The 52,034-nt window shown below is 35.2% G+C and overlaps 2 protein-coding genes across 4 annotated transcripts; one reads left to right on the forward strand and one right to left on the reverse strand.

Annotated features, from left to right (window-relative positions):
- Window positions 1–6: 6 nt before the first annotated feature.
- LOC130220229 (mannosyl-oligosaccharide 1,2-alpha-mannosidase IA-like) lies at window positions 7–44,977 on the reverse strand. Its single transcript, XM_056452604.1, has 6 exons — window positions 44,879–44,977; window positions 30,173–30,288; window positions 21,878–22,097; window positions 20,089–20,261; window positions 16,086–16,201; window positions 7–4,955 (listed from the first exon to the last, which is right to left on the reverse strand). The coding sequence occupies exons 1-6, from the start codon at window positions 44,967–44,969 to the stop codon at window positions 4,829–4,831; spliced, it is 843 nt and encodes a 280-aa protein (XP_056308579.1). The 5' UTR covers window positions 44,970–44,977; the 3' UTR covers window positions 7–4,828.
- Window positions 44,978–46,605: 1,628 nt separating this feature from the next.
- On the forward strand, window positions 46,606–51,147 carry LOC130220228 (uncharacterized). 3 transcript variants are annotated; one of them, XR_008836156.1, is made up of 3 exons: window positions 46,606–47,065; window positions 47,125–47,514; window positions 50,703–51,147. XR_008836156.1 is itself a non-coding variant. In XM_056452602.1 (2 exons), exon 1 carries the CDS (start codon window positions 46,615–46,617, stop codon window positions 47,509–47,511), a length of 897 nt encoding a protein of 298 aa, XP_056308577.1. In that variant the 5' UTR covers window positions 46,606–46,614; the 3' UTR covers window positions 47,512–47,514; window positions 50,703–51,147. The 3 variants fall into 3 exon arrangements, 2 of the variants coding, with proteins under 2 accessions (XP_056308577.1, XP_056308578.1); XM_056452602.1 differs by having other exon boundaries at window positions 46,606–47,514; XM_056452603.1 differs by having other exon boundaries at window positions 46,606–47,514; window positions 50,711–51,147.
- The last annotated feature ends 887 nt before the right edge of the window (window positions 51,148–52,034 follow it).

Here is a 52,034-nt window from a genome sequence, read left to right on the forward strand (position 1 = left end):
TATTGTACAGTTACATTTCTGAGGTTGTCTCATAAAAGAAGTAGCGAACAACAAGAATCACAAACGAAAAAGGCATTTTCTATGCAAGATCATCAACACAATATTTAAACAACTAATATTTAATCTGAAAAGCACGGCTTCTATTCTGCGTATCGCAACCAGATGCGAGGAAATGTCTGTTCCCGAATGTCACGAATGCTGGGTTCACGCCATCACTTGCTCTAGTTTACTCACTGAATGTTTTTCCCTCCTCACATGAATTTTCTGCTTGAGTTCAATTACTTGAACTTGTGCGAAAGACGTAATTGAGGCAAATTCTGCACTTTCGCACACAACGATAATTCACCTCTATTCAACGCATTGACTTTGTATGTGAATTGCTTGCGCATCTACTTAATTCCACGTTTGTTGTTGAACCCAGCACAAGATTTGCTACGAATTCTCAGTCACAGCTTGAGGAATCACTTTCACGAAAGAGACAGCACAAAGCGCTAGCCCACGCTAAGCCGCGGCAGTGCTAAACATGGTTTAGATTCGCAGTATCATGAATACAGTGAATGCGATGTCTTATCTACAGTGTCACAGTGTTTTATGACGGGACTCCCTCCAGATGACGGTACTTTGATTTATTTCACTTCCTAACTCCGACAGCACACCGTTCGCTAGCATACATACGTACAGCGCAGAAATACCATGTCAAGTTTTGCAGTCGCCGGCCTCAAAAGAGGAATCCCTGCGAGGTATTATTTTTTATTTTCCCATGTAGATCCACTAGTATAATACATTGGTTAAAGCACCACACCGTACTAGTTAAACATGATGATTTTGGGAAACAGGCTGAAAATAGACGCATTATCAAGCACGTCCTGCGTCAATTTCACAAAATCTATCATTAAAGTCTGTGTGATATCGAAACTTACAATGTTTATTTTGCTAGCGCACATTGTTAGGTGTTTCTGTGAATAATTTGTGGTGTTAGTGAGACCAGCAGGGGGCGTTTAACCTGCAGTCTGTGTGGGACCTAACACCCCAGTATAGTGAAGGAGACTCTACACTGCTCTGTGAGCGTCGTCTTCTGGAGGAGGACGTCCTGACTCTCTGTGGTCAGTAAAATCCCAGGATGTCCTTCAAAAAAAGAGTTGGGGTTTAACCCCAGCATCCAGGCCAAATCTACCCACTGGCCTCTGTCCATATTATTAATTAATCAGTGCAAGTTAATACACTGAAATTTGGTTGTTTTGTTTTGGTAATCTTCAATCAAAGTCTGACTATTTCGGCATTTGCAATGGTGGTCCTTCTCTGTTAATGTCAGTTTGATGGCTTCAGCCACTATATTAACCACACCCCTTTTACGTTTTGTTTGCTACTAGGGAATGATATGCAAACAGAAAGTCCCGCCCCCTACCCAATATTCCGCTTCAGTTGGAAGTACACCAATATAAAAGTCACAGCAACTTTCGACTCACACGGACTTTAAAGATGGAAACTGGTCCAGTTGTTTGTGCATGATTTGAAATGTGATGTAGTGTATGTGATGTGAATGCATTATTACTTCATTATGTGTTTGTGTGTGTTGTATCCAGTGCTACGGACTGCTTTGAAATCACTGGTTTGCATCTTGTTTTCTATTTAAATAACTCGCCGTCTTGTCATCCTACAGTAATTTTCCTATCCTTTTCTATACGGAGAACCCGAATATACTGATTCATAACTTTGTGCTTTCATGTTAAATCAAACGAACACACGAACAGACAAACAGATTAAATGATAAATCACAACAGCTAGGCCAAAGTATGTTCAATTCACATTTGGTGGTACATTCAAACTAATATTCTCTCCCCTTTTTACGAACGCTGCCCATGTTGTCCTAATAAAACACGAAAGATTCAAGCAGCTTTAAATCGATGTTTCCAATGGAAGTCCAAAAAACGTGGTGATGGTAAATAAGAATATTAAAAAAATTAAATGAGGGCTCCGTTCTTTGTACCTTGCTTAAACAATCTAAGATGATTTGGCAGACTCTGGATTTTTAATCTTGATAACTGATCTCTGGCGAATTTGGTTCTTCAAACAAGTTTGTGAATCAGATTAAAGTGTCTGGATAAACTGATCTGAGATCACTGCATGTGTTATGAAGGACAGATCTTCCTAAAGCAGGAATACAGCTATTCTCTCAAAAAAATCTACGTTAGCCATTTAGCAACGAAGCTAAAGTCACTGGGCAGACAGAAGCCCTCTCCATGTCTGTTCTGAAGTGGATTTGAATGAATCAGATTTGATGCACAAATGAAGTGAGTAAACTCAAAATTTACATCTATTTATGCGTGAATAACGCAATTTATCCACGTGTACCGTGTCTCGTGTAACACAGCATAAGAAGTTATCAGCATTCAGTACATACTTTCAGTATTACCTTTGCTTGGAAAGAACCAATCTAATCCTGTTTATATGAAATAAGCCTGCCCCCGAGCAGGTTTGAGCTATGGTTTGAGAAACAATCCTGGATCACGTCAAATGGTCAATAACCAAATCCAGCTAATTGAGTAATCTACGTACAAAGAACGGACCCCTAGGAAGGGAAAGTTATATTTAAATTATCTACAAACAAACTTCTGCACTGCTTCAAGAATCCATTGTGTTCTTGCTAATTTGCTTGCCAAATTTGAGATCTCGTGAGAAACGTTTTACACTCACAAAGCTTTCAATTTCCCTTAAAAACTTTTCATTCACTAAACTTTTATAATGGAGATGATATGATTTATAGAAGCAGGAGGACAAACTATATTAGTGCAAAACATTTCTTTGTGAGAAAACTCATTTTGAGAGGAAACCGTGACAAGTTGCTGGCGCTTTGGGTTTTAGAAAAGCGCATTATAAATAAAATGTATAATTATTATTACTATTATTAAGTTTATGTCAAGATATTTTGGTTAATTAATTAACACTGCGTTTCTCAAAGAAATATACCAATCATTCTGATTGTATGTGTGTCCTCCTAGAAAACTATTGCATCAATGGGGAGGGATTATGAGAGAATGCAACTGTTGTGCAACAGAATAATTCTTGAGGGAATGTAATACATTTGTGAGAGAGTGGAATACATTTCTGAAAGAACTTTTATAAAGCAATGCAAAGTTTCTCAAACAATTTTATACTTTGCATTACTTACCACTCCCATAAGAAAATATCCTTACAAATTATATAATAGCCGTACTTTTAATTAGAGAATGCTCAATTTGGTGGGGAAGCACAACAGATTCACAAGCAGGTGCAAAGTTCATCCAGGGAACACAATGTTATTGCAAATAAACACTAAATCACCGAAATATAATTTTCCCCATCATCTTATTTTTTTCATCACCACATCCCATTAGAAGCTCTGTAGATTCCTGCCCTCCACACTGACAAAAACAAAGACCCCCTTCACCCTCTTGATTAATAAATTAACACAAAGTACTCTATTATACATGTCAAGGATAAAAAGTCTCGTCCTCCTTTGATTTAGTAAACAATTAACACACCTTTTTTACACATTCTATGCGACAAAGGTAAGCTCACAAATGAACGACTCTACACTACCTGACGAAAATCTTGTTGTTGATCCCAGTTGTAAGAGCAACAAATAATAACTTGACTTCTAGTTGATCATTTGGAAAAGTAGCAGAAGGTAGATTTGAATCATCTGTTGAACTGCATCTTAATAATCATAAATACTGCAGAAGACCTATTGGAACTTGCATGGACCCAAGATTCTCATAGAAATCAGTCAAGTTTGGTCAAGGAAAAATCATGGTTTGGGGTTACATTCAGTATGAGGGCATGTGAGAGATCTGCAGAGGGGATGGCAACATCAACAGCCTGAGGTATCAAGACATCTGTGCCGCCCATTATATTACAAACCACAGGAGAGGGCAAATTCTTTAGCAGGATAGCTCTCCTTGTCATACTTCAGCCTTCACATCAAAGTTCCTGAAAGCTAAGGTCAAGGTGCTCCAGGATTGGCCAGCCCATTTTCCAGACATGAACATTATTGAGCATGTCTGGGGTAGGATGAAGGAGGAGGCACTGAAGATGAATCCAAAGAATCTTGATGAACTCTGGGAGTCCTGATACCAAAAGATCAACTAGAAGTCAAGTTATTATTTGTTAATTGTCCTAATACTTGGATGGGCGACAAGACTTTTGATAGATAGTGTATATCCATAATGAGGGTAGAACGATGCTTACGGTGAAATTAAATGGAGCGTTGCTATTAAAATGGACATTGATCAGTTAAGACTAAAAGGCACTAGTTGACTTGGTTTCACTACCTTGCTGTCGAATAAAGCCTCAAAATACTGAACCAAACCTCAACGCCGAAGAAAAAAAAAAAACAGACAGCAAGAGACGCCGGCGAAGTTTCAGTAGACAGATCTCACATCTTCGCTCATGTAAACACACATGATGCCAAAAAAAAAAAAACACATACAAAAAGGACGTGGACGCACTTTGAATCACCTATGGCTTCATAAAGTGTGTGAGAGGGCAAGTGTGATGGAAAACGGTCTGGTCTCCTCACAGAGGAAAATAAATGGTCCTTCTGGGCCACCGAGGCTCAGAAGCATGTCCATAGTGTTAAGAACAGAAAAAAAGATAGCAGGAGGAGGGCAGAGGGCAGCATGCAGATTCCCGAAAAGAGACGGTAGAGGAGGGGAGAAAAACACTTAAAGCTCCAGCAGGAGTCCTGGAGGACAGAAACTCTCCAGCCGCAGCGCTTTGATGTCCATTGCTCTTGTCCACTGCTGAAGGAAGTTGTGTTTCAGAGGCGTTTCTGGAGGTGGAATGAGGTTTACTTGAGATGGTTTGGTAACTCTGGGCTCTCTTTCTTGATGACGGGTAAGGGATGAGCCTCTGTGTTGAACACCCAGTGGTCGAAGGGCAAATGGTCGTCGTCTGAGAACAGCAGATAGAGATATCTGAAAAAGAGAAGAAAAACAAGTAAAGACAATTAATTTAGAGGGGAATTGCTTCCAAGACATTTCTGGTATGGACCCGTTTCATATTTGCATGTTTCTCAGTAGTGGAAGTCCTCATAGTTGGGTAAACCTACAGCACAGTGAATGGGAGAGTACATCAAATATTTTTTTTAACAATCCTATTTACTGAAACAATAAAAGAATGTCAGAGGTAAATATAGAATATATATATATATATATATATTTACTATGACCTTTTATGTGAAGCTGCTTTGACACAATCTACATTGTAAAAGCGCTATACAAATAAAGGTTAATTGAATTGAGAATATAGCATATGCAACAACTTTTTAACAAGATGGAAATGATGACCACTTGGAAATTCTGAGTTTTTAAAGTTATTAGGTATGAGTTTGAGTAAGATATTAATATTTGTTTTATTGTGAAGGTCTGATAACATTTCCTATAACAAAGTAATTTTTCTTATAACAAAATTATTTTCATTGCCATTTGTGGTTGTAGTAGTAGCAGTAGTAGTTGTTGTTGTTGTTTTGTTATTATTTTTCCAATAAAAACATTCTTATTGTTGTCTTAATATTACAAAGTTATGTTTCTTATAACAAAATAATTTTGATTGCCATTTGTAGTAGTAATAGTTTTGTTATTATTATTTTTTTATTTTTCCAATAAAAAAATTCTTATTGGTGTCTAAATATAACACAGTTAATTTTCTTATGACGAAATTATGTTTATTGTTATTCATAGTAGTAGTAGTAGTGGTAGCTGTTGTTATTATATATTTTTTTTATTATTTTTCCAATCAAATCAAATCGTATTGTCTTCTAAATATAACAAAGTTATTTTTCGAATAACGAAATTATTTTTATTGCCATTTATAGTAGTAGTAGTGGTAGTAGAAGTACTAGTAGTTGTTGTTATTATATATATATATATATATATTTTTTTTTTTTTTTTTTCAACTAAATAAATACTTAATGTATAATGTATTTGACTAAATATAATACAGTTATTTTTCTTATAACAAAATTATTTTCATTGTCATTTATAATAATAATAATAATAATAATAATAATAATAATAATAATAATACTAATAATAATAATAATAATAATAATATTAGTAGCTGTTGTTGTTATATTTTTTAGGTTTTTTTCAATTAAATACATTCTTATTGTCGTCTTAATATAACAAAGTTATTTTTCATATAAAAAATAGTTTCATTGCCATTAATAATAATAATAATAATAATAATAATAATAATAATAATAATAATAATAATAATAATAATATTAATAATAATAATAATAGTAGTAGTAGTAGTTGTTGTTCTATTTTTTGTTATTATCCAATTAAATAAATCCTTATTGTCATCTAAATATAGCTTAATATAAGTTTTTTTTATTATAACTAAATTATTTTCATTGCAGTTTACTGTTATTTTTATTATTTTATAATTATTTATCTGATGGAAAAATAAAAACAAAAAATATATAATCTTGTTGTCTAAATATAAACATATTCTGACAACAAAATGTTGGGTAAAACAAGATATTGCTTACAGATATATGACAATAGTAATATAATCACATCACATAAATTAGTTATACATATTAGAAATACATATTTCAAAAGACGATGGTTGAATTAGTTCATCATTCAATTGTACAGCAAAAATGTTGAGCTAATAGTCACATGCCATAGTTTATTAAAACCATAAACATCACTAATTATGTCCTTTAATGCTAAACGGCCCAAATAAATCTACCTCTTAAAATCTGACTGCTTAATTCGCAAACAAAACATGGACATCCCCCAAGTGCTGATGAAGTAAAATATTCTCAGCCAAATGAAACACTGCCAAGACGACAACAACAACAACAATGTAAATAAGAAATGAAGATCGCTAACTGCAACAATTCCAAACACTTTCCTCCTCCTGGCTAAAAGAAACAACTTGCGGGCCGACAGCCAAAGCTAAAGGACATTGTTTCACAAGTGAAGGCCATAATTCAAAAACCAGCAGCCAATAACAAGAAAAAAAAACATCAGGCTAGAAGCCACATCTTTATTTGGAAGGCAGGGTGACATTTGTTAAAAATTACAGTCTATAAAGTTTAGCTGAAGACGCCAATGCTGACGCTTGTTTCCTGATGAAGCTGCGACCTTCATAATACACTTTCTAACCCTCCTTTCCTCTCAGAACAGACATGCATTGGCTGGAGATTTGCTGATGAAAGGCTCTGCTCTCCGCTGGCCCTGTGTAAATAGAAGCTGTTGACCTCAGGCCTCCAGAGTTAAAGCTAAATCATGCGCGTCCACTGGATGAAGCGCTCCTGGAGGCTAAAACCACACCTGGCTTGCTACGGTGATCTCCAGACCTTCAGTTTTAAAGCTCTGTCAGTAGGAGGTGAAGGCCACTTATAAATGAGGCTAATGAGCTGATATGCTCCTCCACAATTTAAGCACTTAAAGAAATGTACTCTGAATGTCATGTATACGTGCTTTAGATCAGTGTGCGGATTGTACATTGACGATAGAGTTTGTGTAGTACATGCTTCAGTGAATCAAATTCAAGTATCCCACAAAACCCTGAAAACTTGAAAACTAAGAAATTAAATGTAACGTAAAGTAAAGTTTTAGAGTTTTGTGGGATATTGAGTGTATTCTGATCTACAGTATTCTCTGATTGGCTATTTCAAATTCTCTGATTAGCTATTATAATCTATACAAACTATACTATCTAGTTTGACTTTACTTTTAGGCTATGGAGAAACAAACACCTACTTTATGAGAAAAGATTCTTGTGAACACTTACGATGTCTATCGGTGCCGTAGATCTGCCAGTTTCTTGCATAGATTGACACGCTTATTCACAATGGTATGAACCGTTATAGGGGTGGTTAATTGTATATTTATATTAACTACAAGGGCTGGAGGATATGGCAAAAATGCAATCTCGATAATTATTTTCCATATTAAACGATAAGTTGTTAATGCTTCCAGGTTTAAAAGGGTACCCCAACAATAACTGAAGCTGCAAATATAACAAGTCCATTAAGTTGCTTAACATTTTCGGTCGATACATTTTCAGCGGCCGAAAATTTGGTACATCTCTAATATCAGCTGACTTTAAGATTCCCATTATCTGCTTTGTGATTGGCTCTTAGATCACTCTAGAGATCCAGAGCTTATCATTGTTTTTAACACAAATTTTATCGTGATACGATATAATATCGTTTATCAGCTCAGCCCTAATAACTACTACTTTAATTATAAACATTATTATTTATAATACAGATCAGAGCAAAATATTTCTTAGTATTAAAGAGCTGACCCCCTCAAACATCTTATTGTGATGTTCTTCAGAGGGGATAAATCGTTTATTAGGGGGATTATACCTTTTATACCATATACCTTTTATCACATGTAGTTAGGTAAAGTAAGGTAAGGTAAGGTAACATGTATTTTCCCATTTAGGGAAATTTGTTGTGGGCAAAAGCTCAAGACAGTTTTCCCTAACTGGGACAATAAGTTTACCTTATCTTACCTAACTACACATAATAAAAGATTTATTTTCTATGTTAAAGGGAGTTTTTGGTCGTAACCATCTCCAAAATCGATGCGTGAAATTTCCACTTTATAAACTTCCAAATATTCTGCCAAACATACCAACAAGTCTCCAAAATGTTAGCATAACTGCGGATGCAACAAAGCAAGCCATTATCATATATTGGGAATGTATGTATATTCAAGAATATTGGAAAGAAATACAGGAGGCTCTTGAACATATATTTGAAAGAGATATACCTCTAGAAATTAGGTTGTTATATTTTGGCTGTGTAGATCCAGATACAGTAACGGCAGACAATAAATACCTGATGCGCGCTCTCATGGCTGCCAGTAAAAAAAGTAATATCAGGCAAATGGCTACAGCAAGAGCTACCAAGCCTAAATAATTGGATAGATGCAACTATTGAGATCTATACAATGGAAAAAAATCACTTCTGTGGTCAACTTAAAGAAGGATATATTCCTGGGAAAATGGAGGAAATGGGATGAATATATTTTAGTTTAGAAGACCTGATTTTGTTGTTGTAAACTAATAGAAAATGCTCAACTGATAGATAAATATATGCTAATGTGTATATATGTATATGGTTATATATATATTCATATTGTGTGTTATGCCCACGTGTATAATGAAGATGGTCATTTGAGATTAATCTGGAAGGAATTATATTAGGACATGTGTTCTCACCATACAGTAAACACAGCTTTAAGTTTAAATTTTTTTTTCTTTATGCTATTTTTGATTCTATAATTTAACAAAATTTGAGTATAGTTAGTACACCTGACAATAATGTACATGAATTGAATATCACTTAAGGTCACATATTGAAATTCAAATGCACCTTGAAATGTATGATTGTATTCAAGTGAGTGTTCACAATAAAACAACAACAAAAAAAAACTGTTTCTATTTCTGCAACGTCACAGCAGAACTTCATATACAGGCACTACTATTGCAATTAGCACCTCGGGTACAGATTATGTGCTTTATTCAGTGTCAAATACTACAAATTTCTCCAGCCTCCGGTGCCTAGACTGCAGCTCTGCACAGGAAGTTTGAAAAATGGTCGTGCCCAATTGAGCCTGTTTTTTTTCCTTCACTTTCGTCAATTGGTGAAGTTTTTTCCTCGCTACTGTCGTCACTGGTTTGCTTGGTTTGGGACTTATGGAGCTTAGCATCGATGGATTTGTTTGGACTTTCAGCAGTGAAAATTAAACCACACTGAACTAAACTGAACTGTGAAACTCTGAAAACTGGACTGACACGGATTCAAGTTGAGTTTTCAATTTCAAGCTTTGACACAATCTACAAAATCTGTAAAAGTGCTAGAAAAATCAAGATGAATTGAATTAAATTTATGTGAGTTTATGTGACTTTAAATACTATTTTATGTGACATTTATTGTTGTACTAATAAATACAGCAGCAGATATTTCACCCCAGATCTTCAAAATAAAATCCGTAGTGGTGTTAGTGAGACCAGCAGGGGGCGCTCAATTTGCGGTCTGTGTGGGTCCTAACGCTCCAGTACATTAATAGAGACTCTATACTGCTCAGTAAGCGCTGACTTTCGGATGACACGTTAAACCAAGGTCCTGACTCTCTGTGGTTGTTAAAAATCCCAGGTAGTCCTTCGAAAAAGAGTAGGGGTTTAACCCCGGCATCCTGGCCAAATCTGCCCACTGGCCTCTGTCCATCATGACGTCCTAACCAACCATCCCCATATCATAATTGGCTTCATCACACTGTCTCCTCTTCACCAATCAGCTGGTGTGTGATGTCTGGCACAATATGGCTGCCATCGCATCATCCAGGTGGATGCTTAATATTCATCATGAATGCTTATTATTATTCCTAGTAGACGGTTTGAAAACGAAAATCTGAACTGTGACTCAGGGCAAATCAAAAACAACTGACACTCCTATTAATAATGTTAAGGTGGTTTAATATGTATTAATTGGATTAAAAGCCTTTTTTTTCATTGGAAGTGCAGTGGTATTTAAATATTTCTGGCATTTGGTCTTAACAGCCAAATAGCTTGGCGCTGGAATCTTGTCGCGTCATGTGTTAGGACACAGTGTGAGTTAACAAAACATAATGACACATCCAAAACCTCAAGGTTGTTGGTTTGATTCCAACCAATAACTAATAAATGCTTTGCAAGTTGCTTTGGATAAAAGTGTCTGTCAAATGAATAAATGCAGAAAGCAGGCCTTAGGTCACAGCGGTTAGGGAATGACATGAGGATGAGTAAATGACCAAATTCTCATGTATTGTGTGAACTCTGGCTTCAGTGGTGGAGCATGTGAAGCACAGCAGATGTAGTGGGCTGAAGAAGTGAGTCATGCCCACAAACACACTTGAGAGCATTTCTCTGAACCAGAAACTGCGATCCCTCAGCCCGCCAGACAGTCTGCCTCAGAAGAACAATCATTACTTAATACGCACTTACAGTGCAAAAGTGGCAAACGCTAGCCAGGAGCAACAGCAGTATAAGAAACGGCCAGAATAAGAGAGAAGAGAAAGCTGAAAACAGGCTTTTCTGGATGCGCTCTCTCATAGAATCGGCAAGTCTTTTTTTGTGTGTGCGCTCAATTGTGTGCGCAGCTGCTCCTTCTGGCCAAAGGGCAAGCACTCCTCCAGAGTATTAAAGACAGGAGAAAATGGAGAGCCAATGTCAGCTGATGCAGGATGAGACTCAGAAAGTGATATCCTTTTTAAACCGCAAATCAAACTGAAGAGCTGGAAAAGATACGCTAAAATAAAAAACAGGATACAGAAGTGCACTGTGACCTCGCTGACATCTCAAATCTCTTTCTTTGGTGACACTTTAGTTTAGGTCACAATTCATGCTATTAACTACTGACTTCTATTACTAAAATATTAACTGTTCATTAGTAGTTATAGAGTATGATCTTATTCTGCATCCCTAATCCAAAACCTAAACCTAACTTCTTCCTTACAAACTATTAATAAACAGCTAAATAGCAGTTTATTAGGCTAGTAGTGTTAGTTAATGGTTTATTAAAACATGAATTGGGACCTAAACAAAAGAGTTAGCCTTTCTTTGTTTATTGGTAACACTTTACAATAAGGTTGTATTAGTTAATGTCAATTAATGCATTTACCAACATGAACAAACAATAAACAATACATTCATTACAGCAGTGATCCCCAACCTTTTTATCACCTCGGACTGGTCAATTATTATACACAAATTGTACTAAGCTATTGTACCCGTTTATATCTAAAAAGTTCATATCAATAAATTTTCTCTTTGAACCACCAGGCGGCAGTCTTTGTACTTTTATTTCGGAGTGCAGATTGCATAAGTTTTATTAAAATATATTTTTGACATATACATATACATACATATATATATACATACATATATATATACATACATATATATATATATATATATATATATATATATATATATATATATATATATATATATATATATATATATATATATATATATATATATATATATATATATATAGTTAAAAATATATATTTACTATTTTCCCAAGTGTATATAACTACTACTGTAAAAAAAAAAATATCAGCATTCGGTGCACACTTTCAGTATTATCTTTGCTTGACTTGACCCGATCTAATCCTGTTTATATGAAATGAGCCTGCTCCCTAGCAGGTTTGAGCTACCAGAACTGTTGCTATGACAACAACTATCGGATGAGTTTTGAAGAACGAAACAATCCCGGCTCATTTCAAGTCGTCAATAACCAAATCCAGCTGACTGAATAATCCATGTACGAAGAACAGACCCCAGGTGGATGCTGCACACTGGTGGTGGATGACGAGATTCCCCCCCAAAAATGTAATTTAGTTGTATCTCATCCAAATATAGTTCTATTCTAACTTACATACATCAATGGAAAGCTTATTTATATAACTTTGAGGCTTATATATATATATATATATATATATATATATATATATATATATATATATATATATATATATATATATATATATATATTAAAAAAAGACCAGGTACAGGGTAAAAAGTAATTAAAAACACACACATACATTCACTTACTCTTCACGTTATACGAATATAAATATATGTTGTGCTGTGTGTCAATGGAACATTATTTTGACATTTATTTGAGATTATAAAGTAGACCTTTGCATTTAATATGATATGCATTCTATACATATATAATTGCTATGTTTTTTTATTATGTTATATTCATGATAATTAAGCTTATTTCTTGCAAAATTAATAGTACTCTAATACAAAATACTTCATAGAATAACTTTGTATTATTAAAATCAGAATGTGTGCTGTACTTTAAGAGTCCTGAATCACACAAAGTCGATTACTGTAATTTGATACTGTAATAATGCAAAAATAGAATGCATTATATTAATGACAATCTAACGAGAATCATCAATCAGAATAACGAGGAGGAAACGTAAAACTAATGAGAATTGGAAGCAGTGATTACAATGCTCCTCATAAAATAAAGTTAAATCTTAACGACCTTCATCTTCTTTATGCAAAAGAGAGGTGAAATATGATCAACTTGTAAAAGCATCCTTGGATCCCAGAGCACTGAGATTGAGTCCTCGAAATTAGATCAGCCAGTCAATTAGATCACAGTTTTTCAGAAACCTCTTCCCACTTTGGTATGCAGTACATATCAAATGTTTATGAATGATCTATGGACTGAAACTCACTTGTGTTTCTGCAATGACTGACTAAAAGAGAGCTTGTTCACTTGCAATGTAATGAATGAAGCCATTTCTCTGTTGAGCGAAAAAATAGTCACTGTCAAGGTTGACTGAGACACAAGACGGTGATGGCTGAAATTCATTCACAATTATTCTTATCATGCAACATCCGTCATCAATGACACAGATGAATAAAAAAAATAGGTCACACTTTACAATAATGTTTCATTAGTTAATAATAAGAATAATTCCTTACATGGAAGGGCATCTGCGGTGTAAAACATATGCTGGATAAGTTGGTGGTTCATTCCGCTGTGGTGACCCCTGATTAATAAAGGGACTAAGCCGAAAAAAAAAAAAAAGAATTATTCCTTACATTTATATAGTGTTTTTCTGGACACTCAAGCCACTTTACAAATTTTTTGGGGGAATCTCCTCATCCACCACCAGTGTGCAGCATCCACCTGGATGATGCGATGGCAGACATATTGCGCCAGGCTGCACATTTTTAACGACCACAGAGAGTCAGGACCTCAGTTTAACACAATGACTGTATAAAATATGGATGACGCGACAGCGCCTTTTCCCATTGAACATTTTGAAGGCAAAACACCTTGTGACGGGAAACAAAGTGTCGCAAAACACTGCTGAAATTGGAGCCTGGGCATGCGCAGAAGGACTGCCTGAGGGAGCCAGAGGAGGAGCTGCGGAACCAATCTCCAACCAAATGCTTGTACGTCAAATTAACCACGCCCCCCGAACTTCTCACTTGACCGCCGGTATCTACACTATAACAAAGGCTCTCTAATATAAATATAAGCACTTACATTTAAAACAAGCCTTTTTGCACTACATACTGTACTTTATCTGCACAACACTGATTTGCTAAATGCCCTTAATATCATTGTATGTTTACAAATTTTTATTCCTTATGTATATTTTTAGACTACATTTTATGTACAATTGTATATATTGTAAATGTAAATTTTCTTTTCCTTAAACTCTACTTTTTATATTAATATTATATGTTGGGCATCTAGGGTCTGAGAGTAACGTAATTTCGATTCTCTATATGTTCTGTACATCTGGCTGAATTGACAATAAAGCTGACTTTGACTTTTGACTTTGACTTAAAAACACGTGATAATATACGATTTAAAAAGTGTGTGGTGTAAGCTGTTATAATTTAATAAGAACAATACATGTTGGACTGCAGAAATAAATTATCTTTCATACACTCTGTCCTGAAATAAATGGGTTCTTCGTATTTGTTATCTTTCACAGGGGTAGAAATAACACTTGTAAAATACGAACAATAACATATATACAACACATACATGTTTAGAAAGGTTTTTATTTTTAATTAGCAATCAACAGGACCCAAAATATAGCCTACACACCAAAGATAACGATTTACCATGCGGGAAAAATCATGCGTTTAAAAGATAAACAAAGCAAGATGTCTAAATATCAACGGGATATTTACACATCTCAACCCTGCACTATTTAAAATGATCCTCATCAATTTGTACAATAATACATCAACTCATGTCTATCAGCTGCTGAACATCGCTTCTATATTGTTTTTTATTTTTTGCCTCCGTTTTCATTTGGTTTATTCCATGCCTTCAGTATATCTGGCAAAGAGGAATTTACATTCATTTTAATGTTTATTAGGAGTTTTCAAATAAAAAGCCAACAGTAAATGGTGTATATAAATGATATATAACATTTACAGCTCTATTTGTTATTTAAGATTCTGTTTCTAGAACATTAATATTGTAGCAAATTCAGTAGATGAACTCAATAACATACCGAAACTCAAAATCCAGACGCCCTTTAAATCAAGTTCGAATAACCTTACAGGAGATCAATGTAGGTGTCGCATAACATTAGTTTTGTCTTCCTAATTATTATTTCAAACCCATAAAGAGAATTAGTGCTAGATAGCGATCACCTGTATTTTACCTGTCATGGCTAGGTTAGGCGTGCAGCAAACTAATAAAGCTCTGACCTCACCGAATAAAGGAAGTATTGTTTACTGCTGAACTCCTTTTATCATGGTAAAATAACACCGAAAACAAATAATAATACTTCAATCTCCATCCGAAAGCTCCGACGGTCAGCTTTGAGAAACTGTCAATCAGAACTGTCAAGCACAATGACACGCCCAGCATGCTCTTTACAAAAATGAAGATCTGCACCTATATCAGCACGATAACCAGTGCCTTAATTGACCAGAACCATCTTTCGGGACATTTTATTGCAAGTGTAATCATTTTTTTTATTTGGGACTTAAGTCTCATTCATTAATAAAGAGGAGGCGGGCTTTCTGATTTGTACTGCAGCCAGCCCCCAGGGGGCTGAGACCTTCACTCAAAAGCAGGCGTGTGGCACACTTGGTTTAACATCTCATCCGAACGACGGCACTCACTGAGCAGTATAGAGTCCTAATCAATATACACTGGGGTGTTAGGAGTCAGAGCGCAGGTTGAGCGCCCCCTGCTGGTCTCACTAACACCACCTCCAGCAGCAACGCAGCTTTCCCATGTCGTCTCTCATCCAGGTACTGACCAGGCGTAACCCTGCTTAGCTTCAGTATTAACTTCTGGCCTATCTAAAGGGATAATCCTGCCAACTGATGATCAACCGTAAAAATTTAAACTTTTACCTCTTCCCAACGGGGAAAAACACCAACAATCCAACTAGCTTTGCAATCAAAAAATGTCATTATAATGAGAGTCAATGGCACAAAAACAGCCACCAACATAAAGAAAGGGTCAATTTGAACAGTACACAAGGGTTCATATCTACTGTAAGCACTAGTGTACTCACTTGAGCGTTTCAGCCAGGTAGAAGCTCTGCTGCACGTCATCATGGTTTGGAGTGTTGCTGTAAACGTCTCGTACTCCACTGTAACCTCCCTCCACCCTGCAGTGCTTCTCCAGAGCCTGAAACACACGGAAATGCACTCGTCAGCATCAACACAGGAAAACAATGCTGCTCACTGGCAGTCACAACAAACACAACACATAGTCTATATGAGCAATTCTGGCCCTCGAGGTCCAGTTTCTTGCAGAGTTTATCTTCCTGTAGTCTTAAGTAATTCTGAAGAGCTTGATGGTGTTATGTTGGGTTCACACCAAACGTGAAATTAAGCATACGCTTGACTAAGTTACATACAAAGTCAATGTAAACGCTCAACTAGAGGCAAATTCCTATCGGGTAGTGCAAATGATGCAGAATGTTTACATTTGTTTACATCTCACAAACATTCAAAGAGAGTTGGACTTGTGATAGAAAAGGTCGTAGGTTTAAGTGAATAATCAGAGCTCTCACCACCCTCGGCTGAGAATTCGTCCCTTAAGCAAGGCACCAATCCCCCAACTGCTTTTCGTGCACCGCACCAATGGCTGCCCACTGCTCCAGGTGTGTGTGTGTGTGTTCACTGCTGTGTGTGTGCTTGGATGAGTTAAACGCAGAGCACAAATTCTGCTTAGCCACATGTCACAACTTTCCTTTCCATTCCCTTGTGAAATTTAAAGGGATAGGTCAACCAAAAAATGACATTACTGTCATCATTTACCCACCCTTCACTTCTTTAAAACCTATTTGAGTTTCATTGTTTTGTTGACCACAAAAGAAGATATTTTGAAAAATGTTGGCACTAGCTAGTCACTATGGAATTCAATGGGTGCCCGCAGCCAGCATTCTTCAAAATATCTTCTTTTGTGTTTAAAAAAAAATAAAGAAACATAAAGAAACTTTGGGCAAACTGTCCCTTTAACATGATGTACAGCAGACATCAAAATCTTCTTAGATTAGCCTCTTCTTTAAACTGTATACACTATAAAATACTTGATGCGTTTCAAATTAGCCACTTTTCATGCTAAAACCCCCATCTAACACTTTATGTAATGGTGATGAAACCGGAGCCTCTAATGGGGCAGCAATTTGTGCTCTATTTGTGAAAAGCGCCACAATAATCAAACCGATCGGCGTTTGTGGTGGTGCTAAAAATGCAGCAAATGAGTTTTAAGATAATGAAGATCTGACAAAGAGCAAAGAATCGAGAGTGTTGAGCCAGCAGATTTTACGAGAGGAGAGAGGAATAGCGAGAGGAAGAGATGTGATGTATGGCCTGAAGGGATAGACACATCACAATGGCAATCTCAAGTCATTATGATACAATTACAAGGCTGTGAGATCCTGGCGGTCTCCATTGTCTCTAATCCTGCTGTGCTGAAGTGCGGAGAGCATCTGAGGCCAGGGATAAAGTCTCGCCGTGACTCACAGTCTGGCCTACATCCACACACTAATGCGCTGACGTGTTTACCAGTCACATACTGGTTTACGTTATGCAATAGGCAGGAGTGGGAGATAAAAATCAATATGCTGATTTCTCACGGTATTTCTGGCTGTGAGATTTTAGAGAAAGAAAGAAACAGAAAGAAATAGCATGAGTATTGATACATACATACATATACATATGCATATATATATATATATATATATATATATATATATATATATATATAAAGTTGAAGTCAGAATTTTTAAACCCCCTGAATTATTAGCCCCCCTGTTTATTTTTCCCCCAATTTCTGTTTAACAGTGAGAAGATTTTTTCAACACGTTTCAAACATAATTTGAAACTCATTTCTAATAACTGATTTCTTTTATCTTTGCCATGATGACAGTAAATAATATTTGACTATATATTTTTCAAGACACTTCTATACAGATTAAAGTGACATTTAAAGGCTTGACTAGGTTAATTAGTAAACGACATAGCTTAAAGCAGCTAATAATTTTAACCCTAAAATGGTTTTTAAAAAATTAAAAACTGTTTTTATTCTAGCCGAAATAAAACTAAGACTTTTTCTAAAAGAAAAAATATTATCAGACATACTGTGAAAAATTTCATGCTCTGTTAAAAAACATTTGGGAAATATAAAAAAAAAGAAAAAAATTCAAAGGGGGGCTAATAATTCTGACTTCAACTGTATATATAATATGTTATTTTGTTTAATATTTTTGCTAACTTAATGCCTGTATCTCTTAAAACATTATAGTAAAACATTTATAGTAAAAGTTACTATAATGTCAGTTTATGTCGATCACTTCAAAATGTTTTCTTTTCTTATCTCTTTCACCCCTATTTTTTCTGTTCCAATCTGTTACTCTTTGAATGCTATCTTTTAAGCCTTTATTTTCTTTATTCTTATTAGCACTTCATTTATATTCATTTACTTTTGTTGCCGTTGCTGTTATTATTGGTAAGCACTAGTGTATTTATTGTAATTATTTATTATTAATAATTACTATTAAGATGTCATTATTATTATTATTATTATTATTATTACTACTACTATCATTATTATTGCTATTATTATTATTATTATTATTATTATTATTATTATTATTATTATTAGTAGTAGTAGTAGTAGTAGTATTATAATAACAATAATATTATATTTTAATATAACAATAATAGTTATCATTATTATTATTGATATTATTAAATTATTATTATTAATATTATTAGCATTATAATATTAGCGATAATAATATATTATATTATTATATTATATTATACCAATAATAATTCTTCTTATTATTATTAAATTATTATTATCATCATTATCATCATCATCATCATCATTATTATTATTATCATCCTTATTATTTATATAATTTCTATTATTATTATTATTATCATCATTATTTTATATTATTATCATCATCATCATTATTATTTCTACTATTATTATTATTATTATTATTAGTAGTAGTAGTAGTAGTAGTGGTAGTATTTTTAATATTATTATTATTATCATCCTCATTATTTATATAATTATTTTCATTCATATTTTTATTATTATTATTATTATCATCATCATTTGTATTTTTATTATTATTATTATTAGAATTAGTAGGTCGTTGGTTCGAGCCTCGGGTGGGTCAGTTGGCGTTTCTGTGTGGAATTTGCATGTTCTCCCTGCATTTGTGTGGGTTTCCTTCGGGTGCTCCGGTTTCCCCCACAGTCCAAAGTCATGTGGTACAGGTGAATTGGGTAGGCTAAATTGTTCATAGTGTATAAGTGTGAATGAGTGTGTATGGATGTTTCGCAGAGATGGGTTGCAGCTGGAAGGGCATCCGCTGCGTAAAACATGTGCTGGATAAATTGGCGGTTCATTCTGCTGTGGCGACCCTGGATTAATAAAGGGACTAAGCCGAAAAGAAAATTGAATGAATGAATTATTAGTATTTTTAAATTATTATTATAATTAATATTATTATTATTATTACTATTATTATTATTATTATCATCATTTTGTATTTTTAATATTATTATTATTATTAGTATTATTATTATTATTATTATTATTATTATTATTATTATTATGATTATTCACATCATCATCATTAATAATATTATTATTTTTATTTTTATTATTATTATCATCATCATCATCATCATCATCATCATCAGTATTTTAATATTCTTATTATCATCCTTATTATTTATATAATTTCTATTATTATTATTAGTAGTAGTAGTAGTACTGCTGCTGCTACTTAACAAACAAATAAATAAACAAACCAACAAACAAATAAATAAATATTTCAAACAAACTTCTTTCACATTGTCATTATTAGGTATTGTGATTATTGTAGAATTTTTAAGGGAAAATCATGAATTTAATCTATTTTAGAATAAAGCTGTAATACAGAGCTGTGATCACTTTCTGCATACACTGCAAAATATAGTCAGTATATAGTGAGTTAACTTGTGATTCTACTGCTAGTAATAGGTGTTATGTGAAATCCGCACCTGCACCGCCTCCCAGCCCCACTGTCTGTATTTGGGGTCATGGGTAAACCTCCACATGTACATGTACGTCTCGATGACCTCTGGCCTCAGGATGAAGTATTTCTCGTTTTGCCGTGTGGCGATGGCCTCCACGCCGCCGTCAAAACGAAACGCCTCAGGACCCAGTTTCAGATCTAAAACACACAAGCAGACAAATTTAAAATGGAAATGTTCATGCTGACAAGGGATTATGGGATTACATTGTTCCTGAGATGAAGAGAAACACTAGCTGGATGTGGATTAGGGGTTGTGGCATAATCTGAACCTTTGATAATCTGCACACGATTAAAATACCTACGCATTATGAACAAGCCAGTGATGAGGGTATATGTGTGTTTTAACAAGTGCCAGAGGGATTTGTGTGTGAGTGTGTGTTCAGGTTTGACTGAATCAGCAAAAGCTACTTCACTAGTACAGTCAAAAATCTCCTGCCAAAGCACAGATGCGGTAAAATGCTTCACATACTCTGGGTGAAGATTACTGAGGGAAAAAATACAAAAATTTTCTTATCTATATTTCTCTCAAACATGTTTAGCAAACATCACTATTTAACAAAATAATAATAATAATGGTTAAAAAATTTTATGAATAGATGGAAACAAATATACTGTGTTTAAAACAAATATGTAAATAAATCATTTAATATTTGTAATTAAAACAGAGCACATTTAATTATTTTACAATTCATATCGAATGTTTTTATGGGAGTTCCCACAACACTTTATTACTGTAATGTATTAATACATAAATATTGTGTATATAGTTCATATATACAAGTATTGTTTATATATTTGATTTAAAACCAAATGTTGTGCTTTCATGTAACAATTTTCTACAAAATTCATCACTGTGTTGTTTCAATAAGTAATTGAGTGAAAAAACAAATGCATGAATTTAATGAAGAAATAATAATAATTAAAAAGAATCTCATTATATAATTTTTAATCTCATTATAGTTTTTCCTTTTCAGTTATTTTGATCCTAATTCAGTACTTATAATTAGTATATAATAATAGTTTATAATTGCATTAATATACTATGTAACAAATTTATTCTCATTACTGTTATAAAATATTTTTTTATCAGAAGAGGGGAAAAATGAAAGTTTAAATAGTATAAAAATATAAATAAATAAATAATGGTGATAATAATATTAATTATTATTATTTTTATATTAATATATTTTTACAACAATCTAAACTTGTAAACAGAATATACCAATATTTAATAAATGGAGAAAAACAGTAAAAATATATATGTTTATAATGGTTAAAATTAAATGAATATGTAAAAACAAATTTGCTATGTTAATCATCTTGTCTATCATTTCGATAATAGATCGCATCATATTAATTCAGCTTTAACTTATATATATATGTTCTCGAATCTGATTGGCTGAAAACTGTATGATATTAACATAAAAGTTCAAATATTGCAAAATATTAAATACTGATAAATTATGTATAATCATAATAATAATAGCTATAAAATATATTATTATTATTGTTTATATAATATATTTATTGCAAGTATAAAAATAATAATAATTTTGATAACAATATATTTCTTGTATTGAAATAACTAACAGAATAGGTGATGAAAACAGGCTTGGCACGCACGCGCACGCACACGCACGCACGCACGCACGCAGGCACGCACGCACGCACGCACGCACGCACGCACGCACGCACACACGAGAAACATTTAACACTAATTGTTTGAAGATTGTGAAAGCCGTTCTCCCACTCACTTGTTCGGACGTAAGACTCATGACATGTTCGGGCGATCTCAGCCGCGAGCTCCATCTGGTGACCCGTCTTCTCATCAGGGGCTCCGTCTGCTCCTAAAGCGATCATCCCACCGGCGAAGCAGGTCAGGTGACCCATCTTATGCTCCAAGAGTCCACCTTTCCATTCGGCGATATACGTCAATCCTCCGCTCGACTTCCGGATCAGATTCTTCTCAATCGCCTGCGCAAAGTGCACAAAAACTACAGATTAAAGTGGCTTTTTTGAAATCAGTTTCTTCACTCAGTGTTTATTCACAGTGTGTGTGTTAAGAACTTTGTCCTTGTTTGAATACGTCTTTTGTTTGCTAGCTTAATACAAAAGGAGACATTCAAGGCTTCAGGGGGATTCGATCCTCTCAAAAGCGTCATGAGAAACAGTTCAAGGCCCGAGGTACGGGAAAACCATAGCAGAGATCAGGGTCACAGCTGTGTGCCAGAGATGTGTATTTACAGAAGCATCGCACACACACGCACACACTCGGGAAATGAGATTCTTATCTGTCTGGAAAAAAAACGGCCTCTGTGCGTTTGGATGGAAAACTGGAGATGTTTATCATCACCATGGTACCAAATGCACGTAAGAAACAAGTAATGCCTCTGACTCTCGATGTTTCTTACATCAATCTCTTTGTACTCTTATTTCATCAGAAATGTGACAGCAGTGGTGTGGAAAAACCTCCCTTTCCATTTCTTGAATAAAATATTTTTCTCATGCAAGGAGGTCTTTTCTGTTTATACAGTATAGCAGATTTGATGCAGCACTAGCTGTTTCATTCATAAAAAGATGCTGATTTTAATTTAAATATTGCATAAATCAATGGCAAATAAAACAAGAGTCAAAATGATCACAAAAAAGTGCTCTGATTTTCTCCATAAGGAAATTTATCTGCAGTCCTTCAATCTTTATCCTTCAATCTGCAGTCAGTACTTTATTTTTCCTTTGTATATGGGGATTAGAAAAATCAGTCCTGCGAGTCCAATCAAATCACACATAGAAGGTAAATCGCCTCATAATGAACTACTGTACCTTAAGACATGTGCGATTTATAATTGCAGCGAACTGTTTGGAAGCATTAAACGTGTCTTACAGAAGATGTCCAAAATCGTCACACACATTGACCCCTGTTTAGATGTTTGTCACTGATAAGAAGATGACTAATGTTTACTGTATGATGACCGAAATAGCCTTAAACACCCAGCAGGCATAAGATGTCAACATGATGTCAGATTACCATTGTACCCCAACGTCGTGGGGATGTTGCATGTTGTTTGGAAATGAAAATCGGTTTGACATCTGAATCCAACGTTAGGCCGACGTCAATGTCCAACCTAAAATCAACGTCTATGATGTTAAAGCTTGACGTTTTGTGGATGTTACTACTATTACGTCTATCAGGCGTTGGATTTTGGTTGCCATACCTGACGAATAAATGTGAGTATTTGTCGTCAATACGACGTTGGTTTAAGATGTCGGCTCAATGTTGACTTTTGCTTGCTTTCTAACACAACCTAAAATCAACCAAATATCAATGTCAAACCTCAAAATAATGTTGTCCTTAGACGCTAGCTAGACATTGAATTTTGGTCACCTGACATCACAACCTAAATCTAAGCTAATAATAACGTCTTATGACATTGTGTGCCTGCTGGGTAATCATTAAATGTACTACAGAATGTTACGTTTACACACATCCACAAATTACATGTAAATGCATCAGCTTTTTCCAGTGTAATACTCTCTACTCTTGAGTACTTTTGAAAGGGCTACTTCTACTTTTTTTTGTTATATTTACAACAGATACTTTTACTCTACTCACAATACATTTTTAGGCAAGTAATGGTACTTTTACTCGAGTATCATTTGTCAGAACTCTTTCCACCACTGACAATTATGAATAAAACAAAAGACAGACTTGCTGTGGACTTTATTTTTTAATCAATTGTATACGATTTTTGATAAATTAATAAATTGTTTAATAGCAGAATTATATTGCACAAATATACAGCATAATATATATAATTAATTTTATTATTATATTAATACTATATTTTATTATTATTCGAATTATTGTAAAACTTTGAATATTTCCTTAGTGCAGTTTAACAGAATTTTTTTCAACACATTTTAAACAACAGTTTTAATAACTATTTTCTAATAACAATTTTTTTCTGTCATTGCCATAATGACAGTACATAATTTTTTTATTATTTTTCAAGTGCAATTTAAAGGCTTAACTAGGTTAATAACTGTGGTCTAATAATAATGACCTCGTTTTATTTTAAATATTTTGTTTAGTTTTATTTTATATCATATTTAATTTAATATTTAATTTAGCTTTATTTTATTTAATATTTGATTTAATATTTAGTTAAAATATTTAATTCAGTTTTATTTGATCTAATATTTAAGTTAGTTTTATTTAATATTTAATCTTTTATTTAATCTTTTACTTAGTTTTATTTTATTCAATATTTAATTTAGTTTTATTTTATTTTATATTTAATATTTTATTTAATATTCCATTTAGTTTTATTTGATCTAATATTTCATTAAATATTTTATTTAGCTTTCTGTTATTTAATATTTTATTTAGTTTGATTTTATCTAAAATTTAATTTAATATTTCATTTCGTTTTATTTTAGTTTTATTTTATGCATTATTTAATATTTTATTTAATATTTCATTTAGTTTTATTTTATTTAATATTTAATATTTTATGTCGTTTTATTTTATTAAATTTTTTATTTAGTTTTATTTTATTTAACATTTCATATTTTATATCATTTTATTTAATTTAATTTTTTTTTTTTTTTTTATATTTTATTCTATTTTTATTTGTTTTACTTTTGTTTACTTGACTTTTTTGTTCATTCGTTCGTTCCCTCATTCATTCAATTTAAAGAAAAAAAAAAGAATGGCAAGATTTGTTCTAACTATTTCCTATTTTTTCAAGCTATGTTAACCATCACTTAGTCTGCCATTTAAGAATGACTAAAACAACATTTGGAATGGCGTTCTACCAGACTAGTCTACTTAATCCAATCACATGATGTCTTGAGGCCAAGTCACATGAAATTTTATAAAGTATGGTGACGTACTAATCTTGAATGTGCTTGAATGTGCTCTCTGTCTGTTTAATACAGGATCTTATATCACTGGAATAACAACAGACAGTTCATTATCCCATGTATAACTACTGTCCCAAACAAACACATAAATGGATATGCAAATATTGATTTAATTTCAAGTTATGCTATTATCCAAAAAAGAAAGCAGTCTGGAAAGAAGCATAAAGCCACAACAGACCACAGTTACTTTAGCATTCATTACTTTAGCATTTCTCTAATAAAGCGATAAACTCAAACTGCTGCAACACATCAGCCGTCATTGCAGTGATGTCTTTACTTTTCCAAACAGCGCAAATAATCGAATGCTACAGCTGAGAGGAGCAGATGAAAGGAGATGATTGAATGGCCTATCCATGGTTAGTGAGATAAATTAGGTGAGATCAGGCTGTACAGAGAGAGTTAAAGGCCTGATCAAGAGCTTTCTGTAGCGGTAATGAAGGCTCTGGGTAAAACGGTGGACAGAATGGCTGTGCAATAAGCTTTCTATGAAGGTGACCGACATAATGCACTTCTTCTTTTCTTGGATGACTGGCCTGGAGTCCAAAGTGTGTGTTTGAATGACTCTAGGGAGGAAGCCAGACAGACAGCCAGAGGGACAGCATTATCTTAGGCAGGTTGAGATGGTTCTCTCTAATGAAAGTCAGGATTGAGTTCGTGGTCTGTAACAATCAGTCTGCAGCAGCTTTCCAAAGCTCTCACGGACGGCTCTAGCAAAACTCACACTCAGACACACACACACTTTACATTTCTGCAGACAGACTACTTGAATGCTAACTTGCAACCTGAAAAGCTGCAGAAGACAAATTTCTCGGCATCCACAATTAGGGGGAACAAACTAAAATTTACAATGCAAACACACTCAATATATGCAGCGGAAAAAGACAGTGGAAAAACTTGAGGGGGGAAATTTACAATAGAAAACAGAACCTCTTTTATAATGAGGATATTTTACTTTACTTACTTACTTTACTTACTGTTGAAGTCAGAAATATTAGCCCCCCCCGAAGTATTAGCCCCCTGTTTATTTTTTAACAGAGAGAAGATTTCTTCAACAAATTTCTAAACATAATAGTTTTAATAACTGATTTCTTTTATCCATGATGACAGTAAATAATAATTGACTAGATATTTTTCAAGACACTTCTATGCAGCTTAAAGTGACATTTAAAGGCTTAACTAGGTTAATTAGGTTAACTAGGCAGGTTAGGGTAATTAGGCAAGTTATTGTATAACGATGGTTTGTTCTGTAGACTATCGAAAAAAATAGCTTAAAGGGGCTAATAATTTTGTCCCTAGTTTTTAAAAAAAATTAAAAACTGCTTTTATTCAAGCCGAAATAAAACAAATAAGACTGTCTCCAGAAGAAAAAATATTATCAGACATACTGTGAAAATTTCTTGGTCTGTTAAACATCATTTAGGAATCACTTAAAAAAGAAAAAAAATAATCAAAAGGGGGGCTAATAATTCTGACTTCAACTGTACTTGCTTATTTCAACTTCAACTTTATTCATAAAGGACATTTAAATTCAACTTCAGCTGACCAAAGTTCTGTACAAATGAAAAAAAATCTAGGGAAAAATAATTTTAATACAGGTAAATAACAGCAAAAATCCTCATACAAGTATTTGCTATTAAATGCAAAGAGAAAATATGCACTTTTAATTTGATTTAAAGTCACATAGTAAGTGAAGATTTATTTAAAATAATGAATGATAAATAAATAAATTAATAAATTAATGAATGAATAAATGAATAAATGAATAAATAAAATTCTGAAATAGTTGGTGGTTCATTCTGCTGTGGCGATCCCTGATAAATAAGGGACTAAGCTGAAGGTAAATGAATGAATGCATTTTAGTAATGTGCATTGCTAAGCACTCCCTTTGGTCAATTTTAATAAAAAAATTAGTTTTGCTATATTTACAATATCAAATGTACAAAATATCTTCATGAACTTAAATTAAATATGATTTTGGGCATTAAAGAAAAATCAATCATTTTGACCCATTTTTGACCCAATTTCAACAAATCTACATGCAGAACTTAAAGGAATAGTTCCCCCTAAAAATGAAAATTACCCCATAATTTACTCACCCTTAAACCATCCTATACGTGTCTATGACTTTCTTCTTTCAGACAAATACAGTTAGTAGTTTTTAAATTTTATTGTGTCTCTTCCATGCTGTATAATGGTGTTGGATAGGGGTGTCAAAATTAATTGTTTCTTCTGTGCACCGTGATACAAAAGCGATACAGACGTGGACAATTCGGTATCGGTTCAGTAATAATCATAAATAAATATATAAATAATTTATCATTTGTCATTTATTTGAGATATGTCATTTATCTCATGTGTGCTATGTCACTGTAGCTTATTATGGCGAAGGAGACGGAGTATTTGCATCGCTCCAACTACACAGAAACTGTGCACAACTTCACTGCGTGTGTCTTTCACTGACACAGCAGAAGCCCCTACTTCACAGAGATTGAGAGAATGAAAGTAAGCTCCATTTCTCTCTCTTACTGTGGCCCATTTGACCGGCTGCGGTGAAGAAAACTCGCGCGCTTGTGTCTGTATCCAGAAGTATCTCTGTAACAGCTGAGAGGAGAGGAAAAGCTCCTCTCGGCTGTTAGGTAAGGTTATTTATATAGCACATTTCATACACAGTGGCAATTCAAAGTGCTTTACATAAACAGGAATAAAAGAGACAAGTATAAGAGAATTAAAAACAAATGTTACAGAGATACTTCTGGATACAGACATGAACGCGCAAGTTTTCTTCATCGCGTCTATCATGGATCAGCTATGATCGCCGCTGCAGTGTTGCCAGATGTAGCTGACTGATTCCAGAACAAAAATTATCCAAAACCCGGCAAAATGCTTATCTAAAACTGCCCAATCTAGCAACACTGCGCCGCTGCAGTTTATCAGTGTCACTCATTGGTGAACAGCGCCTGTAAAGTAAAATATAATATTGTGTATGGAAAGCATCGTCAATGCACCGTGATGCACTGAGATATCGAATTGAATGGAATCGATGGCATGATAATCGTAACCAAACCGAACCGTGAGACCAGTGAAGGTTCACACCTCTAGTGTTGGACAGTGACTTACTTTAAAGCTTTAAAAAGTGCATCAATCAGTTATTAAATAACCCATAACCAATTGTAATATATATTACTCTTAGGCTCTTTAGGCTGATTTATACTATTGCGCCAAGTGATAGGTGTGACCCACAGCACCTGCCTTACGCATAGCCGTGCATGTAGACTTCTGAATGCTGTTTGTGTTGCTCTGCAATAACACTTCCAAAACGTTAGCAGGCAGTGTGTTTTATGTTTCCTTTGTGTCGAGTTTCTTCATTGGCTACCTTAATGTACAAGTAGCTCAAACTCGCTCATTCAGAGGTGGGAACCGGTGGACGTGCAACAACTTTTATCATAAGGTAAACAAAAAAACGAAAGTTTCCATCTGGAGTTCATTCACAGGACCCGACACTTGTAAGCACTCGCTCCATCAGGCTCGTGGCTCTCAGCACCACCCACATTGGTCACCGCTACCAAGCTGACCAATTATAGAGCTTGCGCTACGCGTCACTTAGGGTTGGGCCGATAGACGATGCCACGATGGCTGATAGACAACATAATGCTGAGCCAGCATCGCCGATCCTCCGCCCCGTCGCAAACCCGCTCACGAAAAATACACACTTAGGCCCCGTTTACACTAATAGATCTTAGTTTTAAAATGGCATTTTAGAATGAAAATGATCCACATCCACACTGTTTTTTACCTAGCATTTCTGAACAGCCCTCCGTTCGCTGAAAACGCACATCACGTGACCACACACACACAGCCACACATGCTGTCATGCACTCGTCTCAGCTCTGAAGAGCAGTGCACATTGGACAGGTCATCAAGGATGTAGCGCTGGATCGCGTCTCACTATAGTTGTTAAATGAGATGTTTAAATAATTTTGTCTCTATCTAACGACTCTTCAGTCTTTTGAATCAGGTAACGTGTCACAGCGTCAGTACACTGCTTTAATCTTTCACTTTCACACTTGTACTTAGTAATTTTAGTGAAAACCTCAGATATTTTTGGTTGTGCACAATTTTTACTGACCAAGTTTGTCGACACCATTATAACGACACAGATTACTCTGCCTATTCATGCCAGAGTCCCGCGGAAAAAATTATTGACAGGTGATAATTTGTGTGTATGATTTGTTTATGGGTAAAACAAAGACCATGCGGGTCAGGTAGTTGAAAAGGTAGGCAACAAATAATTAATCCATTATGAATTAATAAATTATTCATAAATAATTCACCTCCGCCTACGACGACAATGCCATTGTCCATTGCGATGTTTCACATTAAACATCGTACGATGCCAAATTGGTCGACATCGCCCAACCCTAGCATCACTACGACGAGTAGTTACATTTTTTAAGAGGTGCACGTCAGCCATGGCAAGGCCTATGCGACCATGCAAAAACTGCGCTAGACTTGTGTGCTTGACGTAGAAGTAAAAATCAGCCTTTACTGTCATACATCGTATATATCAGTCGTGCATAACATGCATTGGGCCACCATATGAAGACAAAACAATGATCCACTTCATAAGATATGAGTTAACCCCCTGATGGTATATGGGTTAGTTTAATGATGGATTTATGCACTTTTGGAAGCTCGAAAATAAAAGCCACAATCCAACACCATTATACAGCATGGAAGAGCCGGGATACAATGTTAAACTATTCCGACTGTGTCCGTATGACAGAAAACTAAAGTCATATACACCAAGAATAGCTTGAGGTTAAATAAATTATGTGGTAATTCTCATTTTTCAGTCAACTATTCCTTTGGGGCTTGTTTTTTTGTTATCTAGGGTCACATATAAGAGCCCAATTCTCAAAATCAACTAGAACCACAAATAACTAAAGTACTGTGTATCTTGAGTATTTTGCTGACACAAGTCGTTTTTTGCTAGAAGCCATCCCCCAAAAACATGGATGTCAAGGATCCTTTTGTCTAGTTAGCAGCGACTGGCCATTTGATCAGGTGCCCTGTAGAGTGTAACATTTCTCTGGGCTTTTTCTCGCTGTGTAACAGTGGTCTTTTACCTGCAGGGCATCAAAATAGAGCTTTTTTCCTTCCTCGTCACTTTTGTCTGACATGAGCCAGGCCTTCAGCAGGTACTCGTAGAAACTGTCCCCTAAGCCTCCAACTGAGACGTGATCTGCAACACAGCAAAAACAGCAAGTGTTTGGAAAAACCCCTTACGCATTCATCTGCAGTCACAATGGTCTGCCTTGGGACTGCATTAAACAGAATAAACACAAATTATGGGACGTAAACAAACACACACACACACACACACACACACACACACACACACACACACACACACACACACACACACAAACTTTCACACAGCACAAGAAATATGGAGAGGATCTCTCATCTCACTGTTTTTACAATTCGTTTGTATGGTAAAATAAATTGTTTAGAAATGATGCAACAACAACCTGGAGTGATTCACTTTCATTATGCATGTCAAAACATAGTAGAGTATCCTGCTTAATCTAATACTCCACGAATAAAACACACTATAATAAAAAATGAATGTATGTATACAAATAACAAATACTGTGTAATAAATATTTCTTATATTACTGTACTAAACAATACTCCCAAGGTCTTTATTATGCCATAAAAGTGGTGAAGCATGCATGTTCCACCCAAAAACCCAACCAGAACATCCACGTAACCAATAAGAACACCCTAGCAACCTTTTAAAACTTTCTAGCTAGTCTTAGAAGACCGAATCGACCACCTAAAACACACTAGTAACAACTCTGAATACTCTAGCAAGTGCAAATTTTTAAATCATCAAACAACCTCCTACACCCTAGTAACAACTTAAACCTAAACAATATCTACAACACCCTATCAACCACTTAAAACATTTCAGCAATTACTTAGAACATTCAATATCATTTAGAACATCCTAGCAAGTAGCAACTACATAGCATCACCTAGAACACACTACTAAAACACTCTAGCAACTACAGTTCCTAAATCATCTTAGCAACAACCTAGAACACTCTAATAACCAATTAGAACAACCTGGCAACTACAAAAATTATCTTAACAATCACCTAGAACACCCTAGCAACTACGGTATCTAAATCATTTTAGCAACAACATAGAACACCCTAGTAACTAATTTAAATACTCTAGCAACACCCTAGTGACAACTTAAAACACTTCAGCAACTACCTAGAACATTCTAGTAACCACTTAGAACACCCTAACAACTACCAAAATGATCTTAGCAACAACCTAGAACACCCTAGCTACTGTAGAGTGCTCTCTTAACCACAAAGAAAAACCTAACAACTACAGTATCTAAGTTAACAACCTAGAACACGACAAACTACTTTAAACACTCAAGCAACACCCTGGCTTACATAAAACACTTCAGAAATAACACAGAATACTCAAATTACCACATAGAACACCCCGGCAACTACCAAAATTATCTAAGCAACAACCTTTCCTGCTGAAAAAAAACAGCTTAAACCAGCCTAGGCTGGTTGGCTGGTTTTAGCTGGTCAACCTGTCTGGTTTTAGAGGAGTTTTGGCCATTTCCAGGCTGGTTTCCAGCCTGGTCTTAGCTGGTTAGGCTGGAAAATTACCAAGAACACTTTAATAACCACTTAGAACAACCTGGTAACTACCAAAATTATCAACAACCTAGAACACCATAATTACTACTTAAACTTTTTAGCAATTACCAATAACACCCTTGCAACCACTTAAAACAATTGAATTATGTAATGTAGAGCACCCTAATAACCAATGAGAATTATCAGAGAAAGCTGGTTTTAGCTGGTCATCTCCCAGCCTGACCAGCTAAGACCGGGCTGAAAATGGAAACTAGCTTGGAAATGGCCAAAACTCCTCTAAAACCAGGTTGATTGACCAGCTAAAACCAGCCAACCAGCCTAGGCTGGTTTAAGCTTTTTTTTCAGCAGGGAAGAACACCATAGTTGACAGTTAAACACTCTAGAAATTACCTACAACACCATGCGTCCATGTTAACAGATTAGAGCTTTCATACTGCATGCAGGAGCAGGGTGTCAGCACGAGTTGTTAGCATCACTGAAGCAGCAGTGCCGCGATAGTTTCAGCGCTGGGTCTATTTTTGCCACGCTGCTCACGCTCAATACAAATGACAGCGCATTGATAATGACCAAAAACACATTGAATGACAGTAAAGAGTAGCAATTTTACCCAATTAATGCATCGATAATATCCACAGATTTTTACATATTCAATCAAATAAACTTAAACGATTAAAAACGGCAACAAATATTTAGTTGGGTGCGAACTACAAAATCACATTTAAAACAATTTCGTATTAGTTTTGTTTAAGTTACACACTAGTTTGATCATGTATATATACCATTATAACAATTATATTGTATAAATATTATTATAACTATAGACCTACATCATCCTGACAATCAAAAATAAAATTACATGACATCACAGGCGACTGTCTTCTGACCAAGTGAACCTGAAAAGACACGAATGACACTCATCCTCATAGAGCATGAGAAGCATACAGATCTTTAGGATCTATATAGTTTATAAAATAAAGAGTTGCAGGTTAAAGAAACAGCATAGGAGAAAGTTGCAGCGGGCCTCGGTGCAGATAAAGTTAAAAAAAAGTGTATTTATAGATAGATAGGTAACTAGATAGAATAGACAGCGATAGATTGATCTGTGTAGCAGCTACCGATGAGCTGCGCACTTCAGACGCAGTCGGTGTGAAAGGCAAACGCCTGCGCGTTGCTTCTGCTCTCCATAAGCGCTGCGCACACGCTGCTCACGCTCGCGCTTGCGGTGTGAAACAGGCAACTACCAAAATTATCAACAACCTAGAACACCATAGTTACCACTTTAACTTTCTAGCAATTACCAATAACACTCTAGCAACCACTTAAAACAATTGAACTATGTACTGTAGAGCACTCTGATAACCAATGAGAATCATCATAGCAACCACATAGAACACCCTAACAACTATTTTCAACACTCTAGCAACTATCCTGAACAACTTATGTGCCATTTAGAACACTAGCAACAACCTATAAGACCCCAACAACCACTTAAAACACCCTAGTAACCACTTAGAGAACTCTAGAAACTATTTACAACACCCTTAAACAACTACCTGAAACACTCACTTACACCCTAGCAACTACAGTACCTCAATCATCTTAGCAACTAATTTACCACTTGCCACTTAGAACACTAGCAACAACCCAGAAGACCCAACAACGATTTAACACCACAGTAACCACTTAGAACAATCTAGCAACTAACAACTATCTATAGAACACCCTAGTAACCACTTAAATGACATTCAGTTTCTCATCAAATCTTCTGACCAATCAAATGCCCTCTAGTTTCTGACATGCCCCGCCCCCTTCAAGACACTTCTCGTTTGCTTTTGATTTATGCGTTTGAGCTCAACACTCTCACTGGCAGAGCAGTAATAAAACGAAACCCTATTGGCTGTTTTTAAAAGGGGAGGAGCTATTATATGCCCCACCTTATCTTCATGTTTTAGTTTAGATTAATTCCTTAGATTCCATGTAAGCATATCTATAGACATTTAAACGTCAGCGTTTTGCTTTATGTAGTGAAATCCCGGATGACGCAGGTGTGTGAGTGTAAAGCGAATGTGAATGTGTTTGCAGGTGGCAGTGTGTTTAGTGCTGTCCAGTCCACTGTGTGTGAGAGATGAGAATCTGTGGGTCGACTGTCTAACTGATGACCAAGCTCATGAATATTTATACCTCATTAGGCCCTTGTTTGTTTTATAAATACATCACGAGGAATCATACACTGCTGAGCTACTATTCAGAGCGAATGCGTGAAAAAGGAAAAGCCAGCATTTTGTTTTCATTCAAAGTCCCATTTCAAATGTCAAAGGGGTCTTTATGGTGCCCACTTAGTCTGGCCGCGTTCTGCTGAAATGTCTGAAATAGGCAGGTTTTTGTTAATCTTCCTCGGGGATATTCAAATTATGCAGCTCATGGGCCAAAATGTGCACAAGGGAGGGATGAATAAAATGACCCGGTAATAGCCAATACTTGACTCTCATATGGTTTTAAAATGTGCAGTAAGCAGCAATTACAGCTGCATGTGCCACATTCTGTCACAAGTGCTGGTCTTTTTAATTTCTAGAACACGAAGGTGAATTTAAAATGCATGTTTCATAAACGCTGCCAGACTGTCAATAACTTAACGTCACATTTAATAAAGCTTCACATATACAGTTGAAGTCAGAATTATTAGCCCCTCTTTGAATTATTATTATTTTTTAAATTTTTTAATTCTTCCCAAATGATGTTTAACAGAGCAAGGAAATTTTCACAGTATGCCTGATAATATTTTTTCTTCTGGAGAAAGTCTTATTTGTTTCATTTCGGCTAGAATAAAAGCAGTTATTAATTTTTTTTAAAACCATTTTAAGGTCAAAATTATTAGCCCATTTAAGCTATACTTCTTTTCAATAGTCTACAGAACAAACCATCGTTATACAATAACTTGCCTAATTACCCTAACCTGCCTAGTTAACCTAATTAACCTAGTTAAGCCTTTAAATGTCCCTTTAAGCTGTATAGAAGTGTCTTGAAAAATATCTAGTCCAATATTATTTACTGTCATCATGGCAAAGATAAAATAAATCAGTTATTAGAAATGAGTTATTAAAACTATTATGTTTAGAAATGTGTTGAAAACAAAAATTTCGTTAAACAGAAATTGGGGGAAAAAATAAACAGGAGGGTTAATAATTCAGGGGGGCTAATAATTCTGACTTCAACTGTATATCAACATGCAATCGTCAAGAAGTATTGCGCTATTCATCTGTAAAATCAATAATTGTGCTATCTAATACTAAGTGAATGCATCAGTCCATGGTTGAAATTGTATGCTTTTATTTAAATTTTTGGCTACACACACACACACACACACATATTTGAATATGCTGTAAAAGGTATGTCACTTTGCTCCAATCAGCGATGACAACATTTGCATATTCTGAGGCACTGCTTCAAAATTGTGTGTGTGCTTGTGAGAGAGGATGTTCACAGGACGAACTAGTTTGAAATGTAAATCTAATTCTGTAGTGTGAAGTTATTAAATATAACATGCATAACGAGTCATGATTAATTATTCGTATTTCCCTATAAGCTAAAATGCTATGAATTTTCTTTATTTTGAGGCATCACAGTGGCACAGCGGGTAGCACTAAAAAATTCTGACTTCAACTTTAAATGTTGTCAGTTCTATGACTCCTTCATCCCGGTGGCCAGGAGGCCATCTAGCTTTATAACATATGTATATTGTATTTTAACAACAACAACAACAACAACAACAACAACAACAATAATAATAATAATAATAGTTATTAGTTGTTGTTGTTGTTATTATTATTATTATTATTATCATTATTTGTTTTTAAATTAAAAATATTAAAATCAAGTTCTTATTTGCTGTCAAAATGGCAAAACAAAACTGACTGACAGACATGTAAAGCAACCAGTGACAGTTCATTTTGTTCAGCATCATGTTTAGGGGCATCAAATGTCACAGACTACGTTACAATGACAGACTGACATTCAAAAACCTTCAGCTGAACATGATAAATACCAAATGTCACATTTATCCACATTAATTTTTTTATAATGGAAGATCTAATTCCAGTAGCTATGCTCCCATCCACCCATTTCTATGCACATTTTGGAATATCACATTAAAAATAATATAAATCTCAAGATGCACATAAATAAATTTTGAAATCGAGTAGGATAAACATTTTTTATCCAAAAAGAAAAAATGCACATAGACTACAATGGAATCACATTATCTAGCATCTGCATAAAAAAATCATGTGATTTTGTTTTATGTGATAATAAAATTGAGTGTGATGATGTTTAAAAAAAATTGCCATTTTGGCAAGAAATTTATAAATATTTGATACAAATCCCAATCGATTTTTCCTTCTCAACGGAATACTTAGGACTTAAATATCCTATTTTAGAAGAACGGCTGAAAATTTTGCTGATAGCATGTAAAAAAAAGCCATCACCAAAAAATTGTTACAGCTCAAATTAGTGACTGGTTTGGCACAACTTATGAAATCAATTTTCATGGAGAGGCTATCAATGAATTGTCGTTTACAGACTGAAGAGTTTGGAGACATGGAGAAAATGGGTAGAATATATCCTTCTATTAAGACCAGATTTAATATAGAATGTATAGTCAGAAAGATTTATCTTAAAAAAAGATAGTGAGAAGAACAATACCCATTTAAAAAAAAAAAAAACAAATCAATAAAAATTAACATTTACGATCCTAAAATTACCATACTCACAGGTTCATATGCATAAAGTTTAGGGGGGGGGAAAGGGTAGACTGGGTGCCATAATATGGGTTAAAAAAGTACACAATTAAACTGTAATTGAAAAGCAACAAATGCGTTTTTTTACAAAACTGCTACAATATACAAACATACAAAACAATAATGAGTGCATTGTTTTGATTGTTCTCATAATGTCTTTGAATCGTTAATGTATTTTCTGTATTATTTATTTGGATTTTTTAAAATTTGACAATTTCTTTTATTTCTTCAATTTCTGGGTTCAGATGTTTGGTTGTTTTGTGTACCCATTGTGGAAAACCTGATATACCATACATCTGTATGTAAATTTGGAAACTGCAATAAAAACTAAATGAGGAAAAAAAAAAAGAAATTGAGTGTGATGGGATGGAATTAATGAACAAACCAGCAGACCGAGCACATTGTGACATATCTGAAATGCTGCTTTAGTCATTCTAAAATGCCTCATACATTTAATATTATTACCTCACTTTAATCTGCATCTTTGGATTTAATTTAAACTCAAATTTTGGATTTAACTTATTTAAAATGAGCTGAAAGAACATAATTCTTAAGATTCATTTGGGGTAACTTAATTATTTTAAGTTAAATCCACTTAAATTTGTTACATTAACTTAATCGATTTGTGTTGGGACATGAATGGATAAATTGTTTGAAACCCTGCATTTTATTTATAGTGCGCAATCCAGAAACAGCAGCTGAACTTTCTCTCTTTCTCTCTCTCTCTCAAAAAAAGGTCTCTTTCAGCAGTCGCCTGCTGATAAACTTGTGGCAGACTAGATTTGTCCTGAGGCCAGATTTTGAGCACCTGATTTAACTTCTAAGTCGCATAAGATAGCATTTTCCCGTGATAACAGTTCACACCGAAACTCCAAACTGTCCCGCGCTGTTGGCGAGAGTGCTTCATTGTGAAAAGGAGCTGTGAGGTCTTCTGTTGCTAAAAGCTTGACAGCAGGAAATGGGAGTTTTAGCTGTCAGCTCTTACAGTGATTCCTGAGCAAAAACCTGAAGACCAGCTGAGCTTATTACCCAGCAGACACAGAGAACGTGTGAAGCCTCTCAGTACAGCAGTGAAGCCCTCAAACAGACACACACACACACATCAGATACTCTACTGATAACTACACTTTTCTTCCTTAGTAGCAACCCAACATGACCTCGCTTAAAGCAAAGTACAAAATTACAGCGCATTAGATTGATCTTCAATGTTTCAGGCGAGACACTGCAGGGAAAAAAAAAGAAAACAGTTTCTTCATGCATCTGTTGTTCCTGAGATTTTTTACCTTTGTACGAATGTTTTTTTTTTCTTGGCAATTATTATTTTAAGCCTAAAGTAAAAAAAAAAGATAGCACCTAATATACACGTGTAAATGTTTCTTTTGTTGCACTTTCTGTAGATTTCAAGTACAATGGATTTTTCAAAGGCAGTTTTTCTCAAAATTAGTTTTTTCTCCTGCACTGAGCCATGAACCTACACTTTAGCAGCACTAACATACACCGGACTTTAGTTTTATTCCAGGCCAATCTTAAAAGGAAATGTAACTATTTTATGTATTGTCCGAAAACTAATTTGACTAATTTGATAATTTCTACAAAAAAGTATGAATCTGAGACCTTTCACATGCAATTTCTAAATACTGCATGACTTTTTTTTACAATTTTTTTATTTGTTTGTTATTTAGAACACATCACTGATCATATTATTTGATCAATGATGGGTTTTTTGTGCCGCCATGTTAGTGGCAGGATCACAACTGCTGAATTTACAATGTCAATTCATCAACTTCTCCCAAATTACATGAGAGTATACTGTAAAACCCAAAAAGTCAAGGTAACTCAAACCATTTGAGGAAATCGATTGTAACAAACCACTTAAGTTCAAAAACGAATGCTAACGTTGCAATTTGAGCACAGTAAAACCCAGTAAATGAACAGAACTCAAACCAACTGAGTACTGTAAAACCCAATAACTTAAGGCAACTCAAACCGTTTGAGGAAATCAATTGCTACAAACCATTTGAGTTAAAAAAGGTATCTATATAAGGGCTGTGAACTTACTCCATTTAAGTTAAAGTAATGAGGTATTTAATTAACTCCTTACCTTCAACACTAAGTTCAAAACTTTTTTCAAATGAGTAGAAATAACTTTTAGTAAATGTTGAGTTAACTACACTCATTTCACTTGATAAAGCTGACTGTTGGATTTTTCAGTGTAGGTGGCTGTTTAACTGTGTAAAACGTTCTAGTATCCTAAAGAGTGTGTATTTAATATGAAATACGCACATCGTAAGATTATATTTTCATAGACATCAGTGTGTATTTTTACAAACCATTACTGTTATGTTTTACTAGTACGCACATATATTTAAATGTCTAAAACCTAAAATAAATGTTGTCTGCTGTCATCTTTAAGGTGCTCATGCTCGTGTTTCAGGAGGTGTGGCTTTAGAGGGCAGGGGAGGGACTTTGTTTTAAAGATATTATGATAACCCATTAGCATTTTGGCAGATCACCTACTGCACCTTTAAGTTAACTAAATCAATTTGTGTTGGGACAACATGAGTGAATTGTGTGGAACCCTGCATTTTTTTACAGTGCAACTCATACTAAACTGTACAAATGCAACCATTTCAACTTATACGAATTAGCCACTAAATCAAAAAGTTCCAAATTGCTGTAATATTGTGTTGTTGTTTTTTTTATATCTACATTTTGAATGCTTTTACAGAGGAATATGTTCATACATAATGTTTATCTATAAGGGTGCGCCCTGCCACCCTGTAAAGGAAACTCATTTCGGTCGCTTGCATCCTAGATCTTGTCCTTTCGGTCATGACCCAAAGCTCATGACCATTGGTGAGAGTAGGAACGTAGATTGACCGGTAATTCGAGAGCTTTGCCTTTCGCCTCAGCTACTTCTTCACCACAACGGATTGGTACATCGACCGCATTACTGCCCTTATAGATAAGGTGAGGAGCTCTGTCACCCGGGAGGAGCTCGGAGTAGAGCTGCTGCTCCTCCACATCAAGAGAAGTCCGCTGAGTTGGCTCGGGCATCTGTTTTGGATGCCTCCTGGACGCCTACCTAGGGAGGTATTCCAGGCATGTCCCACCGGGAGGAGATCTAAGGGAAGACCTAGGACACGCTGGAGGGACTATGTCTCTCGGCTGGCATGGGAACGCCTCGGGATCGCCCCGGAGGAGCTGGAGGAAGTTCTCTCCTAAGACTGCTGCCCCCACGACCCGGCCCCAGAAAAGCGGTTGAAAATGAATGAATAAATGAATAATGTCTATTTAAACACATTTTATTCTACAATTGTATTTTTCTGACCATTCACAGAATTTCTGAATTATTGTAAAATGATGTATAAAAGTAATATTTTTACAAATTTGAAAAGCATGTGAATAAATTATTTACAATAGAAAAATAAAATAAAAGATAAATAAAAGTTGCCGCAAGTCCTCTAAATGAGTCTCTTATGATTTTTATTAGCATTTCACCTTGAAATAGCTGACTAGGTTTTGAACGTTCTGTCAAGTCTCACATAAGAGGCTAAACTATAAAAAGACAGGCTGCTTTGAAACATTGAGAATTCATGACAAAACGACAATTTGATATACGAGAATGAGAAGCAAGAAGAGCAGAAGGCTAAAAAAAGACAACGGAATATATAGGGTGCGTGCGTGTTTCATGTTGTTTCATTAAGGACAACCCAGCAGCTACTAGCCACTCAAACCCAGCCATGACAACTGACCCATATGGAAAGCCCTTCAGGACTGTTCTGGGCTCCTTGTGTGAAGCTAAAAGACTGACAGCTATTTTTAAGTGAAGCTGTACGTTATTATTCCATCTTCCCTGCGGCATGCTGCCATCTCGCATCTTTTTTGTTTGCGATCATCTAAACAAATGACTTTTGTCAAAGTGAAGGAAAAAAAAAGGACTTGCTTCGATGCACATAAAAAGAAATCAGACTTCTACATTCTGACAGCTCAAAAGCGTCTCGCTTTTCTCGCTCTTATGGTGACGTTCCTCCATCAGAATTCACTGCTCGTTCATGCATTCAAGAGATTGGATTCTTTTAATGCATCTTCAACAAACTGTTAGGACAGAATGCAGCTGCTGGAGTTCTCATCAGGTCAAGTAAATATGATCACATCATCTCATTATCTAAGTATTAAGTACTGGATTGATTATAAATCGACAAACAGGAACCAACCAAGAGAATCTGAGGTTTTTTGTTAAAATTATTAAGTACAAGCATGAAAGTGAAAGATTGAAGCAGTGTACTGATGGTGTGACACGTTACCTGATGGATTCAAAAGACCAAAGAATCGTTAGAAAGAGACAAGATTAATTAAATATCACCTATATATCGTTTAACACCTATAGTGAGATGTAATCCAGTGGTATATCCTTGATAAACTCTCTGACGTGCACTGCTCTCTGTGGTTTTGTGCTTAAAAAGCACCCGCTGACTGCTGGAGCTCAGACGCTACAGTGCATGACAGAGTGTGTGTGTGTGTGTGTGTGTGTGTGTTTGTTGTCACGTAATGTGCGTTTTCAGCGGTATAGTGTGGAAGGAGGACTTTTCAGAGATGCTAGGTGAAATGCCAATGTGGACGTGGATCGTTTTCGTTCTAAAATGCCATTTTAAAACTTAAAACTAACTTTTAAAGTTTAAGACTTACTAGTGTACATGTATATTCATACATATACATATATATTTATACATATATACATGTCAGAATGAAGTCAGTTAAAGTCAGAATTATTAGACCCCCTTTGATTTTTTTTTTCTTTTTTAAATATTTACCAAATGATGTTTAACAGAGCAAGGAAATATTCACAGTATGTCTAAAAATATTTTTTTTTCTGGAGGAAGTCTAATTTATTTTATTTAGGCTAGAATAAAAGCAGCTTTTAATTTTTTAAAAACCGTTTTAAGGTCAAAATTATTAGCCCCTTTAAGCTATATATTTTTTTCGATAGTCTACAGAACAAACCATCATTATACAATAACTTGCCTAATTACCCTAACCTGCCTAGTTAACCTAATTAACCAAGTTAAGCCTTTAAATGTCACTTTAAGCTGTATAGGAGTGTCTTGAAAAATATCTAGTAAAATATTATTTACTGTCATCATGGCAAAGATAAAATAATTCAGTTATTAGAAATGAGTTATTAAAACTATTATGTTTAGAAATGTGTTGAAAACATCGTTTCTCCGTTAAACAGAAATCGAGGAAAAAATAAACAGGGGGGCTAATAATTCAGGGAGATCAATAATTCCGACTTCAACTGTATATATATATTTTTAAGAACACTGTTGTTTCTGAGAATTCATTTAATTCCAACACCGAAACATTGTGATAGAAATTGAATATTGAAAATTTATATTTTGCTTGTTTTGACCCATATTTTTTTTTATTGTGGCAAGGAAATAATTTGTTTGGTGTGGCCAGAGAAAAGTAAAGTAAAACTAAATTAACCTAAAAAGTCTAATAAAACTAATTGCAGTGCGACACTATGAAACTACAATCCATTTGCTCATGCTCATTAAGAAAGGTCACAACACACAAAAAAGTTGAATGACCATTGAGGCATGTGGAAATAACACAATCTAAATCACGTAATTTTTGCTTGCCAAAGTCAAGTTTATGCATACAAAATCTTTTTTTCCCATCAACAAAATTGTGGCTAGTGAAATTGGTGAGTGGCTAGTAATGTTGGAAAACTACCACCCACAGTGGTTGGTGATCAAAAAACTTAATATCAAGCCCCTTTGCCTTCAAAGATATTTATAAACATTTACAACAACTTGAGTTTGAATAAACTGTGAGGGATTCACATTTGTGTGCGAACTACCCCTTTAATTGTAAAGTAGACTAATGGTTTATTGCTGTAAAGCTGCTTTGAAATGATGCGTCACAAGAAAGCGCTATACAAACAAACTTGAAATGAATTGCATCATCCCGGACTACAAACACTGCAGTATTTTTGTTCTCCATTAGCGTCATCGCTGACCATGAAGTTGAGACCGAGCTAAAGCCGCCAATAAATCCCCCAAAGTGAGAACAGCACAAAAGCCGGCTAACAAAACAAGAGCGGGCTTCACTGAAGTTACTATTTCAGCTGCCTTCGAGACCAGCATAAAACATGCCAAACTATTGACATATGCGTTGTCTGGCGGATGAAGGCAAGGAGAAGAAAGCATATATTTCGGGCTGTGTTACATAATTAAATCTGAAGGCATGATGAAGAGGAGATGTGGTAATTTTTTTGACGGTTTCAGGGTCGCTGGCTGTCTAGCTTCAGTCTCTAACGGCAAGCCAAAGGACTCTCTGATCCAGATTATATAAAAAATGTCAAAAACAAGCTGAAATTGGCACTTCCGAATGGGAACGCAAAGTTTCTATCAGTCTGCTGGCATGCTTAAAAGTTCGAAGGCTCCTACAGGAGGAGCTTGTCAATGGTTTTGCTAAAGTTTGAGAGAATCATGGGTTTTAAAAGTTTTGAAAGACATTTGAGGGCATTAGTAGTGAAACTCGCGAGAACAATGTTCTGCTTTGCCCTGAGGGACTTTATCTTCAGATTTATATGCGCTGTTACAAATAAAATTGGAGTTTGTTATAAATTGAAGTCAATTGCAGATACTTGTAAATTTGGTTTAATTTCAATCTGGAAATCTTTATGCAGATAATGAAAACACTGGCTAAGAATGGAAGGAATTAATGTATGAATGAATGACATTGGATATAATTTAACTATTGTAAATAAGTTAACATAAAAACCAGAATATATATTAAATAATGTATACATGATCCAATTTAACAACACACACATATATAAATATATAAAATAACATTTAGCATATACAGTTAAATGCTAAACTATTAGCCCTTCTTTGAAATTTGTATTGCTTTTCAAATATTTCCAAAGTGATGTTTAACAGGTATAGGGGATTTATTCATTCATTCATTCATTCATTCATTCATTCATTCATTCATTCATTCATTCATTTATTTAATTAAAGGTCAGTGTTATTAGCCCATCTTATTTTATTTTATTTAATCAAATATTTGCTTTCTTCTGGAGAAAGTTTCATTTTTTTAGTTTATCTGGAATAAAAACAAATTTATGTATGTGATTATTTATTTATTTATTTATTTATTTATTTATTTATTTTATTTAATTTAAGGTCAAAATTATTAGCCCATCTTATTTCATTTTATTTTATCAAATATTTGTTTTCTTCTGGAGAAAGTCTTATTTATTTTAGTTTATCTGTAATGAGATCAATTTATTTAATTATTATTTATTTTTAAATATATATAAGTAATTTAATTTAAATTTCATTTAAAATTTTAATTAAATAATTTAAGTTAAGTTAAATATTATTAGCATATCATATTTTATTTTATTTAATAAAAATATTTGTTTTCTTCTGGAGAAAGTCTAATTTCTTTTAGTTTATCTGTAATAAAATCAATTTATTAAATTATTATTTATTTAAAAAATATATTTATATATTAAATTTAATTTAATTTAATTAAATTAAAGGTCAATATTATTAGCCTATCTTATTTTATTTTAGCACATATTTGTTTTCTTCTGGAGAAAGTCTTATTTATTTTAGTTTATCTGTAATAAATCAATTTATTTAATTTTTATTTATTTTTAAATATAAATATATATTAATTTAATTTAATAATTTAAGTTATTTTAATTTAAGGTCAATATTATTTAATTTAACTTAAGGCCAAGTTATTAGCCCATCTTTACAAAAAAAAAAAGAAAAAAAAACAATTATATATATATATATATATATATATATATATATATATATATATATATATATATATATATATATATATATATAATGTTATTAATTATTATAAATTAGTTATTAGAGCTACTATGTTTAAAATGTGTTAAATAATGTGGGTCTAAATTGCAGCAGAGACCATCAGGACAGACACAACAAATAAACAGCATGAGTGCGTCTGCTTTTTACACTGTGCTTCAGGAGGCCTTCCAGCTAAATCCAACTACAAAAGCACAAACAACAAACACATATCACCCCCCAAAGTTTACTCTCTGTCAATCCACTACAAATATTTTCTTCAATATGCTGTTGAGTGTTGCCACAGGACTGTTTTGTGTACAAATCAGCACTCTATCTATAAGAGAAACACTTCCAAATCAATTCCACTCTGCTGGAGAAATTATGGTCAAAGACACTCGCTATAATCATGACATTTCTGGGAAAACAGTCAATTTTTTGAGCATATTTCAACATTTCAGCTAGTTCTTCAGTTTGCATGCATGTGAGTTTCGACTTACGTTGGCCCCATTGTCCGCTGTTAGGGTTCAGGTAATTTGGGTACAATCCTTGAGGTTTGTCCAGCCGAGTCAGCACTTTTCTGATGTTCATTACCTGCAATGGAAGAGTCCATATCACTTACATTATCACATCACATCAAATTACTATTATTTTTTTTACATTTTGCTTTTTTTTATCCATTTTGGGTAATCAAAAAGCAAAGTGGGAATGATGCGAGGGTGAAAAAGAAAGATTTTTTTTTCTTCATTTTTCAGTACTATTTTCTTTTTAAGGACAGTTCACCCAAAAATGAAAATTCATTTAAAATGTCATTTCATCCAGAAAATGACTTACTCCTGCAGAACACTCCTGGAGAAAAGGTAATATTGTGAAGTAGCATATGCCTGAAATTGTTTTGTCCTTAAAAAAGTTGGGATATAAATTGAAATGCTGTGACTTTCATTATATGGACAAAAAATAAATAAATACATAATATATATATATATATATATATATATATATATATATATATATATATATATATATATATATATATAATTTTTTTTTCTTCCATTGACTTATCATTTATTTATATAAATATATATATGAGCAATATCACACGAGTAGCAGTGCGATGTGGCTGTGTATCGGCACTAGTGGGAGGCATGCGCTGGCACGAGGCCGCAGGTTGAGTGCCTTTGTATCCCACCAGTGACAATATACAGCCATATAGCACTGCTATGAGTGTGATATTGTGTTTATAAAACAGTTCGACGGCATAATCGTGTATATAAAAAAGAAAATCAAACACGGAGCGTCTCAAAACCCTTTTGGAACTACTTTCTTCTGCCATTCATTTACATCTGCAGCTGACATCAGAACAGCAGATACTGTTACTAATTCACCAACGTCACTTTAGGGCTAGTATTTGAATGATTCTCTAGCGTAACGTCTAAAGTGATGACAAAACAGGTGATTTTGGTCAACTTGTAAGATTATAAGGCTGAACAGCATGAATCAGTCTTCAGAGATATCTTCCTACAGTATTACAGTGTACATAATTTATCTGTTGCAATTGGGATATCACAATAATTAACCAATATTATTATCTAAAAAAGCAGCGCAATCACTACCAGATTGCTGTTGTGTTTGCGATAAGTAAAAATGCTAAACACATAAAGGCATTTCTTCTTCTTTCTGCCAACACAACACATTCCTGACAAGTGAGTCCCATCTCACACTCAGTACACTACAATTATATGGTATAATAAATACAGCACTACAACATACAAAAAATAAGTGGAATAGACCTGTTTAATAATGATTTGATCAGCTGTAGTTAGAAATGTCATTGTTTTAGCTTCTGAGGGCTTATTATGCGGTCCTGTTGCCATCTTGTGGATGCACAATGTCTTTGGTCTGCTCAATGACAGACTAATGGCCGCCACTGTGCTGTCTGGACGGTAGCTTCGCTGCGTTTGTTTGGAGTTCGCTGCGTTTGTTTGGAGTTTAGATTCGCAATTTACATTTTATCATAAAATACCTCCTCATTCACTAAATATTTATCTCTCCTACTTGGGGTGAACAATCCCCTAACACACTCATACAAACAAATCTACTTTTAAACGTTCTGTCTCTCGAGCATCCGCTTGGTGTTTGTAGCTTTAGCCTGCTAACACCGCTGGTCAGCTAAAGCTACCAAACTCTTTCACTCACTTATTTTCTCACTTTCTGGCTTTGCTTTTCACCTTGTACAATGTCGCTTGCGTGTCTGTCCTTGAGTGCAGGAGAGGCATCGATGGAGGCGCTGGAGCTGGAGCTGGAAGCGGTGGAGTCCCAGATTCGCTCGCTGGAGACGAAGCGAGAGGGCATCAGAGCACTGCTCTTAACCCGTACTCGCTCGTCTGAGGTAAGTGTCCGATACAACGACAATCTCCCAGTTTCTTCAACCCCGCGTGTTTCTCTGTCCAGGCCCAGCGCACCGAGGACGCGGTTCGCCCAGGCGTCGTTCACGCCGACACCCGGCTACCACGGCCCCTGGGTGCAGCCGCGTAAGGTGCTTGCCAGGTCCCGGGGCAGAACGTCTCCTCCTCCGGTGTTCGAGATCCCCACGGAGAACCGCTTCGCCCCTCTCCGCGAGACGGGTCGCGATGTTGCCATCATTGGCGACTCAATCGTCCGCCACGTCCGCTCCACTTCATCCAAAGGTAACAAAGTACGCACTTTCTGCTTCCCTGGTGCCCGAGTTAAGAATATTTCTGCACAGATACCTACTATCCTGAGCGCTGCCGAGAGCCTCGGTGCCGCCGTCCTCCACGTGGGGACGAACGACACCGGGCTCCGGCAGACGGAGATCCTGAAGAAGGACTTCAGGAGCCTGATCGAGACGGTTCGACGCACTTCGCCCGCCACGCAGATCATCGTTTCTGGACCGCTTCCTACCTACCGCCGAGGAAATGAAAGGTTCAGTAGACTTTTTGCTCTGAATGAATGGCTATTAACATGGTGTGAAGAACAGAAATTGCTCTTTGCCAATAACTGGAATCTTTTCTGGGAGCGTCCTAGGCTTTTCCGCGCTGATGGGCTGCACCCCAGTCGAGCTGGAGCTGAACTCCTGTCGGACAACATCACCAGAACACTTCGCTCTATCTGACTAGTAAGTAAAAATTCACAAAATTCACAATTTAGCCACAAAGACTCCTATTCCTCCCACATAAATACCAGTAATGCACACCTAGCTAACCACATAGAGACTGTGTCTGTTCCTCGCATTATTAGATCAAGAAACAAACGTACTGTGTGCTCCAGAAATAATCTATTAAGAATTAAACCAGAAAAAACACTAAAAAGTGAAAATACAAATTTCATGAAGCTTGGTCTCCTAAACATCAGGTCACTAGCACCTAAAGCACTTATCATAAATGAAATAATAACAGATAACAATCTTAATGCACTCTGTCTCACTGAAACCTGGCTGAAACAAAATGACTATATTAGTTTAAATGATGCAACTCCGCCAGGATTCTTATATAAACATGAGGCTCGTCAAACTGGTCGTGGTGGTGGAGTCGCGTCAATCTTTAGTGATATTCTTAATGTTAATCAGAGAAACGGAATTATGTTTAGCTCCTTTGAAGTACTAGCGCTTAATGTTTGTCCTTCCAAACACTATGCAAAAACCTATGTTATCTCTCGCTCTAATCACCATATATAGACCTCCAGGACCCTATGTCAATTTTCTAAAAGAGTTTTCTGATTTTATCTCTGACTTACTAGTTAAAACTGATAAAATACTAATTGTAGGAGACTTTAACATCCACATAGATGACGCTAACGACACATTAGGGCTCGCGTTTACGGACTTGCTGGTCTCACTAGGAATAAAGCAAAATGTTATTGGTCCAACTCATCGCCTAAAGCATACACTAGATCTAATTCTGTCTTATGGAATTGAGGTCACTGATGTAGACATTATACCACAAAGTGATGATATTACAGACCACTACCTCTTACTATATAAGCTGTGTTTACCTGAAATTAGCAGATCCGCTCCGATATATCGCCCTAGTAGAACTATTGTTCCGTCCACTAAAGATGAATTTATAAATAACTTACCTGATCTTTCTCTACTTCGAAATGCACCCGCAAACGCAAATGACCTTGATGTAGTAACCAGCAGTATAGATGCCATCTTTACTAGCACTCTAAATACTGTGGCACCCATCAAACTAAAAAAGGCTAGAGAGAATAAAACTACACCATGGTATAATAGTCATACCCGCGCTCTCAAAACAGCAGCCCGTGCCCTGGAACGTAAATGGAAAAAAACTAATTTAGAAGTCTTTCGAATTGCATACAAAGACAGTATGTCCAGCTATAGGAGGGCTTTAAAATCTGCCAGGGCTGAGCACCTCCGCAAACTGATAGAAAATAATCAAAACAATCCTAGATTCTTATTTAACACCATCGCTAAATTAACAAATAATCGGTCATCTTTGGAACAAAACGTTCCACCGCAAATTAGTAGTGATGACTTCATGAATTTTTTCAGTGATAAAATAGAAGGCTTTAGACAGAAAATAGGAGATATTAAACTTTCTGCACCGCCTTATACTTCAGATCCAGTAAACACGTCTCTGAATCTAAATAACCTACAGTGCTTTAAAATCATAGAACAGGAAGAGCTAGACAAAATTATAAATAGCTCTAAATCAGCTACGTGTATATTGGACCCAATTCCAACAAAGTTACTGAAAGAATTGCTACCTGTTATAGGAGAACCTCTTCTTAACATTATCAACTCTTCTTTATCTTTAGGCCATGTTCCAAATCCTTACAAGTTAGCTGTTATTAAACCTATTATTAAGAAACCACAACTGGAACCCAGCAACTTAGCTAATTATAGGCCTATTTCAAACCTTCCATTTATATCTAAAATACTAGAAAAAGTTGTTTCTGCTCAATTATGCTCCTTTCTGCAGACCAACAATGTTTTTGAAGTGTTTCAGTCAGGTTTCAGAGCTCATCACAGTACAGAAACTGCATTAGTGAAAATAACCAACGATTTACTCTTAGCTGCTGACCAAGGGTGCATCTCGCTATTAGTTCTACTCGATCTTAGTGCGGCATTTGACACCATTGACCATGGTATCCTTATTAATCGCTTACAGTCTACAGGTGTCCAGGGACATGCCCTACAATGGTTTAAGTCATACTTATCTGACCGTTACCAGTTTGTAAATATAAATGGACAGCCTTCACAAATCAGCCCAGTAAAATACGGGGTGCCTCAAGGATCAGTTTTAGGCCCTTTACTGTTTACAATATACATGCTACCCCTGGGAGACATTATTAGAAGACATGGGATCAGCTTTCACTGCTATGCAGATGATACTCAATTATATATTTCAACTAAACCTGACGAGACGTCTAATCTGTCCAAGCTAACTGAGTGTATTAAAGATGTTAAAGACTGGATGACCAACAATTATCTTCTCTTAAACTCAGACAAAACAGAATTATTACTTATTGGGCCTAAATACTGTACACAGCAGATCTCACAACTCGACCTACAATTAGAGGGATACAAAGTTAGCGTTAGCTCTACTATAAAAGATCTGGGTGTCATATTAGACAGCAATTTAACTTTTAAAAATCATATTTCCCATGTCACAAAAACTGCTTTCTTTCATCTGAGAAATATAGCTAAGTTACGAAGTATGCTATCCATCTCAGATGCAGAAAAGCTAGTCCATGCTTTTATGACTTCTAGGCTGGACTACTGTAATGCACTGTTTGCTGGCTGCCCAGCATCCTCTATTAACAAACTTCAATTAGTACAAAAATGCAGCTGCCAGAGTTCTTACCAGGTCTAGAAAAATTTGATCACATCACCCCAATTTTATCCTCCTTACACTGGCTGCCTGTTAAGTTTCGTATTGAATTTAAAATATTGCTTCTTACATATAAAGCTTTAAATAATCTAGCTCCTGTTTATCTAACCAATCTTCTGTCTCGCTACAATCCAACTCGCTCTTTAAGATCTCAAAACTCAGGGCTTCTGGTAGTACCTAGAATAGCAAAGTCGAGTAAAGGAGGTCGAGCCTTCTCATTTATAGCTCCTAAACTCTGGAATAGCCTTCCTGATAACGTCCGCGGCTCAGACACACTCTCCCCAATTCAAAACTAGATTAAAGACCTATCTGTTCAGTAAAGCATACACTTAGTGCACCACTTAGGGGGCTTCCACACAGGTTATGCATCTTGCTGATATACACTGTGAACATCAGCTACGCTAATTATTTTCTTTATTCTCCATTTCCACCTGGGGATACTCTTCCCGAGGCCCTCAGACTATGCAGAGTCACTGATTCGATCCAAGACCAACGACGAGATGATCCCAAGGTTTCCATATCCTGGACCTGGCCGAATCCTGAACAACTACTGCGATGGTCATGGAAGAGTGGAGAACATGAGACTGTTTCCTATGACGCTCCAGAGACAGACGAGTCTTCGCTGAGGCCAGCTTCCAGCCTCCGCCACTGAGACTGCAGCTCTGCACAAGACGTTTGGCCAGCGGAGAAATTAAAATGGTCGTGCCCAACTGAGCCTGGTTTCTCTCAAGGTTTTTTTTCTTCACTTCCGCCTTTAGTGAAGTTTTTTTTCCCTCTCCGCTGTCGCCACTGGCTTGCATGGTTCAGGATCTGTAGAGCTGCGCATCGATGGATTTGCTCTTCAGTATTTGGACTCTCAGTAGTGATTATTAAACCACACTGAACTGAGCTAAACTGAACTTAAACACTACAAAACTGAACTACACTGTTCCTATTTACTGTGACCTTTATGTGAAGCTGCTTTGACACAATCTACATTGTATAAGCGCTATACAAATAAAGGTGAATTGAATTGAATTGAATTGTCTCTCAGAAATTATTAATATTTGAAAATAGGCACTATCCTTATAAATAAACTGCATAGTTGCAATCTAAACAACTACATTCTCAACAAAAAAAAAGCCTCAAAAGTACATTATGCTGTCCAAGAGCTGCAATATTTGTCAAACTGTACAGTGTCCTCTGCTTGTTGCTGCATGTGGGCGGAGTAATACAGGTGGGTGAAGAGGCCTTATAATTATATTATAACAAATTAATATTATGAATAATTATTATTCATTATTATATATAAATTAGGTAAATCGTGACACAGTGGCGCAGTAGGTGGTGCTGTCGTCTCACAGCAAGAAGGTCGCTAGTTTGAGCCTCAGCTGGGTAAGTTGGTGTTTCTGTGTGGAGTTTGCATGTTCTCCCTGCGTTCGCGTGGGTTTCCTCCGGGTGCTCCGGTTTCCCCCACAGTCCAAAGACAGGTGAATTGGTTTAGGCTAAATTGTCCGTAGTATATGAGTGTGAGTGAGTGTGTATGAATGTTTCCCAGAGATGGTTGTGGCTGGAAGTGCATCCGCTTTGTAAAACATGTGCTGGATAAGTTGGCGGTTCATTCCGCTGTGGCAACCCCAGATTAATAAAGGGACTAAGCCGAAAAGAAAATGAATGAATGAATGAAATTAAGTAAATTAAATTAAATAATAAATACATTTTATTATAATTCAATTATATGCAAGTCAAAAATATTAAATATTATTTATTTATTTATTCATTTTTTGTCCATATAATGAAAGCC

The sequence above is a fragment of the Danio aesculapii genome, unplaced genomic scaffold (genome assembly GCF_903798145.1).
Source record: "Danio aesculapii unplaced genomic scaffold, fDanAes4.1, whole genome shotgun sequence".
NCBI lineage: Eukaryota > Metazoa > Chordata > Actinopteri > Cypriniformes > Danionidae > Danio > Danio aesculapii.

What these genes read in the sequence shown, in the direction of transcription:
- LOC130220229 (XM_056452604.1), bottom strand. Translation starts at nt 44,969, where the DNA reads ATGAACATCAGAAAAGTGCTGACTCGGCTGGACAAACCTCAAGGATTG. An exon ending in CAGCGGACAATGGGGCCAAC is followed by an intron (nt 30,289 to 44,878) that starts GTAAGTCGAAAC and finishes GCTGTGTTGCAG; the next exon opens with ATCACGTCTCAGTTGGAGGC. An exon ending in GGGGCTGGGAGGCGGTGCAG is followed by an intron (nt 16,202 to 20,088) that starts GTGCGGATTTCA and finishes CGTGTGTTTCAG; the next exon opens with GCTCTGGAGAAGCACTGCAG.
- LOC130220228 (XM_056452602.1), top strand. Translation starts at nt 46,615, where the DNA reads ATGTCGCTTGCGTGTCTGTCCTTGAGTGCAGGAGAGGCATCGATGGAG.